Source organism: Rhododendron vialii, chromosome 7a (genome assembly GCF_030253575.1).
Source record: "Rhododendron vialii isolate Sample 1 chromosome 7a, ASM3025357v1".
NCBI lineage: Eukaryota > Viridiplantae > Streptophyta > Magnoliopsida > Ericales > Ericaceae > Rhododendron > Rhododendron vialii.
In genome coordinates this window covers 25,690,981-25,756,621 of record NC_080563.1, presented here as the reverse complement: position 1 = coordinate 25,756,621, position 65,641 = coordinate 25,690,981, and the positions used below count along the sequence as shown (strand labels likewise).

Below are 65,641 nucleotides of genomic sequence, written 5' to 3'. Positions count from 1 at the left end.
ATCTTTTCACTCAGAAGGAGTTGAACTTGAGGCAACGTCGATGGATGGAGTACTTGGAGGACTATAAGTTTACATCGCAGTATCACCCCGGCAAGGCCAACGTGGTAGCTCACGCTCTGAGTCGAAAGGACAGAGCACAGAAGGTCAAGACTGCCATCAAGGAATGGGAGATGGTGGACACCCTTAACGAATTCAACCTGTGATCATCATCAGAAAGCGGAAACGCTCGACTGTACGCTCTAGTTGCAGAGCCAGCACTTCATCAGGAAATCTTACTAGCCCAAACCTTCTAGCAGAATTGTGAGTTCGTCCGACATCGAATCCGAGAAGGAAAGGCGGTGCCAGGATGGACTACCGAGGAGAATAATAGCCTAAGATTCAAAGGAAAAGTATTCGTGCCTAATGTTGGAACCCTTCGAGAAGACATACTCTGAGTAGCTCACCATTCGAACTTCGCAGTTCACCCTGGCAGTACAAAGATGTATCACGACTTGAGAAGAACGTACTGGTGGGAAGGAATGAAGAAAGATGTAGCACGGTTCGTATCCACCTGTTTGGTGTGTCAACAAGTCAAGGCCGAGCATCAAAAACATGGAGGAGATCTTCAACCCTTACCAATACCGACCTGGAAGTGGGAGCCCATCTCAATGGATTTCGTGACGGGACTACCAAGATCTGCCAAGTCCAACACAGCCATCTGGGTGATCGTAGATTGACTCACCAAGTCTGCACACTTTCTGCCTGTCAAGATGATAGAAAATGTGGAGCAACTGAGCCTGTTGTACATTCGAGAAATCGTACGCCTCCATGGAGTACCAATCTCGATAGTATCTGACAGAGACTCACGTTTTGTATCACACTTTTGGAAAGGATTGCAGAAAGCATTGGGAACGGACGTGAGGCTTAGCATGGCCTTTCACCCACAAACAGACGGACAAACGGAGAGGACTATTCAGACCCTGGAAGATATGCTGAGAGCCTGCGCCTTGGATTTTTTTGGAAACTGGGAGCAGCATTTACCGTTGGTGGAGTTCGCCTACAACAACAATTATCAAGCAAGCATCGGGACGGCACCATACGAAGCTCTATACGGTCGACCCTGCCGATCTCCAGTCTGTTGGACCGATGCTGGGGAAACAGGATTGATCGGGCCTGACATAGTACGGGATACCACGGAGAAGGTCAAGACTATCAGACAGAGGATCCAGACCGCTCAAAGCCGACAGAAGAGTTATACGGATAAAAGGAGTCGACCTTTGTCTTTTGCGGTAGGAGATCATGTATTCCTGAAGATCAGACCGAAGAAGGGAGTTATCAAATTTGGGAAGAAGGGGAAATTGTCTCCGCGCTACATCGGACCATTTGACATCGTGGAGAAGATCGGGAAGGTTGCATACCACCTGGCACTGCCACCCCAGCTGGACCGAGTGCATAACGTGTTTCACGTTTCCATGCTTCGCAAGTATCTAGCCTTACCCACCCATGTTCTCAATTGGGAAGACATCACTATCGAAGAAAACGCGACATACGAAGAGGAACCGATAGAGATTCAAGACCGAAGTGAGAAGACTATCCGGAACAAGACGATTAAGTTAGTACGTGTTTTGTGGAAGCACCGCGGTTCTGGAGAAACCACATGGGAAAGAGAAGAAACCATGAAGGCAAAATACCCTCATTTGTTCGAATCCTAGCATCCACTTAATTTCGAGGACGAAATTGTTTAAGGGGGATAGGTTGTAACAACTCCGATTTTTCATTCAACAAAAATCTCGTTGTTATTTGAAATTTCTTAATCTCTCTTAATTGCTCGATGGTTTTCTTATTAATTTCTAGCGGTTTGTCTTCAAGCAATTGAACGCCTTATCATCATATTCTTTGACTAGAAACCCTAATTGCCATGCCTAGTCGATTTTCAACCAACTAGTTGGTATAACCAAACTAGTTAACCATTTAGTTACCTTTCAACCATTAACCATTGGACAATAACCGTTAGGGTAATCTTTACCCATTGGATAATAGCTTTTCCAAATATTATATCTTGATAAGTACATATATATATATATATGCATATGTGTCTTTGCCACATGCAAAGGACATGTAGTCTTTTTATAAGGCTTAATTTATTATTTAAGATACTCGTCCTTTATTACCCATTGGTTATTAACCATTAGGGGATTTATTATCCATTGGTCAATAGGTTAGTCTTGCCAACTAAGTACTAGGCCTATTAAACTAATCTTTTATTAAGATTCCCGAGAGTACAAAGTACACTATTATATTAATTAAGTACTAGTACCTTTTGTATTAGTGTTATGGGAGAATCTTGACCTTTTCAACCCTAGAATCTTGTACTTAGGTACTTACTTATATATTATTAGTATTAGTCTTCCTTAGTACATATATATGTATACATATGTATGTGGGTAGGAGAGAGAGAGAGAGAGAGAGAGAGAGAGAGAGAGGAGAGGAGAGAGGCCAAGAAAGAGAGGGAGGAAGAGGGAAAGAGAGAGGGAAGAGGAAGGAAGAAGAAGGAGATGGGACTTGTACCTAGTTGTTCTTTCACCTTTTCAACTTTTGGGTTGAATATCTTCCAAATCCATCACCTTTTGTCCTTCAATTATTCTTTAAACACCAAATCTTGTACCATTGTCTCCTTTCCTTCCAACAAATCTTCCAAAAATCTCATCCTTGGTACTAAACTAGCCATGCAAGCCTAAAACTAGGTGGTTAATATGCAAGCAAGCCTTAACTTCACCCATCAACCTTTCAATCAACCATGACAAGTGAAAGAAAAGTGAGAGAGAGAGAGAGAATCGGCTAGAGAGAGAGAGAGGAGCGTCTTGGCCTATAAATAGAAGCCATTCCAAGCTTCAAACTCACACCTTCAAGCTTTGCTCTTCCTTCTCTCTAGAAATTTTAAGTGTTCTTGCTTCCAAAGTTCTAGTTTTCTTGAGTTCTTGAGCAATACCACCAAACCACCTCTTAAAACCACCCATAGATCTTTAAAGTAGTCCACATTAGTTAGTAAAGTTGTTTCTAGGAAAAGAAAGTACATCTCTTTTCCTTTCGAAGCAAACCGACGCCGTTACGCCGCCAAATTCCAAAACTGACGACCAAATCTTCGTAGCCGACCACCGCCAAGAAGAATGGTAGTTATCCTTATCTACTATCCAAGTATAAAGTAGTTTTGTACCCTAACTCTAAATAGAAGTTCATTAGGAAGTAACTTTGATCATTTCAATTAAAGTAGATAAGGTTATCTTTTGTTAGGAACGTATGAAATGCATGATGTTCGTTATTGGTGATTCAAGCATGTTAAGTAGTTTAGAGTTGAATGATCTTGTTGGATTCGTTTTGAGTTTTAGATAAATGCTTGTTTATGTGGAAAGTCCTACACCACAGAGTCTATGCATGATAACGTGACACGAGAACCAAGAAAGTAGAGACATGGCACCTAATGTGTGTTAACGAAGATGAAAATGTGTTTATCCGAAGGAGGAAATATTTTGAAACTACACAATGACCGGTTTTGGGTGGCATAATGTGAGTTGTGTGTGTGTATGCCAATGGAAACCCGGCGCGGCGGAACCATTATGAGGATACTCGGGAGACCGGCGCGGCGGAATCGAGGTTGGGTGTGTGGCTTGGTTATCCATGGTTCGGAGCCAATGCAAGTGTGTGCCAATGGGAACCCGGCGCGGCGGAACCATTGTGAGGATACTCGGGAGACCGGCACGGTGGAACCGAGGTTGGGTGAGTTAGAAAGGTGTTTGGAAAAAGAAAGGTGAAAATAACGTCACGGTCAATGATGAGTCGGAAAAGTCAACGTTAATGTTAGTTTGAATAAGGAATGTGGATTTGATTAACTGTTGTCGTTACGCATGATTTATATCTTGTATTTTGTTTCTCTTGTTCATAAGTTAAGGGTTAGAGGGTTTGGATTATTCTATTGAGCGTTGTAGCTCACGGTGTTGTCTTTTTGGTGACCCTAGCATATTATATCGGTGGCGACGCTGGTATAATATGTCAGATCTCATAGATGAGCAGGGTGGGCTTTATACTTTGGAGGCCTTCGGAGCCGAGGAGCTAGCTGTGATGGAAGAACAAGCGGAGCAATAGTTAGGAACCTTAGTTCCCTGCCGTTTGTAATAAAAGTACTTCTTTTAAGTTTTGTTGTAATAAAGAGCCCGACTCAGTTTATTTTCAATAAAATTTCTTATTTAACGTACCCAAAATTTGGGGCGTTACATGGCCTATAAAAAAGGGAGTTAATAGAGCATGAGAAATAGAGATGAGAAAGTGCAGACCTTCTCCGAGGGGTCAGATTCTGGAGAACTGGTCTTGGCACTGCTCCTAGTTCTTCCAGCAACCGCTGTCTCTGATGCCTGAAAGAGGAATAAAAGCATTATTGCCTTATTCTGAAGGATTAAGCGAAAGACTAAAGAGTTTACACCTTTGGCCATTGCCTTTTGGCAGTTGATTTCAACCTCTTTGATCTTTGAGGAGCCAAGGGGGTTGCAGGATCGTCTTTAGGCACATCCTCCAAACCTGCCATTACGGAGAAAATTTTAGTCCAAGCTTCAGAGTTTTAAAAGGAGAATAAAGCAATAAAGAGCCTTCGAGTCACCTTTTCTTTTTGTACTCAAGGTTGGTGAAGGACTGATTTGTTGTAGAAGCATATGAATGCCTGGTTCGGGCGCTCCAGCAGGATTGGGCAGAAGCATGATCAAGACCTCCAGGTATGGATTGAAGAAATGCATTCTTGTATAGCCTCCCCACCAGCTATCAAACTTGGCGCCCTTATCAGTACGCTTAACGTAGGAGTGAAGGTTGAAGCTCTTTCTGAGATCTGGTAGGGTGTTCCTCACTCTTTCTAGTTCCCTTGGTTGAATCACTAGTCTATCAATAAAGTCTTCGTTTAAGGACTGGTATGGGGGCAGAGGTGTAAGTTGGCTCAGGCCAAACTGCCTGGCAAATTGAGCCACGTTGTAATATTCAACACCACATTTGTAGTTCATAGGACTAAAGGCCATGCCATACATGAGGTCACGAGAAATCAAGCAACTTGTCCAAATCGCGAAGTGATCATCAAAGTCATCACCCGGATCTGATGCCCCATGCTTCAACCACCAAGGTACTGTATCTCTAGCAAATGGCATCCAGTTCTTTCCCATTTCCGTCAGTTCATGATAGAAAAACTTGAAGTAAATCCCAAATGCATATCTTGGACCACAAGCATCAACGTAATGAAGACCATAGCAGGTGTGTTCTAGATTTTTGTTCATAGGGGGAGCAAACTTAGGGAAGTAGGACCAGAGCCATAGGGTAATGATCCACAGTGGACCAGGGGCAAATACAAACTTGTTGTTTACCAACTCTTTCATACCTCGATAAAAGTGTGCCAAGACCAGGGGGCCTAGTGCCTGCTTCTGCCCAGAAGCTAGGGCACAGGCCAAGTCAATAAAATCCTTGGTAACCCTATTCGCAGAAACGCAGAAGATGAATTTGTTCAACCAATGTAGGAGGAAAGCTACGTGTTCATCCTCCTCAATAGGACCTTTTTTGGCATAATGGTTTATGAAAGGATTGAAGGACAGGGGCTCTTTGTATTCAAAATATGGAGTTTTTTGTGACAGAAAATAATTGGCCTCTATCCCCATGGGGACGGAGGCCCGTTAGAAAGGCAAGATCTTGGAGAGTGGGACTCATGAGGCCTACCTTGAAATGGAACGAATTCGTAGTAACAGACCAAAAATGAGAGGCGGCGAGGAAGAGATGTTTATCCATATCGAATCAGCGATTTGCTAAGAAGAATAGCATCCTTGATTCCAATCTGCCTCCACAAATCTCCTTTGGCCTCCATCACTCGATCAAGCCATTCAACATATTTAGCGTCAGGCCTATGCCAAAGTCTGTTGGGTATGTCCGTGGTGAAGCGACTCCAGTCGAGGCTTGGAGATTCGAAGGGAAGGACTTCTTCCACCAATGGATACATGGGGGCGAGTTGAGATGGGAACCCCAATTGAAAGGCAGGGCCGAGCCCAACTCGATCAGCGTTGGCAACCACCAAGATGTCACTGGTAATCACTATTTTCTCCTCAACCAGAATCTTTTGAATCTGTACTACACGGCTCTTAGGATTTGGGGGAGGAACATTGGCTTTGTGGGTGGCCATCCTTGTTGTAGACCAGAGGATAATATGGGTACAATGGTAAGCTAGGGTTTTTCTGGGTTTACTTCATACAAGAAAGGAAGAAACATAAAGGATGTAGAGAGAGAATGAAAGTTCAAGAGTGGGGTTTTTATGAGGGATGGTACAAGATTCAAGAGGTACCGTTATTTCTCTCTCTCTCCTTGATCAAAATAGAAGAGTTAACCCAAGAGTTGCACTCTTGATTGACCCAAAGAAGTCCTGAAGGCTGAAAAGACTGCATGCAAGCCAATGCAAGCCTGGAGTGTTGACACGTGTCCCCTAGGCCTAGGGAGGTGATAATTATTGCTGTTGACAGGACTCTTCGGTGGGGCTTGTATTCTTGGAGACTGTTGGGATTTGGTTCAATTCAAAATGGAGAGGTCCAAACTCAATTAAAGGATATATTCTGAAACTTGAAAAGTTGTTATGCATAATTATTGCCTGATTATCTTTTTAAGTTTAAGCGTTTGAAAATTTAAAAGGATATTTAGGCTAAGTAAGCCTGATTATTTTTTGTTTTTTCAAACCCAGTGGTAAGGACTTGTTTGGTTTTGCCAAAAACTATACTTTGTCCTAATTTACAAGCCTAGATCTTGAACAAGATCAAGGCATGAGGAGGCATTATTTACACCCGTTTTTGGCACCCAGTCCTAGACTAGCGTTGAGCGGCCATTTAATTGAAGTTCAATTAAATTGGGCCAAGAAATATATTTGTTGAAACCAAAATTAATGGGCCAATGCAAGACTGATGTGGTCCAATTAATTTTAGTTTGATTCGGGTGCGAGCTTAAGAGTTGTTGGGCCTATTTGAAAGAAAGAATTAGTTGGCCCATGACTTTTGTAAGTCTATTAAGTGATTTTGTGGGTTAAACATATTAAAAAGCCATTTAATTTAATTAAATGGCCCACTACCCGGAATTCCCATGTAATGTGGAAGGTGGGTGAGTGCTTGTTGTCTTACAAAAAGCCATTTGACCAAGTCAAATGGTTGGTGGTTTTGATAGCCCACGGAAATAGGAAAAGGAGGAGAAATAGGCCCATTATCATATTAACTACCCATGATCAGAAATTAACCCGTGGGTAAATATTGTTTACTCCTAAATAACCACCCATGATCCCATTAAACATGTTAATGGGTAGTTATTTCGGACACTTGGCAAGCTCTAGAAGCTACTCGAGACACTTGTCATCACAAGAGAAGGGGAGGAAATCCATCCCATGCAAAACCGTAGAGCACATTGCCTATAAATACTAGAAGACAAGGAGAAAAAATGGTTCATACACCAATCAAGCTCAATGCTTAAAACCAAAGCCTTCCTAGTGAAGCAATTATCTCATTTTTCCATCATTTCTATCTCTCTTGTACCCCAACTTTATTATTATGACATAATAAAGTTATCCTATCTCTCTTTTACCCCCAACTTTATTATTACGACATAATAAAGTTATTCCTATCTCTCTTTCACCCCCAACTTTATTATTACGATATAATAAAGTTATTCTTACGTTGTTACTTCTTTTCCTACACGGTTAGGAAATTATTAAGTCTTCGCTCATAGAGGCAAAACCACGGACCTTCACTGCAATCCAGCCCTTAGGTCGCAGCACTATCGCCCTCACGGTTAAGAAGTCAGAAAAGGGGCACTCAGTCCTTTACGTTGGACGCGACAAGTCCTGGCACGCCTGCCCAGTCCTTGAGCCACTTCGGAGCCGAAACAGAAGGTAACTGAATCATGTGCAGAAATTAACTGTCGAAGGCTTAGAGTAGGAATGGAAAGCTTGGAAAATTGGAAGTGTTTATCAGAAATTAGAGAATTGGTGTAAGAATGCATGTGCTCTCATAGTCCTGAACCAGTAAAAGACCAACATTAGCAATTTATTTCTTAATTCTTGTTGGGTAGCAATTCTAGAGTTGTTTAACTTGTTGTAAACTGTGAGAATTTCGTTTCCCCCTTGCATTTTCTTAAGGATAGGAATCGTTCTGCTTTGAATCTGTATATTGTGTTCTTATCCTCCAATAATTAAGTTGTATAAATTAGAACCTCTGAAAGAAAGGCATCATCTTTCTCGAGTTTGATTCTCTTTGCCTTTATTCCAACTACAAAGAAAGGATATCCATAGTGAAATGGCATACAAAATGTGTGATCATACTTCTGTGGTTTTATTTCTTCCGCTACTTTTCTTTTTCCGGGTTTTGAAAGCACTAGAGTTACTACGGAGGAAAAAAGGTGCAAAACCCACATAAGTACTTTAATTTAAGTAGTTGATTGCAGAGGCTTATTCTGCTATTGATAAGGTGGTGAGAAAAGGAGTCTTGCACAGGAACACCAGAAAAAGGAGGAAGTCTAGACTTGCTAGGAAAAAGACGGCGGTCGAAATTCACCAGGGTCTTTGGTATACTCCTACGCCACCTGCCATTGTCTAATTCGGCTTTTTTCCATGTTATCTGTAGAATCAAGCTACTTCCTTTTTTTCCTTTTCTTGACAGAGTATGCTTGCTATCATATTTTTGTCATAGTTGTTGTATATTTTCCTGCAGATGCAATCCAATTTGTGTTGTTGAAGCAAGGGAAGGAGGTGGACAGGGTACTTGGTCCTAAGAAGGATGAGCTCGAGAAGAAGGGCAAGAGGTCGTTGGTGCTAAGAAGGATGATCTCGAGAATAAGGTTGAGAAGCACAGAGTTCAATTGAAATTTGCTATTTGATTTTAAATACAAGTTTGGATGATTGTAATGACTATACCTGTAGATTAAAGCACAAATTTGAACGATTGTAATGAACGTATTTGTTGTTTTGAATGGTGAAAACTTGAAATAAATTCTCTTGGTTTGCATCGGAAGTACTTGCAATAAACATCACTTAACTTCAAAGCAGGAACAAAGTTAGTGAAATTTCTGATAGTTTATGTTTCTCTCCTCCCTGATTTGTAATTTGGTTGTAATGTAATTAAGCTGGTAGAAAAACATGCCAAGAAGCAAAATGAAACTTCTCTCATTTCCAAACACTAGTATCCAGTAACTCCACCCCTCTTTCTTCTATTTTTTTACATATGGCGGCAACATAAAAGCCATTACTAAAAAAACTATCACAATCACAATCAAGACATTCCCCTATTTTCCAGAGTCAACATTTTGGGTTTTTCCCATGTTCTCATTCCATAAAACAAGTCCAGTAGCACAAGTATCCAGTTACAGGAAAAAAAAAACCTCAATGACGAAAGCTACAGTTACAAACCCGGAATCAAATGACAAAAGAACCCAGTGACGAAAGCTAATACTCATGAATGCAGTTTCACAAAAAAAAAAAAAGAAGAAGCCAAAGTTACACCAAAAATACAAGTCTCTCCCAAGTTACATTGATGATCAAAACCCGCCATAAATATTGCATTTCCATCTAGCAAGTTTCTCCAAAATAAGACTCCATTTTGATCATACTCCTAACAATCAGCAAAACCAAAATACTATTCTAGCAGGCTCAATTCTCCCATCTTGAAACACGAATAGATAATAATATCAATACAAGAAACAAAAGACAAGAATTACAATTCAAACAACTAAAGAATTAATTTAAATGAACACTTACAATCATCGACAAAGTCCATGTCGTCGTCGTCGTCGTCATCATTCAACCTAATATCTTGAGAAGATCTAAGAAAAAAACGACAACAATTAAAATTTCAAACAACTAAAGAATTAAATTTAGGACAACTAAAAAATTAAATTGACCATACACGTACATGTTTTGAAGTTTTGGACAGTTCCTTTTGTCATGCGACTGTCCGGTTAACCCACAACCGTTACAATGCCTACTCTTCTTGACCGCCTTCTCTTTTCCTCCCTTCAATCTCTTACCACAACCCTTTGCCCTAACTTTAAGCGGTTCTTTGAAACTTTGTTCATGAGGAATAGACACTTGGATAGCACTTGCTTTGCCATCTTCGCTTCCAAAATTCATGGAACATAACTTCTTTTGAACCGAACACAAAGCTTCTTCCAAAATTTGAGTTCCATCTTCAGTTAATACGGCGTCATCAATTACGTTAGAAGCAAGTTGGAAGAGATTATTTCGCCTCTCTAACAAAGAAGTGTCGCATATTTCTTTGACGGACCCACCCAAGTCATCTTCAACTCTCATAGCTTTTGCTGATTTAGTCCACCTCCGCAAAATGTACTCATTAGGCAGATCTATAATCTGCATTCTACTGAAAAACGCCAACAAGTGCGAACATGGGATTCCGTCACTTTCAAACATCTTGCAACTGCAACTTGCATGTTTTGATGACTTTTCTACCAAAATTTGATGAACCCTTGAACCGCTCACCTTTGCCTTCTCAACATTGTACAAATAACGGTGTTCATCCTCATGTGTCATTGTAACAACATACGCCAAAATTTGATGTAGTTCATCTTGAAACTTGTAAAATATGGTCTGTGTATACAACTCACTCATTGTCAACTCCATGGGTGCTACTGTTTTCAATGGAGGCTTCTCATTAAGATCTTTATGATCCATATCCAACTCAATATGGCGTAGCTTTGAAAGTGCCCTATCAAACCGTGTCACAAAATCCCATAATGAATTATTTTCAGACACATATCTCTTGAAGAATGCATGAGAAATCTTAGCCCTTTGACTACTAGTCATGTAGGCGAAAAAACATGTGTTTCATATACGCAGGAATCCATCTCTCACGGATTTGGTACAGCCCTTTCAACCATTCATTGCTCGATAAGTTAGCTTTATGTACAACATCCATCCATTTAGCTTTGAACTCTTCAGGGGTCTCGGAATTCCATATACAGTTTTTGAACTCATCATAATGTTCTTTGTAGGATAATGCACTTATTTTTTCAGAAAATTTACTCACAATGTGCCAAATGCAATACCTATGATGCGTATTTGGAAGAACATTAGCAAATGCTTTTGTCATTGCCTGATCTTGATCAGTTATGATCATTTTGGGCTGGCCTCCTAGCATCGCTTTCAAAAATTCATTGAAAAGCCACTCAAAAGAATCACTAGTTTCATCACTTAAGAATCCACACCCAAAAAGAGTAGTCTGCCCGTGGTGATTAACCCCTAATATAGGTGCAAAGATCATTGCATATTGGTTTTGTGTTGTACGTTGTATCAAACACCACAACATCCCCAAAATATTGGTACGATTTTCTAGAGGTGGCATCTGCCCAAAAACAATGAGTCATCCTCCCCTCATCATCTTTCTCCATTGTATACATAAAACCTGCATTCTTTTGTTGTTCAATTTGGAAATGCTCATACAACATATTGGCGTCTTGTCCGGCTAACATTTTCCTCATATCCCTTTTAAAATTATCAAGATCTTCTTGTAAAACTCCAACATTTTGTGTACCTTCGGATTGTAACTCGAAAATACTCATTTGTTGGCAGGTTCGCACATTTGCAATTGATGGTTGTTCTATTAAAGCCTTTTTGGCAGCTGACACTTTACGATGAGATCGAAATAAATGTGTCCTCCTTGGAGACGCAAGAGGGTGGTTATGACCCTCGACAAATTGGGAGACAACAAATTTTCCACTTGACTGGTTCTCACAATAGACAATTTTGCCCCACAATTCTCTCTACTGTCCCCCCGACGCCGTGTAATGGGTTCACTAGTTTTTTGGACCCTCTTCACCCCTTCTTTGCAACAAACGTACTCCTTCCTAATGACTTCATAATCCCTATTCCTCTTGCTAGAACTCGCTCGCGTACCAAATCGACCTTCTTTACCATAATTGTTGTAAAATTTCCAAATATAATCTAAATTGTCAAACTCTTGGTTGATTTTCAGTATTAGGTCAATCTTAACTTGAGGAGTGTAAAGTATTTGAGAAGAATTAGCAGATGATTCACACGGGATCGATGCTAAAGGTGAGAATATGTTTATATCATCCAAACACTGCATTCTAGAATGCAAAAGAGAAAACAATTAAAAATAAAAAATTTCACATACAGTGAAAAAAAAAATCAGCATTCAAAAAAAATCGGCATTGTTTTTGCGAATCCTAATTTGTGACTGTAATTTGAGAGAGAGAGGCATTGTTTTTGGGGAAATTTATAGAAATGGTCCTCCTAGTTTCATCCGAGTTTCATTTTCGTCCTTCAAGTATCAATTGCAACTCTTTTGACCTTCAAGTTTGGTTTTTGTACCAAATTGGTCCAATTGATAACTTCTATCAGACAAAATGGACGAAAAAAATTAGATTGATCGCAGTTTGGACATTGCAATACGTACCAAGTTGGTCCAATTGATAATGTCTGCCCTCAATCTGATTTTTTTCGTCCAATTTGGCTGACAGATATTATCAATTGGACCAACTTGGTACGAAAACTAAACTTGAAGGTCAAAAGAGTTACGATTCATACTTGGAGGACGAAAATGAGACTCGGATGAAACTAGGAGGACCATTTCTATAAATTTCCCTTGTTTTTGCGAATCTTAATTTGTGACTGTAATTTGAGAGAGAGAGAGAGAGAGAGCGAGCGAGAGACCTTGGTTGTTGCTCAGTCAGTGGTGGAATATTGTCGGCTCCTTCTCGTAGGTTGTCCATGTACACTGCAAATTCACCAATTTGTTATATAAATCCAAAAAATTACACAAATCCAAAACCTAACCCTAACTCGACTTCCTAAGCAAATCGAACCAGAGATTACAAAGACAAAATTACAGATTTCTAAGAAAATCGAATGAGGGGAAATGAACACCCAAAATCTGAAAAATTTCCCCAATGTTTTGAACCCTAGTTTTTGGGTTTAAAGATGGAGAATCAAAGAGAGAGAGAGATAGTAGTCGTACGCGGGTCACGCGAATGTCAGTCGTTCAATCATCGTTCGTCACTCTGTCCAAAAAATTAGGGTTTTTGAGAGATTATGTGAGAGAGAGAGAGATTCAAGGAGAGACAGAAGAAGAGAAAGGCTGGGAAAAGGAGGGTTTTGAATTTTCAGCGACCCGCGAAGGCATTTTTACTCGGACCCGTGACCAATATGGACCTCATTTAACCCGCGAATTGGCTTCTTTTTTCTCAGCCCTTGGATGAGATCTAAGGACCCAGATTAGAAGTCCTTACATAAGTAATATAGGGGATCCCCTATAAGAAGCCCACTGTGTGTGTCTATATATATATAAAGAGAGAGAGGGAGAGAGAGATGGCGATCGTAACCAAAATCATATATAACCACAGACAATCTTATATAAATTAGTCCGCGCATCGGCCTAACAGACCTGAACATATAATATTATTTATGCAGTGACAGAGTGGGTAAAATCTAGAATGTAGAGAGAGTTGTCAAAATTCCAAAAAAATAAAAAAATACCTGCAAGGGCATTTTTGTCTTGTATTAATTCTTTTTTGGCTTGATAAGGGCCTAGTTTGGTTAACAAAAAAAAATGAAGAAGAATAACAATACAATTTTTTTCCTTAACCAAACAAGGCCCTTGTTTGAGTGGATCTAGTGGGTTACAAACTTAGGAGGTGGACTTGATGAGTTACAAACATGCTATAGTGGACCTCCCACCAATTTTTTATAATTTATTCTTCTTCTTTTTTAACTTTTTATACTCTATTGAGGAATCTTAGAGGTATTCATTGTCTATTTCAAAAATTTGATCTCCAAAATAAAGGTATAATCTCCATTCTTGGAAACCCAAAAGTAATTTTGAAGACCAAATTTATAAAAAAATACGATGAGTCAATCCAAAATTCTCTCTTAAAATACAAAAAGTTAAGAAATTAGGCCATAAGGGCATCCACAGTGGTATAATCAAAAACCAATTTGTTTTTAAAGTTAACAATGTTGGTTTAAAAGATGGCTCACAATAGTATAATCAAACTTAGCAACATCTTTAGAAATAATTAAATTTTGGGCTTTGGATAACCAAAACTAGCAATCTTTTCCAATAATCAAAATTTGTGGACCCTACATCACATAAGTTAACTAGTTCCAAAATTTGTATACATGTATGTTTCAATTGGTATTTTCTTCTTTTCTTCTTCGCCTATTCTATATATTCTTCACTTCACCCACAAACTATTTCTCTTTCTTTCCCTAAAAAAGTGAAGCTCATATATCTCGATCATCTACAATTCAACCCGTCGTTGCTGGATTAAAATATTTCACTCTTCCTTCCCATTTTTATTTTTTTCCCCCAACAAAATTCATAATAGGAGGGAAGAAAGTCACTGATTTTTTTCCAAAATTAAGAGAGAGAATTGATATATTTTTGCCCAAAATAAACGTAAATGGAGGAAAGTGAATGGCGGAAAACCGGGGGGGGAGAGTAAGTGAAATTGTAGCGGACCCTTATTTTGGTTATGGATTAGAAGTAACCATTGTGAAGCTTAACATTGTTAAGCTTAACAACCTTTTAAGTGAATAATCAAAAGCTGATGTGTCAATTTTTTGTTATTCGTTTTTTATTATACTACTGTGGATGGCCTAAGTTACAAAATCTCCCCAATATGTAACATCCATTTTTCATTTTAGAGTGAGCTTGGTAGAAGATGCAACGATAGAGAACTCAATAGACCCAAGCTAGTTTTTTGACTTTATTTTGGATATTTAAAAAAATATTTGGGTAAAAGTCATAATTTTTTACCTTTTCAATCCTTTTATGACAGAGATGAATCAATAATTTACAAAAATTAGGCACAAAACCGACAAACGCAAAAAAATATGAATTATGACACAAAAAATTCCCAACAGCCCTTAATGGAGCTTGACTGTAGTTGTGACTTGTGACCCGAACAACTCGATTTCTGCTGCCTGCAAAAGAACTGGATCCTAAATCTTGCTACGGAAACTGATGAGGATCACGAATGGTGCGTATCGACGGCTGTGTGGAGCCCACTCCGTACTCCTTCGCAGGGGTGCTCGCCGTTCAATAATTTAAAAAAAAAATAAACCAGTGAGCTTGTGAAAAATCAGCTTAATTTAATGTGTAGGTGCTCGATTCATTCTTTCAATTTTTCATTCAAAATTTGGATCCGTAAAAAAATTAAAAAATTGGATCGAACACCTAAATAAGGGGTGAGAAAAAACCCGCAATGCCGCCCCGTCCCAAAGGGTTCCGGACGGGCTTGAACCACTACTTCAGTCGGTGTGGTTTGATTTCCATTCCAAAAACTATTTTGGGTTCGGGTTTGGGTTATGGGTTCTACCCGTCGGTCCCAACCCGACCATTTAATATACGTGCCTGCTCTAGGTATAAAAGGGGAACCAACACACGTTCAAAACCAATACACTCCAGCTCTAAAAATGATGTCGCTGCCACACAATCCCACACCTCCATCGTGAGCCTCCGACGCCGCACCACCGTCTCTCTCTATCCCGCTCTCTCTCTCTCGCGATGCCGGCGTCCACTGCACCATCTCCAAATCCCGAAATTGGTAAATCTCACACTTCTATCGGAATGGATGTCTCCCTCTCCCTCTCTGCCTCTCTCTCTCTTGCAATTTGTTTTGGGTGTTTTTTGTGTGAGTTGGTGACTGATTCTGTGATTATACTCCAGTTGTAGCCCAAACCGATCAACCCGTCCGATCCAACCCAAAGTATAGAATCGGTTTCGCGTACGGTTTTACCAGCCGTGTGGGTTGGAAAAAGGCTACCGACATAATCGGGTCGGTGACTTATTTTTTTGTTGTTATTCAATTTTTTTTTGCATTTGTTACGAGAAATCGGAAAGGGAAAAAATATTGATCGAAACTCCTAAAATTTTGAATAAAAACAAAAATAAGTCATTAAGTCATTTTTTTTACTTATTCTTGTCTTTTTGAATAAAATTATGAGTTTTGATTAAATTTTTTTACTTTTTTGATTTTTGTCGTCAAGATGAATAATAAGTCACAAAAGTTTGACGCAAAACTAACAAATACAATTATTTTTTTAATAAAAAAAAGTTACTGTCCCACTTTTGTTCCACTTTTAAAGCTAAATGAGGCCTAAAATATATTAGACTCAGCTGATTTTAGTCAGGCCCCTCGAATTTTTTTTTTAAAATTATTAAATGACTAGAATTATTGGGACCGAGAGTAGGCCCCGTCGCCGTCGGTTCCCACGTCTCGCTGGGAGTTTTTGGCCGAAATGGCCATAAATTGTAATCAAATTGGGAGAATACCCATCTTTCTAAACGTTTTGTAAAAATATGCCATCGCTCCTTTTCAAAAGGCGTTATAGATTTCCTATGTGGCAAAGAGTCCAAGTCAGATTTATAAGGCACGTTGTAAGTATTATAGCTCCTTTTGGAAAGGAGCTATAGGTTAAAGCTCCTTTTGGAAAGGAGCGATATGTTAAAAACCCAGACTTCAATCAAACCATCTCCTTTTCTCCTCCTATCTGATTTTTCTCTTTCTCACTCCACGTCGATCGCGACCTCCTAAGGTGCGCGATCTCCTCCAGCCGCCATCCTCCTCCGGCGTGCTCTCTCATCTCCGGCGTGCTCTCCACCCTTTATTGTCACTCACAGTAAGTCTCTCTCTCTCTCTCTCCATCTTCCTTGTCTCGTGTATGTGTATATGTATATGTATATATGTATGTGTATACTAGGGTTCGGCTCAATAGGTAATTTTCAAGATGCAACTTGTCTTAATGCTTTTATGAAATTTTCGTTTTTGGCCAGTAATTTTTGTTGATGGAACCTTCCTCACGGGAAGGTACAAAGGGACGTTACTTGTTGCAGTCACTCAAGATGCTGAGAACCAAATAATGCCGATTGCATTTGCCATAGTCGAACATGAGGATAAGGACAATTGGGAATGGTTCCTCACTTGCATAGGACACTTCGTAACCAAACGACAAGGCTTGTGTCTCATTTTAGACAGGCACTCCGCCCTCATGTCATGGCTGGAAGATGATTCTGCATATGATTGGAGGCCCCCACATGCTTACCATCGTTATTGTCTCCGTCTCTTGGGATCAAACTATCATCGTCGATTTGGAATATTAGTGGGAAAAGAAGTCAAAGTCTGCGCAATGGAATGTCAAAAGAAAAAGTTCAAGACCAAACTAACCCGATTGAAAAGGTTCGCCAACGAACGTATCTATCAAGAACTTAACCTGCTCAACAAAAAACAATGGACGTTTGCATACGATGGAGGTAGGCGGTACGGCAGCGAAACTACCAATTACTTTGAGAGCTTCAATGGGGTCGTAAAAGAAGCCAGACACCTCCCGATCATGGCAACTGTTATGTTTACCTTCTACAAATGTGTGGAGTACTTTGACGATAGGCTGGTAAAGTCAATGGATACAAAAGCGAAAGGGAATCATTTCAGCTTATATGCAAAGAAAAAGTACGATCATTGGAGGGAAAACGCAGTGGGACACAATATCATTGTGTTCAATCGGGCCGCAGGCTTGTTCGAGGTACATACACCAATCAATCGAACAAGCCCATACAAAGGAAATAACAAACACACAGTTGATTTGACTAACAAGACGTGCACTTGCAATAAGATTCAATTGTGGAAAATACCCTGTTCGCACGTTATTGTGGTTTGCAACAAAATGCATATTGACCCTCTTGATTACTTCGGCAAATATTGGACGGTCAACACAACAATTGCCATGTATGAATCTCTCTCATTCAATCCACTGCCTGACCAAGCCTACTAGCCGCCATACGATGGGCCAAGAATTCTTCCAGACAAAGAACGTCTCTGAGGCCGAGGCCGCCCGAAAGTGAATCGAATCCGAAATGAGATGGATGATTTGATTGAGCACCAACCGCCACAGACATGCTCAAAGTGTGGTCAACAGGGTCACAACAAGAGAAGATGCGGAAAATGAAATTCAAATTACATATCATGTGAAATGATGTTTTTATATAAAAAGTTTGTACTCAACAAGTCTTTTATGTTAATCAATTATTTATCCGGACATGTTTCACTAGTTGAATTTGTTCAATAAGTTAAGTACTTAGGTTAGGTTTAAGAGAAAGCAAATTCAAGAGAGAGCAAATTCATTCACTTGGTGATCGTGGGAGAGAAAAATTAATAGTACTTACAAACAATCATACTACAACAATATATGTCACTCTGTAAGAACAAACCCATGTAGTGGGTTTCTCTCTCTAACTCTTCTTCCTCTTTCTGGGGTTTCTCTCTCACACTAGCTAGAATATCCCACCATACATATTTGTAAACAAATTACATAATCAACAAACAACTAATAATCAACCACTCCTCCCTCTAACTATGTACCACATTCAAATCGCCAATTTGGGCTCTTCCTCTCTTGTTTCTTGGGGAAGTTAATTTGGAAATTTCTATATCATATCACTCAACTCTTTTATATCCAATCTTTTCTAAATTAAAAATAATTCTAATTTTTTTTAACACAATCGTAAAATTTTTTAATATCTTTATGGCCAGTCTATTTCTTTGGATAATACTACAAATTCTCACACTTTGTGTTTCAAAATTTGAGATAACTAACGTCGGTGTTTTTGGGGTTAGAATTATATATAGCCCATTTTCAAAAGGCGTTACTAGTTAAAATTATAGCTCCTTTTCAAAAGGCGCTATTAGGGTTCGAATGATAGCTCCTTTTTAAAAGGAACAATTATGGTTTAAATTATAGCTCTTTTTCAAAAGGAGCTATCTACGTGGCGGCCACGTGGCGCCTAACCGCTATAACGCCTTTTGAAAAGGAGCGATGACATATTTTTACAAAACGTTTAGAAAGATGGGTATTCTCCCAGTCTGATTACAATTTAGGGCCATTTCGGCCAAAAACTCTCTCCCTGGTCGGTTGCCTGCTTTTTCGATGCGAAGTCCTATGTGTACCGACCAAAATGTAGGGAAACCGTACCGACCGCCGCGAGCGGCAGTCTCCGGCCACCGGACGGCCGATCCGAGCCGTCCAAAAATTAAAAAAAAAAAAACCAAGGGGCCCAACGCAGAAATCAAAGGCATACGAGGTGTGTAAGGTGCTTGATCCGAGCACCATTTTTTCGTGTATATATGTATATTCACGATGGGTCCCTCGATTTTTTTTTAAAAATTTTTGAACGGCTCGGATCGACCTTCCGGTGGCCGGAGACGGCCGTCCGTACGATTTCCCTACGGAAACCGTCGGTGCAGCTAGCACTACTCTTTTTCGATCCTGTTGTGACGCGACCCTCTGCTTTTAATTTCACAAGAAAGAGGTATCCGGTCCATCGGATGGCCACGTCATCATGACACTATGTCCCGGCCGCATCATTGCCTGCTTCACTTTCTGGTACAAGTCGCGATTGGCGGTACTCCGTATACTCATTTGATCTCTGACGAACCTCCATTTTCGATCGAAAAATCTCATACAGGTACAAAGAATGAGAGGATTCTCCTTAATCTCTTCGGTCCTCTCCCGTTCCCTAACGCACGCTCGTAGAACATCTGAATACCAAATCAATGTGCTTCGCTTTCACTCTGATCTACCTCCCCCTTCTCTCTCTGGGCGTCTAGGTCAGTTTTTTTCTATATATGCACGCCTCTGTATATGTGCTATACGCATTGTTTTCATTTGATTTCGTATTTGTTTTCATTTGATTTCGTATTTTCTTTGCCTTTTTATTTGGTCCTTATGTTGGTTAAATTGATTCAAATTCTTACTGAGGCCTAGTGTTCTGTTTGGTTTTTAGTTGTTGAGAGTCTTGAGACTGTCAAGGCAATGGATCAGGATTAGTGCTCTTGCTTGTTTAGGACTGTTTTTTTTCGTGTTTTTTCTTGTTTGAATTTTCTGGTTGTTGTTGTTTAGGATTATATTTTTTCTTATTACCCTTTTTTGATTAGTTATTCTCATTTTACGCATTTATGGACTCTTCGAAATGTATGAATTGTGTGATGTGTTTCTGTTTTCCTCAAAAAGAGCAAAATTAGTAAACTGCAAGACGTGCACGTTTTTCTCTGTCATGAGCGTGCCAGGACTGGATTGCAGTCCAAATTTGTGTTTAAGGCCTGCGTGCCTCAAATCTGACTTCGTACATGATGATTGTGTATGACCTAAGGGGTAAGGCCATATGTGGTTCGTGGTTTGCCTTTAATGAAAAATGACTTCAAATTTCCCAACCGTCGTGGAAAATAGAAAGAGAAAAGATAAAACGAAATTTAAGTGAACTTCATAAACGGTTTAACGAAGTTTGGGTACAAGGAGATGAAATAAAACTAGGCTAGGATAGTTTGGACTGAAAAGTAAATGATAATTGAAAGATAATTCGAGTTAGCGCTGTGCTTGATGGTCGTGGACCCTTTCTAAGGTTGCCCATTCTGATATTTATAGGTAGAAGCTCCAGGCCTTAAGTTGCTTGGGCTGTCTTCATGCATGGCTGCCAAGTGTCCTCTCCCTTGCTCTTTACCCCAAGAAAACGGCTGCAAAATTTCCAGGCCTTAGAACTGCTTGCATGCATGGGAAATTGCTGAAAAAAGGAATTTCAGCTGCCTTTGAGAGAACCTTCTAGGCTTCCAAGCTGCTTGCAGCTGCTTCCGGGCCTAGAAAATTGCTAAAAGTTGAACCTTGGGCCCACCAAGGTTAAAGGCCGAAATACTTTTGCAAGAATCATGGACCAAAAGCTATTTTTACTAGCTTTAAGTCTCCTCTTGTGGGCCCCTTAACATTTTAGAATAGGTTCCTTATACCTGAAGATCTAGGACAAAATGAATTTATTGGGACTTGATCCCTCCTTTCGCCTAGCTTATTGTTGAGCTGCTTCTTCAAGTCTTGACTAAGCTGCGTACCAAGCAGCTTCTGGCCTGATCAAGCCGCTTTGGTGGCTTGCATGGATGCCACGTGTCCTAGGCCTTGCTTCATCTCGAAGAATTTTGGCTGTGTAGGCTCTTGAAGCCCTTATTCCATGCTCCTTCCATCACACCTTTTTTGGAAACTCCTGAAATTGGGCCCTAACATGGGTTTTAATTGATTTGGACCTCCTAATGGGCCCAATAGCCCAACAACGTCTTGGCCTCTATCTTGGGCCTAACAAGCTTAGCCATGGGCTCAACCATGGAATGTAGGGATGGCATTCGGGGCATTGGGGACGGATATGGGGATTTCCATACCCAATCCCTGAAACCGAAAGGCTACCCATATCCGCTCCGATACCCGAACGGGGAGAAGAGAAAGGAACCATAACCGAACCAAACGGGGTTCGGGTAATCCCCGAACCGATTGGGTAACTGAAATAAAACTGAACAAAGTTGAGATCTACTCCATGAAAACAAAACTGAATCTATGTGACTGAGATCTACTTTTCCGAACAGCGAACACCATACAAACTGAAACTAAAACTCCATGGTAGCGCAGAAGATTTTAGAAATGATGTATCTATTGTCGATAAGAAAGCTGTATATTGTTTTCTAGAAATGAAAGGCTTGTCAAAATAGGGCATGGGTTGAACTCTTGGAACAAGCTCCTTTGTTTTTCTCTTGATTTCCTCTTCATCGGCTAACTATAGGAGCAAAATCCAAAAAGAACGTATGAGCAAAAAAAAAAATCTGAATTAACATCAACAGGTTGTGTGTGTGGGAGAGAGACACAGGGAGAGAGAGAGAGAGTGAGATAAAGGGAGATGAACACACACACATACACACACAGATGGCAGACGAATGGAGAATCGAGTGGGGGCTTGTCCTTCCGAAGAGAATCGATGTCTGAAGGCTGTCGAGTGGTTAATACTCTTAATCTTCAGCAGATTTGTTGAGAGAGAGAGAGAGAGAAATGGGTTCAGTTCTCTCTCAAAACTTGCGAGAGAAGAATGAGAGAAGGGAGTGACTGCGGCTGTGCTTTTGTCTTTAACCCTAGACGTGATACCATATATATATAAAGGGTATTTTTGTAATTTCATTATTTCGGTTCGGTTCGGGGATCTGTTGAACCATAACTGAACCAAACCTGTTCGGGTATCTCACATCCTCTACCATATCCGCACCCACGGAGAATTTTTCGGTTATGGTTCGGGTACCCATCGGTTCGGTTCAAATTGCCATCCCTAATGGAATGTGAATTTGGGAATCTGGGCTTCTGGATAGGCTAAGCAAAACCTCTCGACCAACAAAGAAAACTGGGTTGGGCCCGGGTTCATGATAATGAAATTTTGGGCATTAATTAGGCCCAATCCTGAATATTAATATAGCCCATTAATCCCAGCTTTTGTTCGGTTACCTTATTTCACTATGGCCCAGTTAAATTTAATTCGGCCCAATGGCAAGCAACCCATATTAAAATATGCTTATGGCCCAATAGCACCTTTTGGTCCACTATTTCAATTTTGGCCAAAATTGGGTGTAAACAGTTTCGATAGCTTTTAGTTGGATATTCACTTAAGAAACATTATTCATGTTTGGTTAAATTATGCACAGACCTCTTTTGTTAAGCTTGAAAGGGTCTATCGCTTTTGTAACAATTTACATTAGGATAATTAAGTTATATAAGTTATACGATTGAACAAAAAAAGTAGTAACATGGGAAGAATTAGATGAAGCCAACACGTAGGTGCATACCCGTTCCTGATACATATGCTTGAGTCCATGTAACATAGCTTGAAGATGAGAGTTTCAATAATTTGTATGACTGAATCTTGGTTATTAGTCCCCCAAAAAAATCACAATACAAAAATGGGTTCTTACCGGGAGAGTAGCGTCGGAGACATCTTCATTTGAGGGTGAGGTGTTTAAGCATATTTTAGCAGGTAATTTAGGAAATCAATGGAGTTTATCAAGGTATTTATATGTGGAAACAAGTGTTAGTTGGTTCTATGGAATACCGTATGAAGCAAAGGTTAGTTATACGATTATACTATGGTCACGGCCATGTAGAAAAAGTTGGAAAACCCTTTTAAGGAACACAATAATGCCACCAGGTATATCTGCAACATTGTTTCCTGAATAACTAACCGGGACTAGCTTAGTGGGCTAGAACTCTTGTTTCTCACTGAGAGGTAAAGGTTCATGGGCAATTTGTTTTCTTCTTTTTAATCATCCATAGGCAACACCCCAAAAGTAGGAGGGAAGAAAATATCTAATACACTCACACACAGGTGCACACACACTATGTTACACATCAAGAAAACTTTTATAGCAGTTGTAACATCAATTAATACTTATAAAAAAAAAGAGTTGTAACAAGTTAACAACAATTAACATCATACCATTAATCCAACGGTAATTCGTCTTGATCCAACAAGTATTAGTACCTTGTTTGTTTGGGGGATTCAAAATCTCTGGGCATGGTGTCCAATACATTTTCTCTCTATATATCTCTCCACTCATCACTTTAAAAAACCTCCCTCAAACCTCCAAATGAACAAGGCATAAGACATCTAGTTCATTCTTGGGTCCTTCTCATCCTCTTCTCAGAAAATTTACCCAAATATGTCTTGACTCCATTATAGAACTTTTTGTTCTCAAATTTTAATAATTTGGCTCTAAATTTGGTAATTTTTTTATTCTTTTTCTGTTTTGGGGATTTTTGTAATGCAACACCAAAGAGGAGTATGGTCTTTTTTGTTCACACAAATGCCCCACTTCGACGTGTTGAAATTAAACTTCACGTGTTCCTGTGCAGAGTAGATTTATTTTTCTCTTATATTGACAATATTTTACAAGATTGAGATTTAGTAGAACAAATAAAAAAATGAGGCATAAAAGGATGAAAGTATATGGCAGATCATAACAAAGAAAAGGAAGTAAATTAGGGTTGCACAAAAATGATAAAATATCCAGCATTTAGTACATCATAATGAAAAGGAAGTAAATTAGGGTTGCACAAAAATGATAAAATATCCAGCGTTTAGTACATCATAATGAAAGAAAAGAAAACAAACACATACCAGAGTTGTACCCAAAATTAAAAAGGCTGAAAAAACAATCATGGACTGTTTTTCGCCTACTGCATATGCATGCTTGCAAACTATTTACCGGATCACTACTTTCTTAGTTGCAGTGACTTAGGAATTATTATTCTTTTGTTATTTGTTAGGCAGAGCACTACAACATCTGAAGTGCACAGTTTCAGCCCATGATTTGTAGATAAGAGTTGATGCACTGATTGTAATCACGAATTATTTGGTGTTCCTTCCTTGCTGCTGGAGCTAAATGGTTATCTACTTTTGTTCCTTTAGGACCATATACACGGTATAAGGATCTTGTTGAGCAAGGGAAACTACAACATGATCCTCACCAGGAAAAGGTGGTTCTAGAGCTGGACAATCTTCTTGGGAGGTTAGAGCAATATGAGAACGATATGGAAGAATATCATGTGAGATTAAACAACTTCCTTGTTCTCTTTCTCCAATCTACAGTTCACTTACGATGTGCATCTTTTGTACACTTATTACAGTTAAACCTATCCAAGTGGGAAGAAACCCGGGAAAATGAACGTCGCAGGCTTTTGACAGAGGAAGCTGAGGGTAAACAGAAGGGGGGAGTATTTTCATCAGTAAACAAGCATCGGAGTAGATTTGTTGAGAGATGGATGTCCCGGTGAGGCAAAAGTTTCAGCATTTTCTTAGTAAAGTTTTTCTGTTTTGGCAACCCACTGAAAATTGCTGCTTGGTACAATTTCTCTTTCCCGGGGCTTATTAAAAGCTTCGTTTTAGTTTTGCTATTATTTACTGCGGCTGTCGTGTCATTGTCCATAACATTATTACCTACAAAAGAAAAAGAAGTACAACTTTGAACTCTGGGGATTAGTTCGTTTATTACTGTTTGTAAATTCTCGATCTTGTTTTTGGTTCAACACGTTATGTACAACAAGCATTTTTAACTGATATTAAGGTATGGTACCAATATATTTTGTTAGTAATATTTGTGTTTCACTGTTTAAGCGGTCCGAATAGTCCTTTTCAGTTGCTAATAAGGTTTAATGTTGCTCGTTAGACTTTTTAACATAGAAAACACAATTGACCAAAACTTTCAATCTTCTGAGCAAATAACTTTGTTAAGAAAATATTAGGACTTGTTGTTCCCACTTCTTCTCTTCTTCTCTAGCATGTAGAACGTGGAAAACAATATCTTACCAAACTACTGATGACATATGAATAATATAAATGCATTGATGTGTTCTTAAGATTTCGATGAATATTGCTGACTCAGCAACTCAGCTTATACGTGTGATGTGGTGCCTGTGTTCCATGTCGATTTCAATGGTTCTTAGAAGTCCTGCTTGTTGGCTATTCCTCCCTCACTCTCTCAAGAGATCTTCTACAGAAACCGAACCGTAAATAGAACTGTTTACATTCAATATTGTGCTGTTGTTGGGAGCCCAATAAAACTATGCTGGTTCTTTCTTACTTCTGGTATGAGGTGGTTCTACTTTGTGGACAGTTACTTTCACATGTTTATGTTTTTGGTAATCATATTTTTGTTTCTTCAAGTTACTGCCTGTACTGATCTCCATTTCACCCAGGACAAAGCCTGAAAATGTAGAACCGGGAGTGGGAAAATGGGTTTCATATCTTAATCGGGAGAGGAAATTAGATTCACTAATTGGTCGCCGTCCAACTGCTCCTCCTGCTCCAAAAGGACTATACCTGTATGGAAATGTGGGAAGTGGTATGTTGTATTTTCGCTAAGCTGTGAGCAAAATTTACGTACATGGTGTTTTGATCCGCCAAAGGGTCTGCTGTCTGGATTGTATTGTAATGTTTCACTTGCTTGATTAGCGCCTCACTTAGGCAGAAGATGATTTGTAGTCAATGATGTTTCTTGCCTTCATTTCGTTGGCTTTGATTCTCTTCTATTTTTGGTTTTTCTCTAATTTATGATGTTATTTTGTTGAATATGTTCCATGTCGCGCCCTCGATTTTAAACATAAATAAAATAACTTTACTTAAATAAAATCCTCACAACAATATTCCATGAACCCAAAAGAGTTTACCATTTCATGTTCATTAGGTTACAGTTCCAGCTCCAAAAGTTTAAGAATATTACATCATGAGGCACTACGGCCCAACATTTCGGAAATACAGGAGTTAAGAAAGTTAAAGAAAGTTTCAATGCCTCATAGCCAAAAACATGAAAATGAAATTTCATTACACTTTCAAAGTATGACTTTTCAAAGAAACTAAGCGCCTTCACTTTGTCAGCTTTCAAAAGAATGCACTTGGATGCATGCACTTCACCCCATGCTACTGGGCGCCCAGTAGAGAAATTTACACAGCTCTTATATGCAAATGGGATGACAGGTAGAATGAATGACTGAGGTAAAATACGGTATCTCAAATGTGAAACCAAAAGTGAATAGTAGATATCCCGAAGATTACGGAAGTAAAGCACAATGACCACGTATCAAGGTTCAAGTCTAACCACGAAGATTTTCAATCCATACGATTTACTCATGACTACCATGGCCCCTCATCCTATCTTGCATAACCTATCCAATATCTCGACTTCACAATAGTCATGAGCGAATGCTTTTGCTGGGCTATTCCCGTTACTCCCCACAAGCACCTCTCCCATTGATGGAGCTAATTCAAGTCACATAGTGTAGGTCATCGTACGACCTTTTCCTTAATACACTTCGTGACTCTACCATTTGTCTCAAACACATATAAGAAATCTTTAAGCAAGACTCACGTTCACATAGAAGTAGTAAGGAAATCACATTTCAATCAACTCACAACCATTACACTATCGGTTTCCTATATCATCATATATGCATTCACATAACTCATCTCTAAGTAAACTCACTCACAACGATTCCTAATTTCCCATCCTTTAGCTCATTAGATCTACAAAGTATGCTAGGGATATTATACGCCTAGAACACATGAAAATGTCTCTCATACCCATACCTAGCATGGTCAAGCTTAAAGGTGTGTCCTTGCGCAAAGAACCCTCAACACATTCTCCACATTATTATTATTCACATGATTTTGCAACTCAAGTATTTATTAAACATTTGAATTATTGAAATTTTAATATGGGTCTCTACATTCCATTAAGACAGATTTATGCATTATGTAGGGAAGACAATGCTCATGGACATGTTTTATAGTGCCACTGAAGGAATTGTGAAGCATCGAAGAAGGTTTCACTTTCATGAGGTCAGTTTTTAATTTTGTTTTGTGAAACGTCGTGATATGTGATTCAAATGGATGACAATGATTAACTTTTGTAGTTGCATCCATTGGCTTCTTTGAGCAGGACATTTTGTAGCACTCTTATTTTTATCCCCAAACCAAACCAAACCAAGCCTTACGTCACAATCACTTGGGGTCGGCTACATGAATCCTTTTCCTCCATTGAGCTCTATCAAGGGCCACTTGTTCACACAAACCTATTATACTCATATCTTTGCGCATCATAGAATCTAATGTCAATTTAGGTCTACCCCTTCCGTAGCATTGTTGTCCAAAGCTGTCATATCTGCTCTCTTAACTACCCAGTTTACTTCTTTTTAAACCATATCTTTGCGCACCATAGCATCTAATGTCAATTTAGGTCTACCCATCCCCGTAACATTGCTACCCAAAGCTATCCTATCTGCTCTCTTAACTACCCAGTTTACTTATTTTTAAATTCTTGCCATGGTCTAAGGCTTCAACTCTTTTAATATTAAGACTTAGATTATAATGGCATATCGGCATTTTTTTTTCATTCAAATACTGGGTAGCATGGATACGGATACGATACGAATACGCGGATATGTGATTTTTCCAAAAAATAGGATACGATACGTTGAATATTAAAATAATTAAAAATAATATTCTATTGGCGGCTAAAGTTATCCATTACACAAGTGCACCATTCACATGCCAAGCAAAAACCATTCACATGCCAAGCAAAAAAGAGAGTTCATTTAACATCATCAAAAGTCAAAAGATTCTCATTGTCCATCCAAAATATTGCAATCATCATCGCATTTCGCTAAACCTCCATTGCTTCATCGCCAATTTCACTGTCATCACCATCGTCCGTAAAAACTACGGCCTCCAACTCCAATTCGTCGAGAGAGAGTTGTGCAATTTCAAGCTCTCCAACATCCCCAAATGAATCAAAAGCATCTCCGGCAATGTCCCACATCTTTGTTTGTCCTTCCATGTATTGCCGAGTTTTTCTTGATAAGAGGCGGAGGTTGCTATGAAAGTAAACCAAGTCTTCCGCATGTTTTGGAGTCATCTTATTCCTTTTAGCCGAATGCACAAATGAGTAAGTACCCCAATTTCTGTCGCTACATGATGATGAAGGTTGCACAAGTAGTTTTAAAACTACACTTTGAAGCAAAGGTGCACTTGCACCATAAGTAACCCACCAACTCTTAGCGTCCATTGCATAGCAATCATGGATGGAATCACTATCGCCAAACTCTCACGCCTTGCTTGAAAAATTGGCAAATTCCATGTTAGCCTTTGAGCGATCCGCCGAATTAGGAAAATACCTTTTCATGCATTTAATTCTTTCTCGTGCAACCTCAACATCTTTATGTGGAGGCACTCTACTAGGACCCTTGTGAAGCCATTCATCACTATAGTACCTTCGTAATACAAAGAAAAGTTGAAGTTTAATTTATGAATAATAGAGTACATAATGTTCACACTATTTATGAAGTGAACTAATAAAGTTAGAAGTCACCTCGGATTTAGTGAATGAGCTAGGCAATGAAGTGGATTGTTGTTCTTGTTCCACCGATCAACGAGAATTGCGTGAAAAAGGTAGATAAGTCCTCATGCCACTTTCCTTCATGCCTGTATATTGCAACTGATGTTTGGAAGAATAATAAAAGTGTGTAGAGTGTTAACCAACCCTAACACACGTAAGCTTTATTTATATTATGTGGTGACTAGTTACATAACATAAGCAACCAATGTGGGATTTAGTCCAACTCTATTTTAACACTCCCCCTCAAGCTGGAGAATAAATATCACAAAATCCCAGCTTGTTACATAACAACTCTAAACATGGTTTAAATAAAGGTTTGGTGAAGATATCTGCCAACTGAGCTCCTGTAGACATGAAAGGGGTAGCCAACACGCCACTATCTATCTTCTCCTGAACAATATGACAATCTACCTCGATATGTTTGGTTCTCTCATGAAATATTGGATTTGAAGCAATGTGTATCGCTGCTTGATTATCACAGTACATAGGAATAGGCAATTGTACGCCAAACCCCAACTCTTCGAGCAAAGCTCTCAACCAAACAACCTCGCAAGTAGTATGAGCCATGGCACGATATTCTGCTTCAGCACTAGACCGAGCAACCACAGTTTGTTTCTTGCTCTTTCAGGTAACTAAATTTCCACAAACAAAAGTACAATACCCAGTTGTGGAACGTCTATCAGATGGTGATCCTGCCCAATCAGCATCAGTAAAGGCTTCAACATGCAAATGACCATTTGAACGATAAAAGAGGCCAGTCCAGGATGAGCCTTGAGATACTTTACAATACGAAGACAAGCTTCCCAATGTGGAAGATGAGGAGCTGACATGAACTGACTTACTATACTGACAGCAAATGAGATATCAGGCCTTGTATTGGTGAGATAATTCAGCTTGCCTACCAAGCGACGATAACGGTTTGGATGAGGAAATATCTCCCCTGATTAACACACAATTTGACATTTGGATCCATAGGGGTCTCTACAGGCTTTGCTGCCAATAAACCAGTCTCCTCTAGAATATCTAGTGCATACTTTCTTTGGGATAAACTGGTCCCGTCCTTGGATCTTGCTACCTCAATACCCAAGAAATATCAAAGCTTACCCAAATCTTTGGTGTGAAACTGATGCTGTAAAAACTGTTTTAACTCATCAATACGTTTCGGATCATTCCCGGTAATAATGATATCATCCACATATACAATCAACACTATTTTCCCCCGATTTGACTGAATAGAGAAGACAAAATGATCAGAATGGGAGTGATGCATACCAAACTGCAACACAACATCACTAAACCTGCCAAACCAAGCTCGAGGTGTCTGCTTAAGACCATAGAGGGCTTTGCGAAGGCGACACACCTGAGAACGCTCTCCCTGAGCAACAAACCCAGGAGGTTGCTCCATATATATCTCCTCGAGCAAGTCATCGTGTAGAAAGGCATTCTTGACATCCAACTGAAACAAGGGCCAACCAAGATTGGCGGCCAGAGAGATAAGAATGCGAACAGAGTTAATCTTGGCCACCGGAGAGAGAGTCTCAGCATAATCAACTCCATACGTCTGGGTATAGCCTTTGGCCACAAGACGGGCCTTGTACCGTTCGACGGTGCCATCCGGATGATACTTGACGGTAAATACCCACCGACATCCCACGGTAGACTTTCCTGGCGGAAGAGAAACCAACTCCCAAGTGCCATTGTCATGGAGAGTAGACATCTCAGCCTTCATAGCTATCCGCCACTCAGAAACAGATAAGGCCTCCTGAACAGTGTTAGGAACAAAAATGGACGAAACAGAAGTAGTAAAAGCACGAAGAGACGGAGACATGAGTATAGGAAACAAACTGAGCAATAGGATGAGTAGTGCAAGACCGAATACCTTTGCGAAGAGCAATAGGAAGACCAGGCGATGGGGGAGGTAGAGGTGGTGAAGCAGGATCTGGGGACGGAGGAGGCGCAGCGGCAAGCACTGGTGGGGCTGGTAATCTTTTCCGTTGACGAACATATACTTGCAAGGGTGGCACAGGAACAAGAGGAACATCTATAGGAATAACATACTCAGACTCAGAAAGGACATACTCAGACTCAGGGTCCCCGAAAAGAAAGGCAATGACTCATTAAAGGTGACATCAGCACACACAAAGTAACGACGAAGAGAGGGTGAGTAACACTTATACCCTTTCTGAGTATGGGTATACCCGAGAAAGATACACTGAATCGAGCGGGGATCAAGTTTGTCCCAGTCAGGATCTAGTGCATGAACATAGCATGTGCACCCGAATACCCGAGGGGATAATGAGTGGAGAGGCCAACCAGAAAATAAAACCTTGTGCGGCATTTGACCACCGAGAACAGTGGAGGGCATACGGTTAATCAAGTAACAGGTTGTAAGAACAACATCACTCTAGTAAGACTTGGGGACCTGCATTTGGATTAACATGGCACGCGTAACTTCAGATAAGTGTCGGATCTTGCGTTCGGCAACCCCATTTTGTTGTGGGGTTCGAGCGCAAGAAGACTAGTGAATTATCCCATGATCATCAAAAAAGTGAGAAAGAGCATTATGAAAATATTCACGTGCATTATCGGAACGAAAAATACGAATGCAAGTATCAAACTGAGTCTTTATTTCTGCATAAAATGACTTAAAGACAGAAGACAACTCTGATCTCGTTTTCATAAGATAAAGATATGTAACATGAGAGAAATCATCGACAAAAATAACATAATACTGAAAACCAGCTAAAGTGGGAACATGAATAGGACCACAAATATCCGAATGTACTAACTGGAAAAGACGTGACACACGACGCTCAACCCTAGGATAAAAAGACACTTGACGGTGTTTACTAAACTCACAGACTTCACATTGCAAGTCCTTAACATGACTACATGATGGCACCAAACGCTTCAAATTCGGAAGTGAGGGATGACCCAGATGACAATGTTGTTGATAGGGAGAAACAGATGACTGAAGAGCAACAGATGCAGGACAGATGTCATCAGTAAAGTAATATAGGCTGCCATGTTCAGTACCCCCACCAATCTTCCTCCTCGTCTTTAGATCCTGAAACACACAACCATGAGAAGAAAAAGTGATGGAGCAGTTTAAAGATTTCATAAGTTTACTAACAGACATAAGATTAAATGGAAAACTAGGAATATGAAAGACAAATTAAGAGATGGAGTAACAGAAACGGGACCCAAACCAGTAATTTCAGAAGTAGAACCATCAGCTAAGGTGACACGAGATGGTGGACCAACAGATCGACGACTGGAAAAGATAGTAGATGTACCAGTCATATGATCTGAAGCACCAGAATCGATAACCCAAGGGGTGGAAGAACAAGACGAGGCAACACAAGCAATGGAGGAACTGGTTTGAGCGAGCGTAGCTATAGAGGATGAAGTTTAATTTGACACAAGTCGCTGATACTCTTCTGCAGAAATAGTCACCACAGAGTCGGCAGGGTGAGGAAGTGGTTCAACATCCTCAAAAATAGCAGCTTGATGATCCTGAGGGAACCCATGGAGATCATAGCAAGTCTCCACGGTATGATTGGTCCCCCCACAATGAGTACATGATCGGGAATCACGGCCACGACCACGACTACCTCCCCCTGACATGCGACCACCAAAACCACGACCAAAACCACCAATACTAGAACCAAGATTACCCATACTAGAATCACGCCTGCCAAAACCACGGCTAGAACCACGTCCACTAAATCCACTCATGACCACGACTGTTAAAACCAGACTCGCGGCCGCAACATGACCACGGCTAAATGAAGTACCAGAAACAACGGAAGCCAATACTGAACGATTAGGAGGTGGCGTAGACACAGATATAGAAGACTGACAAAGGCGACTAAATACCTCGCTGAGAGAAGGTAGATCACGAGACCCCAATAGATGATTACGAACAGGACCATATGTGGATGATGCACCAGATATAAACCGAGCAACCTGCATACGCTCACGCTGGCTCCACATGACCTGAACATTAGAGGAAATCGGTTCGCATATATAGCTCTTCACAGATACCACGGAATTTAGCAGAATAAGATTCCAAAGATAAGTCACCCTGTGAGATAGAAAAGGACCGATGAAGATCATATGTGCGATGGAGATTGTTAACACCAGAATACATCTCTTGAGCCTGTGTCCAAACTTGTTTGGCCGTAGGTAAGAAAACCAGAAAACCAGTGTGCTAGCAATATGTTCTTCCATACTATTCCATAAATCAGACCGAATATTAGCATCCTTAGATACCCATGCCTCATATGTGGTAGCAGTCGGTGCGGGAGGATCATCTGTCAAATAATGATAAAGTTTCTGACCCACATAATAAACCTCGACTGCTCTAGCCCAAACAACATAATTCTTACCATTCAAAGGGGTGGAGGTAATAGACAACCTCTCATGAAACCGAGAAGAACCAGACAAACTTGCAACAATAGTAGAGCTAGTAGCAGAACGAGATTCAGACTTGGACTCATCCATTGCACCGAATCAATACCAAGAAAAATCAACCACAGGAGCAAAACTCAACAGCCAATACTAAAATAACATAAACCACCTACAACCCACAACCAACCGAAATATCCAATCTCGAACAGATAGCAACATAAATAGGTATCGATTAAGCCACAAAACCAGAAACCCACCAAACAGATACTCATAAGGCTTGCAATACAATAACTAGAGTATGAACAGAAGACATACGGACTGAAAAATCACTGATCTACCTCAACGTCATGCAGATAAATCAAGCAAGAGAAGACCCAGTGGTTTTTGAAGAAAATCCAGCAGATCTAGGGTCTCACCGGAGGTAGATATGCCCTGGAGGAGGTTCGCCGGAGGTTGGCGAGTGGTCGCCGGAGATCGGCGAGGGTCGGCGATGGTCGACGGTGGGTGGTGAGGGCCGGCGGTGAATTGGGCTAGCGCTTGGAGTTTGGGGTTTCGACGGTGGAGGATTTCGGAGAAGATCTAGCAGATCATCGGAGACCGGTATGACCTGGAGAAGCGTCGCCGGAGGTTGGCGAGCGTCGGCGATGGCCGGTGGTGGGTGGCGATGGCTGGCGGTGGACTGGGCTGGCTTTTGGAGATTGGGTTTTCGACTGTGGAGGTCTAGGGTTTGGAGGTTCTGATGTCGGCAGTAGAGGAGGCTAGAGTTTTGACTATGATGGTTGATGATGGATGGTGGACAACGGCGGGTGGTGGACGGCGATGACTGGTGGACGAGAAAAAGGTTATGGTGGGAGACTAAGGTTAGGATCATGCTTTGATACCATGATGATTGGAAGAATAATAAAAGTGTGTAGAGTGTTAACCAACCCTAACACACGTAAGCTTTATTTATATTATGTGGTGACTAGTTACATAACATAAGCAACCAATGTGGGATTTAGTCCAACTCTATTCTACCAGCAACCTTTACCTTCTCTATCATTGTATCCCACATGTCATAGACCAAATGAAGACAAGGATTATCCGTGTCACAAATCCTTAACATATCATACATGGGAGAGGTAAAAGAAAGTATATAATCAATGGAGTCCCACCAAATGTCATCTAGCACATTCTCTTTCACAAACTTTGATTTTCCCGTATCATCCTCTCTATAAGAATTCCACCTCGGGCTTATAACCATGGTTTGAAGACTGGCTTTAAGAAGCTTGAATCTTTTAAGCATAACCATTATAGAAGCAAAACGAGTACTTGCAACCGAGAGCAACTTCAAAGGAATGAAGTCATTGAAGATAGACAACCTCATGGAATGGTTCATGATGTAATTCTTGATGAATGAAACATCATCCGCAACGATCGTGATCCAAGAACACTCGTCATAAGTTACTTGATTATTTTCCACATTCTTTGCTGCACAAATATTTTGCAAGACAAGGTTGAGAGTGTGGACCACACATGGTGTCCAAGAGATGTTAGGATATAATCCTTCAATTAGAAGTCCCGCACCGGCACAATTCATAGCATTATCTATGATTACTTGAACCACATTTTCAGGGCCAACCTCCTCTATCACTTCTTTCAACAACTCACAAATGAAATACTTATCTTTTGTGTCACCAGAACAATCCACGGCTTTGAGGAACATAGGCCAGCACTCCGTCGCTGCCATAAAATTGATCAAAGGCCTTCTTTGCGAGTCACTCCATCCATCACTCATAATGCTTACACCTTTCTCTCTCCATGTTCCCTTAATCAGTAGGAGCAATCTCTCAACATTTGTCTTTTCTTGTTGAAGTAAAGTTGTCCTCAACAAATTAAATCCCGGTGGCAAATATCCAGACAACTCAGTGATTTTAGATCCAAACTCAGTGATTTTAGATCCAAACTCAGTCAACTCGGTGCAAAAACTCAGCCAACTCAACCAAAATTGATCAAATCCAATTAACTCAATACCAAACAGCCTTGAATACCCAGCAAAACAACGGAAATCGACACTAATCGCAGCAAATGAGACAAACCCAGCTAGAATCGAACCTAAAAACACAGATTCGAGTGCTAAAATAATAGTTCGTAGGTGTAAGTCACTGTCTTCGGTGCCAAAATGGATTTCAAGCTCAAGAAAGACAGATTCGAGTTCAAAGAGGGGCTGGGTATAGTCGAAATCACGTGTGGGAGGGTTGAAACAGGGAGATCTAGCTTCGAAAACGACTGGGTCTCTTCCGAAATGCCAAAATGAGTGCTGTACAATGCTCGAAATCACTGTAGCAAGGCTCAAAAACACTGTAGCAGACTCGGAATCACTGTAGCAAGGCTCGAAATCACTGTAGCAGCTCGAAAATAAAAAACGAATGCAGATCTTGGTCGAAAATGGTGATTCAAACACTAGGTCGAGTGTGAACAGTGACGAAATGGACAGATTTGTAGCCAAGATGGGTGTTGAAGTCTGAAACAGCTAGAATCAGCTCCGAAAATGGTTGATTTGTGAGTTTCAAGGGTCGAAATCAAGTTTTATGGCTTTGGGTTGCGTAGATTTGGAGATTTTGTGTGGACTGGAGGTGACTTCAAGCTCCAGCCAAGATTCCAGCGCCGCTTTGGGGTTCCGGCGGGATATTCCGGTGAGGTTAGGTTTCAGGCGAGGGTTTCCGGCAAGATGAAGGGTGGGGATTGAGCCTAGAAACTCTGATACCAAATGATGCAATCAAAATATGAAAGGGAATCAAGTATTCAAAGAAAAGAGCAAAATCCCATTCAAGGGGATAAACCCCAAAGGATAGAGAGAGAAATTATGTCTCAATCAATATATTCAATATTCTTAATACTTAAAATGCTACCAAAATGAAAGACAACGTACCTATTTATAGACTCAAGACCCTAACAATACTAAGGACAGTAAAAAGACATGAACGCCACTAAATCCTACTGCATCAAAAAGTTAATCATACATTGTTTCAAAAAATGTGAGGAGAAGTTGTTTTCTTTGAATCGAATCGTGCTAATCATAAAACACTTAATCGGAGTTACATTTTGATTTTGATTTTGATTTTTTGATGTAATTCAAAGCTAAAAGCACAATATAACCTTTGATTATTTCTTCTCCTTTTTTTGACTTGTACGTCTTATTATTTTTTATTGTTTAGTAGTACATGGGCGACCAAGCTTGCCCAACCCAAACATCAGGGCCAGCCCAAGGGGTCGGGGTGGATAGATTACCAAGGTCCTACCTGTCCTCTTGTCCTTTTGTTCCTCAACCAAGACTGTGAAGTTAGCTCGTCTAACCAAGACTGTGAAGTTAGGTCGACACAGTTCAAAATTGGGTATCTAAGGAGGTGCGTCCCTTCATTTACAGCACAACATTCTAAGGATGTATTTTTAACAAGCATAAAGGCTGCCTTATCTTAACAGTTTTCTTAGCAAACCTGTTAACTATGCTGTTGCATTCTTCTACGTGTTGCAGTATTTTGCTACCTGCCTTGTTACTTAAAGTGGCTTCATCTTCAGTAGCTTTTAGGAATTTAAACAATGACTATCACAAGTACAGTAAGAAAAAAAAATTAACCATACTCATGCATTAAGATGGGTCTTATCATTCTTGAGAAACTTATAGGACATCAGTTTTTTAGTACTTTAATTTTCATTTTTACTGGCAGGCTATGCTTCAAATTCATGAACATATGCATAAGATATGGAAGAATCAAGTGGAGGAGAAGTCTTTGCAGTCAGGAATTTCTAGCTGGATCATGAACCTTCCCTTTGACACAAAAGTTAAAGAATGGATTGATGCAGAAGAAAGATATAATCAAGAAGTATATATGAAAAATATACTTCCTGCTGTAGCGGATAAGTTTCTTGTCGATTGGCAAGCAAATCAAAGAGGTGCTAGCATCCTATGCTTTGATGAGATACAGGTAAGTTGTTCATGCCTTAAATGTGTTAAGCTTCTTTGGAAATTCGAATTAAGTATAAACTTTGTGTTTTGCTGCATCACCTGTCACAATTAGCTTGAGCATACGCAAGCCATATGCCTCCCCCGCCTCTCTCCTCTTGATGTTAGACTAAAACACATTGACACCCTATGAGCACCGTTACGGGCTCGCACATGGCAGGGGACACGGGCTCGGATAAGGAACATTGGCAATTCTCTGAAAATGGAGACACAGACACGTCAGGGACACTAATATTTAAAGAATAAATTTTCAGCTATTCAAACATACATTGGTACCACCAAATATTTGGGTTAGGACACTCTTTTTCATCATGTGGGAGTTAGAATTAATTCCCGTTTATTTACTTCTATCCATGTGGGTAGGAAAGAAATGTCTGTACGCTGCTACGAAATTTATTTTATACACTTCGGGAGGTTCTGTTTTCCTCTTAATTGGAGTTCTGGGTGTCGTGTTATATATAGTTCTAATGAACCAACATTCAATTTGTGAAACATTAGCCAATCTAATGCATTAAGGACTGATGGTGTATGTGTATTACACATACATATAACATATATTCTATATTACGCTTTTGATTCAATACTCTTGTATAAATGTTTTACTCGGGAAAAAGCTTTAAAAATTTATTGAAATCACCCTACCCTGTCCCCATGCGTGCACCCGGCATGTCCCTCCATAAAACTATCACAATTTAATCGACACACCATGTACGTGTCCTCGCGTGCGTTCCACATGTCGTGTGCCCCGGAGTGTTTGACACGGATACAATGATCTCTAGGAGTGTCGGTGCTTCCGTGCGAAGAAGCCGTGTAGAAGTGAATTGTCAAAGTGAATTATTTTTCTATCAATATGGATCTTGTTTGATAGATCTCATTGAGATCTTTAATACAGTGCAAAAAAATTGAAAAATTATTTTTCATTTACATTATTTTTGAGTTTGAAAATGTGAAATAAGTACTTATTTTTTAAGAAGGTGTTCTGGAACGGGGCCTAATATGGAAACTAGTAGTGATTTTTATTGATGTAGTAGTAGGGATTCTTTACGTGTCTGGATCTCCACTGTGTCGTGTGACACTGAGCTACTTGTTGAGGCTTGCCAAATTATTGCGTCCATGTCATACGGCATCTTTTTTCTGTGTTTATGCAGTTTATTTCAGCCATGGTTGAGCAATATTATTTGACTTACCACTTCCTGCTCTTAAATGACATTTTCACATCAGTTTATATGTTGGAAGTTCGAAGCTTGCAGAGACGCGCTCTTGTATTGTCAAATTATATCTGTTTGTTCAGTCTTTCATCAAAGTTGAAGCTTTCAATATTTCTTTTGGATTGAAATTTACTTTTGTTTCTGATTATGCATGCATATATTGTATAGATCGAGCTTCTTGATTCTGCAACTGATATTATGACTTAAAAATTCTGCTTTATTACAGACTGTTGATGTGTTTGCTATTGTGGCCTTATCTGGAATTGTAAGCAGATTGTTGAGCACTGGAACTGTCCTTGTGGCCACCAGTAACCGAGCCCCAAGAGAGTTAAATCAGGTGTACATAACACTGGATTGCCTTAATTATTACCTTGGCATCCTTTCCCATGCCTTGTGTTGCTTTTTGTTGCAGTTGTCACTTTTAGTTAATTTTAGTTGATGAGCTTTTTATATGCACGAATACTGTTAGAGATAGATTGATATACATTGTTAGGCCCATTTCCGAACAGCTTAAGCTCTTGGGACCACTCGTAACTTAACATTGTCTCAAAGCTCAAGTTGCAAGAGGTCTTGGGTTCAAGTCTTTTTGTTTGCCTTTGTTCTCCGTTTGCATTCTGCTTCTCTCTTTGGTATTCTGTTTCGCTCTATCTAGAATGCTGATTTAGCTTTTGTATATTGGAATGTAACTTCCTATAAATTTCTTATGTGGCCTTGGTAATGGTATTAGACAACTTTTACGATTTGACAGTACATTGTTTGCTCTAATTGGTCAGGGTATCAAATTTTCTAGACCAGAAGCTAAAGCTGTTTTGCGACTGTTTTTCTCATTCAGGATGGTATGCAGCGGGAGATCTTTCTCAAATTTCTCGCAAAGTTGGAGGATCACTGTGAGACTGTTCCAGTTGGAAGTGAGATTGATTATCGTCGCATTATAGCACAAACATCTATAGACAAAGTGAGAACTTGAGCAACTTTAGGCTGACTCTACTCTCTTTGCTCTAGATGTCACATACATAACGGATGGGTAAATGCATAATTGACCTATTCACTATTTTTTAGAAAGGACAAGAAACAGGGCTTCCCCACGGGGCTAAGAACATCAATGTTCCTTTTCTTTCTTTGTTCCTTTTTATTTTTATTTTTGAAAGGTTGAGTGAGTGCCTTACTTATTCCCCTAACCATGAAAGTAAGTAGGATGGTAGATCTGATGCAAATTATCAGTGGATTAACAGTTGAGCTTCTGATTCAGTCTGAAGGAAAAGCACACCTTTTTGCTCTCAGCGTTCCTACTGAATGAAGTTGTTTAAGGGTGCAGGTTCCTTTAAATAAGTGGTTAACCGAGGAACTCTTAACTGTTTCAATGGTTGATCAATTTTGATGGAAAAGTGAATTGTATGTGGTTATTTAAATGAGAAGCACCTGATACTGGCTTTCTTTTGCTCTTAGACCCTCCTCAAAGTAATCTTGTGAAGAGTGGCAAATTTCCTTGATTTCAAGTCGAAATAAAAAATGGATGCATAAAGTGTCTTTTCAATCAAATGTGAATGATGGCAGATTTCCTTGGCTGGAATACTCTCTGCTGCCGAAGTAAATACTAAGATAAAGAGAAGAAGAGAAACTAGAGTTTCAAGAATATGAGATTTTGTACCATTTTTATAGGTTCTCTTTACTTGGTGTCCCATATACCTAGTTGTCCGGGATATGCTTCCATCCCTATATAACTGGAGTTTTGCCCTTATCTGGATGCACTCTGATCCTCATTAGGATAGCTTCCCCAACTTGGATTGTCTCCCTATTCAATTAAGTCTCTTCTTCCTTAAACATCTTTCCGAATATTGTGGACCAAATTGGCCTTACTTTGCCCATTTAGATCACCCGTTGACACCGCCTGCCACAATTGGGCGCAGTCCATCTGGAGTGTGTCCTGCTAGTTCAACTGGGCTTAATTTCCTATCTAGTAGAGCTAAATACCTCCTACATGTATTCTCTCTGCATGCATACTGTTCTCTCTTGTGTGGATCCATTTGTAGCCACCTCTCCGTTGTGGTCGACATATTAAACCTTTCATAATCCTACTTGGTATGTTTTGAATTTATTGCTTTAATGAGTTGTCCATCTTTAGTGTAGTATTGTTTTAAGCTGTCCTTTCACCCCTTCTGGATTGATTGTCCTGTACTGAGCTCTAACATGAAATATGCTGACAGTTTCTTTTATTAATCTATCAATTAGAGGAGACTAACTCGTGCCTCTTCTAAAGCCATTTTTATATGGACATATTAAGGATCAGTTCTCAGAGACAGCTATACCAGATGGGAACACTGGACTATTTTAGCAACCACTTGCGTTAATAAGGAATCTATAATACTAGCCAACTAACCTATTTGTAATCTCCACACTTTTGAGTATCTTTTCCTAGATTTTTTTTTAGTGGGTGCATTAATTTTCCTTGACACATATGCGCAGTTTGACTAAAAAAGCACAGGTGGGAAATTTATAATGATTTCTTGTGGGGCAATCTTTTACTTCGAGAAAAAACTCTATGCTCTGCTTGCTAAGATGTCACTTCTTTTAATGGTAGTGTACCATGAAACTTGTGTGTTTGCTCAAATCTCTTTTGTGTTCAATATTTCTATATATGCAGATTCACTACTTCTGGCCTCTGGATGGTATCAAAATTAATGAGTTCGAAAATGTTTGGAATGAGGTTGCAAGACATTCTGGAGGAAGGATCACCTCTGATACTATTGCAGTCATGTTTGGGAGGTACTATTAAATGTGATGTTATGTCCCTAAATGCGCATAATTAAGATTAATGACAGTATATTTTTTATCCTCATCAGAACGTTGGAAGTACCACAATGTTGTAATGGGGTGGCACGGTTCACATTTGAATATCTTTGCGGTCAGCCGGTACTATGCTTACTTTTTTCTACAAGTTTCTGAGTTGCGTTATTGATTTTTCTTGCTGTTGTACTTTCCATTGTTTCATGACTTTGCTTTAACCATTTTACTAAGTAAAGGACTTAAAGTATCCATAAGTGACTCCAAAATTAGAATGAACTACAATTAATAGGAGCATGTAAATCATTAAAGTCAACATATGTTTAGGGGTAAATTTTAACTCCTCTGAGGTTTCTGACAATGATAGACACCTCCCCTCACATTTCTGAAATTGCACCTACCTATGTTTCATTTCTTAAAGTATCCACAAGTGACTCCAAAATTAGAATGAACTACAATTAATAGGAGCATGTAAATCATTAAAGTCAACATATGTTTAGGGGTAAATTTTACCTCCTCTGAGGTTTCTGACAATGATAGACACCTCCCCTCACATTTCTGAAATTGCACCTACCTCCCTTGTTAGACTTATTGGCTAAAAGATGTTAACCGAGCGCGTGAATGTAAAGTTTTACCCTTTTATTGACCTCCCCTGAGGTTTCTAACAATAGCAGGTACTTCCCCTTGGTCTCTCTCTCTCTCATTTAATTTAATTTAGTTGTCCCAAAAAATGAAAGTTTTACTTCATTTTATCTCTAATTTCTTTTGAAAAAAACAAACTTAAAAATTATATTTTTTTGCCTATTTTTTTAAAGATTCAAATATTTAGTTTTAGATTCCTGTTCATTGAAGTTGCGAAAATTTAATTCCGACAAAATTCTAAAGGTATTTGTTACCAATTGGGAACCCATTACCATTTTTCCAAATATGATTTTGTTGCTTTACAAATTAAATTGAATTTTATTAGAGCATCCTAATCATAAATATCATTATCGGAAAAAAATATGGGTAAATCATGTAGGTGTGAAGTCCTTTTTGGAAAATAGGAGAGTAATTTCGACATGTGTACTGCTAATTTAAACCGGCCTCGATTAGCAACTAGATTCTGTATACCATAGAATTTTTTAATACCATGAACCGCTTAATCTTTTAATCACAAATTTGTCTTAGTAGATCCAAAAGTTTGGAAAATGTTCGGCTGGAGAAAAAAGATAGTTTGGCTAAGAAACTATGTTAAGAGTTTTAGCCAAAATATATACTTCATCTGTCCCATAAAGTTTGTCTGGTCTGCATAACGAGGACTTAGAAATAGTACATTTTTTTCAAGAAAAAAAATTATTTATTTTTTAAAACTTTACTAGATATCAATGAGTTCTTTTAATGTATGATATGAGAAAAGTTAGAATTTTTTCTTGTAAAGAATGTGTTATTTTTTAGTCCTCGTTATGCGGACTGGACAGACTTTATGGGATGAAGGTAGTATCTTTTTACTCCAATCGATTTTTTTTGAACTTTTGGATGACATATAACCTTAATTTAAAGCCATGAAATTAGAAATTTTTGTTATTCTTTGTAAGAACAATAAAAATTGAAGCTTCATGAAAATGGAAAGACACTATAATTTCTTTGTAGTTATGTCTACATATGCGTTTTGTCTTCAAATAATTCAAAAGTTTTTTCCATCTCCGTAAAAAAACTTATACATGCATATTTAAAACCAAATGTATATATGTCATCTAAATGTTTGAAAAAGAAATCGGTTGGAGAAAAAAGATGTTTTGGCTAAAATTTTTAACATAAATTTTTTGGTATAAAGATGGACAATCTAGGGTTGGGAAATAAAGTTTACCTTAATTTAAAGCCATATGTTTTTAGAAATCTTTGTTATTCTATGCAAAAAAAGAAAAAAGAAAAACCTTTTGAAGTTTCATGATAAAGGATAGAAATTGTAATTTCTATGTACTTATGCCTACATATGCATTTGACTTCAAAAAAAAGTCAAAAGTTGTTTCAAGTTTCCTAATGAAAAAAAGATTATGGAAAGAAACTGTAATTTTTTTGTACTTAAGCCTACATATGCATTTGACTTCAAAAATAAAAAGTTTTTTCAAGTTTTGTAAATAAAAATGCTTATGCATGCATATTTAAAATCAATATATATATAGTCCTTTTCAAGTCAGGGATCCTTGATTTTTCTTACGGTCCGGACCTCATGCAGAAGTCCACTTTCTCGATCAAATTTTGATGATCCGAACTGTTCAATATATTTAAAATGTGTTTTTCAAGATACCCACGAGAAATCGGCAAAAAAAATGACCGGAAAAGGCTGGAAAAGGGCTTGATCTGAGCAGTTTTTCATAAAAATTCAGATCAAGCCCTTCCCAGTCATTTTTTTTTACTGATTTCTCGCGGATACTCTTACAAACACGTTTTAAACACATTGAATGGTTCAGATCATCGAAATTCAATCGGAAAAATGAGGTCTGGACCGTAAGAAAATCAGGGATCCCTGACTTGAAAATTTCTGTATATATATATCAGGGCGGTTCCGGAGACACCTATAAAAACATCTCATAGTTCCCAATCAAATTTTGATAATTCGAGCCGCTCAATGTGATCAGAACGTGATTTTAAGGGTACCCGCGAGAAATCAGCAAAAAAATCGGAAAGGGCTTGATCTGAGCAGTTTTTAGCTCAGATTTGATGAACGGTTCAATTAAAAACTGCACACATTGAACGGTTCGGATCATAAAAATTTGATCGGGAACTATGAGATTAAGATTTGGGGTGTTTTTTTAGATGTTTTTTAGGTGTCCCAGGAACCGCCTTTATATACGTGTATATATATATACACACACACGTGTGTGTGCGTGTGTGTTTAATTTTAAAGACACGCGTGCATGTGAGATATGTATAATAACCTGATTTTTAAATAGTTTTGATTAGAAACATGAAGGTCTTTTAAATTGTGTCTAAAAGGGCATTCATGTCATACCATTGTTCTAAGGGGGTAAAATTGGTAATGACATGGATTTAGTAGCTGATGTAAACAATTTATGTTACCTAGTAACGGTCTTCTAATGGCAAAAGGGGAATCTGCAGCCGACAACTAGAGGGGAGGTAAGTGTAATTTCAGCAACGTGAGGGGAGCTGTCTGTCATTGTCAGAAACCTCAAGGGAGTTAAGTGAAATTTACCCTATGTTTAATGTGAAGAAGCAAGGTCCATGTGTTCTGAAAGTAACGAAAGAATCAAAGAACCTAGATTTAGAATATCACTCAGGAGGTAGCTTCTTGGAGAGAGGCACTTAGCGGTGATAGAGTTGACTGATTGAATGCTTTCAAGTTCTGTGACATTGAAATTGAAATTAAAATGAACCAGTCTTGTTCACTCTCTGTTTAAGGCTTACCACAGAATTTTGTATTTCTTTTTCTTGTTTTGTTTGCTTGTAATTTGCTATCTTTCCTGGCATTTTGTGTCTCACTAATGCTTGGTCAATAGAGAAGTTAAATTTATGGCTTGTCCAATTTATCAAGTGAATATTACGTCACATTAAACGTCTCAGGTTGGGGCTGCAGATTACATTGCCATAGCTAAAAATTTCCATACAGTCTTCATCTCCGACATTCCTATGATGAGTATGCGCATCCGTGATAAGGTTCTTTCCTTCTTCCCAAACTGTAATTTCCCAACGTTGGATTACCCATTTATGAAGTATGATATAATTGATAAATTGATGGGTTTCTGAAATTGCCGAAACCACTTCCTTTTTTTTTGCTTGATAAGTGAACTTTTTTTTTTGCTCGGCAAAAAGAAAGATTTTATTAATCATTGAAACAAGTTACTTTTATTAATCATTGAAACAAGTTACAACGATTAAAAGGAGCCAAAGAGTGGTGGCTTCACAATGAGAAAAAACCGGCAATCAAGCAAAGTTAGAATCCTTGCCCTCGACATTCATAAGCCTCTAAGGACCCGGGGAAAGGGGAGGGGAAACCAACTAAGGTTGGATACATCAAATGGGCCAAAAGCCCAAACCTAAAAAAATCAGAGATCAACCCAAAAGGGCCCATCTCCTTTCAAGAACCCAAAACTACCCTAGCCCTAGAACCAAAACCCTAACAGCCGCCGTCCCCCAAACCTGCCGCCTTCCAACCACCACCAGAAAGCCCACAATGGCCGAGAGAAAGTCCAGACACTGACAATACCGAATACACAGCGTCGAACACCCACAGGCTCCCACCGCCACGGCGAAGTCCAAACCCTCCTCAAGAACGGCTTGGGAGATCGTTGCCGCACGCCGCCGCTTCATTGTCCCCCTTTGGAAGCATCGAGCACCAGCAAAACCGCAGCACTCCAATCATCGACCACACCAAACGGCAGCCACAAAATTTCCCCTTAGCCATTAAGCCTGAAACCGAGAACACCCAAGAGAGAACTCAGACGAAAACCTTGTGATCCATTCCACCACTGAGCCCACTGACCAAACCTCGCCGTTAAGCCCAAACCAGTATCATCCAAGGAAAAATATACCGGTGGATGGTCGGTGAAACCAGTGGCAGACGAAGAAAGAATGGGAAGCAGCAACCGAAAGAAAATGGCAAAAGGAGGAAACTAGAATAGGGGGGAGCAAATAGAAGAGGGGAAGGAAAAAAGTGAAGGGAGAAAGCATATAGAGAAGGAAAGATAAGATGAGAAAAGTGCCCGGGGGGAAGACGAAAAAGCGGCGCCTCCTCCTCCCCCCAAAAGCCGTCGTCAACTTGGAGTTGTGGCTTTCTCCCTCATGCTTTTGCAGTCCAAAAGGCTTGATAAGTCATCTTATTGCCTGACGTGACCAAGGAATCTTGACATTTGTGTTTTATCTGACATTAGGTAAACACATCAGTAAAACTGAATAGAGTGGGAACAACCTATTACATGTGCAGCTTTTTGCCATTTCAAGCAACTGGGCTGTCAGTTTCCCTTGTGCCTGCAAAGATTTGGTTTGAAAACATCACTAAGCCTGAGATAACTTGTGGAATGTTTCTAGTCCTAGGTGTGTGGAAAAGAAAGGGGAAGGAGGAGGATGAGATGAGAGAGGGGGTGTGTGCTTAGTGGTTCTACTCTCCTCTTACATGCAAATACAGCAATAATCGTGGGCAATGAAAAATTTCTCCCAATTACTGCCATAGAAGTTGTTCAAATACCTATCCCCACATTCCCTCCTGTTACATATTTTTTGCCAGCCAACTTGCTAGCTGTCACATGGGACAAGTAATTTGTTTCCTTTTTTTTGTCATGAGATTTCATACATCATGTATTATCGTCCACTCGTTCTTGACTAGGCTTTTGGCAATACTGACTCTATTCGTACCTTTATAATTTTAGCATAAATCTGTAAGTATTTTAATCAGTTGCCTAATTTTGGGATAGAAACTGTGACCGTGACAAGAGTCATCAATCAGTGTTTAGCCTTTGCACTTCCCTGGGGAACAGTTGACTAGTTCCCTGTATCACAGGGATTTATGCTTGAGAATATAATAGTCAGGTTTTATTGTCCAGATAATAACAGGCCCTCTCTGCAGCTGTTTATGTCCTGGCTTCATAGCCATTTGTCTAACCTTTCTTGGGAAAAAAATTTGATGCTACTATGTTAGAAGTTTTTCTTGCAGTAATCAGATGAGGAATCTTTTTGTGCGTAATTCACAAGAATGATGACAGTAGATATTGGTTGATATGATTCCCCACATTGTTTGGGTATGGCATGGGTATAATTTTGAGGCTACTACACCTAATAGCTTTAGCGTTATAGGTTGGACCAAAAGTTTCTACTTGGTATCAAAGCGGGGCCATTCTATCCCACTGTTTAAAAATTAAACCAATCTACCCTCTATGATGACAAACTCAGCAAAAGGTTGCATGATAATAAAGACAAAAAACAGACTTCAAAAGCAGCTGTGAGGGCCACATTGGTTGGTAGAGAATGGGCAATCACCTAATATATTGTTGGGACTATTCCACCTAGTAACGTAAGCCCATGGAACTTGCTAGTAATGGAGTTGTTTTATGAGGATGGAACTTATATATTTCTAGTTGAGGATGACGCTGCACAAATGACTATTTTTTATTTTATTTTTATGCTTGGAGGCGTTGGAAATGTAGATTGCCGTACTATATCATGTCCAGGCTTTTGTCATTGGTGTCAACCATTTTGAAAAGTCCTACAATCCAACACCACCTTGTAAAATTTTTATAAAATATTATTACCTATGGACGTGATTTAAAATTTTGAACTCACGTGCTCAGGTCATGACAGATACCAGTTGTTTAGAAGAGTAAAAGTGTATAGGGTGTTAATAAACCTTAGCACACATGATTCTTATTAATATAGTGCAATACCTCATTACAATATTATACTAACCAATGTTGGACTAAGGTGATGACACTCTATATTCTAACATGGAATACTGGCCTCCATTGGATTCGACCTTGCGATCTATTACGAGGCAAGCCCTTTAGTTGCTTTCTCATGCTTACTCAACCAAATTGTCAAGGTAGTTAAAATATGCGGATGAACCATGTAAATTCATTGAGCTGAAATTTGCCTGTTTATGTTGGATTTTGCGTAGCCGTGGCCCTTTGTTATTATTTACTCCAGGCAGGCGTTATTTTAAGTTGGGATAATTATTGTTGATGCTAGTACTTTGCAGTATTCGGATTTGTTGACAAAGTAACCGCGTGGATTTAGATTATGTTTCACCTGTTCATTTTCATTACTGCTTTTGACAATGGGGAGTTCCTGCTTTTCAGGCGCGGAGATTTATCACCCTCGTCGATGAATTGTATAATTATCATTGTTCACTCTTTTGTACGGCAGCTGCCTCTATTGATGATCTATTTCAGGGAACTGAAGAGGGAAAGCTGTTTGATTTGGAAAGGCAAGTTTATTTTTTGGTTCTCTTGCTACACCTGTTACTTCCTTGGGCTGTTGACTTATATTGAAATTTAAAACTGGTGCTTTTGAAGATTTTCTCTCTCAGTTTTATCTGAGAATGTTAACGGGTGTTGTGGGACAAATATGGGATTACTCTTGTATGCATAGTGTGCACAAAATAAGGATTTTGGCAGCAGCAACATCAGGCTGTTAGTGGTAGATTTACTTCTGTGTTTTTGGTTGGAAAAGTAATAGGACTTTAAGGCCTTTGTGTCAGTGGCTGTTTGGAGCACACTGAACAATAGCCTGCTATAAATGCGTGTGGGAGAGGGAGAGGGAGAGGGAGAGGGAGAGAGAGAGGACAAACACAATCAAATTCTCGTATAAGTTCTGTTACTCTTTGAAATGTGGCATTCTTGTGTTATTGACAGATCGATATATTTTGTGCAAATTTCCAGGAGGGTGGGAGGGATCACAATCACAATCAAATTCTCAATAAGTTCTGTTACTTGTTGAAACGTGGCATTCTTATGTTATTGACAAATCAATATATTTCGTACAAGTTTCCAGGCCTACAAAAGTAACCATTATCTGATAAAGGACGATTTTTACTTTTTCTTGGTTTTCAGTCCCTGCAACTTTTAATGTAATGCAACCAAGGTTCAATAGGGACTACCTTTGGTGTACCTACGCTTCTGTAACTGCACGAAACGAACCCCATCCATAAAACCAGATCTAGCTTCTGATGAACACTTTACAACAGATAGTAGCAGTTTAGGTTTCCTTCATCCTATGCTCTTTCTTCATAAAAATGTCAGGTATGGATTAACTAGACTGTGGGCTTTATTTATGGATGCAGTTGAGAAGAGAACATATTAAACTAACAACGCTTATTAGCAATTGTCAAACTGGCAGTTTCATCTCCAATAAATTTTTCCTGTTTTTAGTGTGTTGTGTGTTGAAATAAGCCTATATTTTGCGTGGGCTATGTGTTGAATAGTTTATGGATGGCTCATCTCTATCTCATGAGCATGGTTTGTACAAAACCCTATCCAAATGGTGATTTAATTGTTGGATCCGTTGATACATGTTTTGGGCCTCTTTGCTAACAGTTTAAGCTTTTCAGAAATTGGTAATTTGAAACGGTATTAAAGTTTTGGTTTCTGCGACATCTTTGGTCCAAGCCTCTCTGTTTGGATTTGTTTATCGTATATATGGATGTTGCATCTCTAGGTGAAACTATCTGCTTTTCATAATTGGTAATCAGTGGTGCGAATTGATAGGTTTTTTTTTTTTAACTTGAAAAAAAAAAAACCCCTATTGAAACAGAGATAGGTTGGCACTTACATAAGTGCGCCTGCTCTTCTTTTCCAGTTTCCAATTTGAAACAGAGACAGAAGGTGGAAAGCTCCGTCGAAATGTTTTAGAAGGTGGTGATGTGAGTTCGGGAGGAGCACCTGTTGGTATTATTTCTATGCTATCTGGGGAAGAGGAGATGTTTGCCTTTCGTCGAGCTGTAAGTAGATTTATGTTTATCACTCGGGTGCTGTTTATGATGCTCCGTTATCCCTCTCACCATCTCTATGCACTTTGTAAAATGAAAGATGGAAATAAAGGCAATGAAGAATGACAGCCTAAAAAAGGAGTAATAAAATAACACAGACATTTGACATTAAAATTTCAGTCTAGTAATCATGAACCTTGGAATTTGATATGCATTACTTACTATATGCCATCTGTAGCCAAAAGTCAGAACTGTGATTAAGTCGTTAAACTAAAAAATTTGATCAGCTGTAACTGCTTGTCTGGCACCACTTCTATTTTCATGAGGTTTAGTGTTTTGTCAAAGTATTGGGGTAAAAGGTTTGTTGAGGTGAGTATAATGGTTTCTCTATTACAAGATACAAAAGCAATTAAACCTGTGCCTTTCCTAGTCTAAGCATTATACTATATGACTTGGTATCTTGGGCGACATGAAGAAAAGTAGCTCCCATTGCCCTTGGAAGAGAGAGATATGTCCCTTCTCCCTACTCAGTGTTCAAAGGAACTGGCATATAACGGTTCCTAACATAATGAATTCTCCATATTCAGCTTATAAATTTTTGTTGCATCTTATCTTGTGATCTCTTTTTTATTTTTATCAGTCAATGGGATCTCCGTTGATCTGATTATTAGGCACTTTTTTTTTTTTTTTTTGTAGTTGCATTGGCTGTGCTTCTTACTGAGTTGTTAAAGTTTGACTATATCTGATTGTATCCTTCATGTTGTGATCCCATTAGTGATTTTCTCCGGTTCTTCGTAAGACACCCCTTATCCGCAATGAATGCAACTTTTCTAAGTTCTAAATATCATTCTGTTTCTTCAAATTTTGTGTTTAACAAGGTAGTTGGTTATGTAGGTCTCCCGCTTGATTGAAATGCAAACACCATTGTACCTTGGAGGAGTCCGCTACCTTCACCCTTATTTTCAGAAGCATCAAAGTTGTGATGCCAAAAATGAGATCACATCACTATCCAATCAATTACTCTGAGTACGAAATACGATGCTCATTCATCCTATCGTGTTTGTTCATTAACTTGTCTCGCTCCTCTAGCCCTGCATTTATCAGTTACATAAAAGGTTATCAATAAAGGTACGAGTCTTTTTCCAGTTTCAATCGCTTTATTCAATATGTTCTTTTGCGCCTCAGATTCACCAAACAATCAAGTCAGCCAAACGACATTATGCCCTTGGTTGATGAGAAACACCTCTACTTAGGGCATATACTAGTTTGTATATTGGTTCTTAATGAATGCATGGATAAGGGCTGCAGACAAACTTAATTGCTTTAGTATTCAAGATTAGCTTGTATGATAAATGAGCAAATTTAATTAGAGGTTGGAAATTGTATGTCGAGTAAACCTGGTCGAATTATTACTAGAAGTTTCCTTGAGACGGGCTATTGTTCAAGCCTTCAAGGTAAGATAATTCTCAAAATTTATGCTCCCTAGATGTGAAATGATCTACTTTATTAGAAGCACTAAGGGCTCGTTTGTTTGACGAGATTAAACATATAGGGGCCGGTTCCGGTGACACAAATTTTGACACTATCTCAGCCTTTCAGCCCTTGAAACCAATGGCTGAGATTAGATGACATAAAGGGCGTCTCTCCCCCTCCCCCCCGTACTCTTATCTCTCCCCCTCCTCTACCCTGGGTTCCTATCGTTTCGCAAAGGCTGCAGTAATGACAAAGGACAAAGGTTATGCTCCTGTTTCCTCTTCTTCTCCTCCCATCAAATAACTTAACACCAGATCAAAAAAAGAAAAGGATAATCCAGACAAGAAACTACTCTTCCTCTCCGAAATTCTTGATTTATGGCGACCACGGCTGTAGTAGATACAATAGAAACAACAGCTCAAATGCCCATTTGCCCGCTGGCAAGCACACTCTCTGTAGGTTGATCTGGGTTTTGTTCGAGCTTTCTCCTAAAAATTAGGGCCCAATTTTATTTTAGATTTGATTTAATTTTGATTTTCAATCTATACTTCCTAGATTGGCAGGAATTGGTCTTTAACATCTTGCAAAATTAACCAGATTTCATGCAAGTGATAGAGCTGGTGAGTGAATATTGGAACTATTTATTCGGTTGCTGGTTTACGCAATAATCATGAGCAAAATAGCCACAGTTGGTTTGAAAATCCAACAGTAGAGGAATGTGATCTAATCTCAGCCCTTGGTTTCAAGGGCTGAGATGGAGTGTCAAAACTTGTGTCCTCAGAATCGGCCCCAAACTTGTATCAGTGGTGTATATCAATCTTTATCCTATGAGGGATCCCTTACTTTACTAAAATGTGGACCTTCCATTTCCCTATTAAATTTTGATGATCTGAACTATTCAATGTGTTCAGAACGTGATTTTAAAGGTCCCACAAGAAATCAGCAAAAAAAAGACAAGGAAGTGCTTCATCCGAGCAATTTTTTATTTAACCGTTCAATGAAAAATTGCTTGGATGAAGTACTTTTCGGTCATATTTTTTTGTTGATTTTAGACGGGGACCTTTATAATCACGTTCTGGTCACATTGAACGGTTCGGATTATCGAAATTTGATAGAGAAAATGGAGGTCCACTGGATCAGTGGTGTATGTGTGTGCGCGCGCACACACACGTATATAGACATTCTCTTCTAAAGACCACCTCATTTTAGTTAATTTTAGTAACCAATGATTTCATCGCGTAGGTAACCAATGATTTCATCCATCCAACTTGGGCCGAGGTCTATGTTGAGGACCGCGTGGCTTAATATGTCAAGCTCGAAACTGGGCTTATCAATTACGCTGAGGGAGATAGATCGATGTTCTGAAGAGGAGCAGGCCGAGGCGAGCCCTGCGAGTGCGTCGGCATGGGCATTTTGCTCTTGGGCGATATGCTCGACGCGGATAGCCTTAAAAGTTTTGATGAGCTGGACGGCAGAATTAAGGTAGGTCCGCATTCGGTCGTCCCGGGTTTCGTATTCTTCCGACAGCTGGTTGACTATTAGTTGGGAGTCGCTATAGACCACAAGTTCCTCGATGCCCAGTGCATGGGCGGTCTTGAGCCCGGAGATCAATGCTTCGTACTCGGCCTTGTTGTTGGAGGCTGGGAAAGTGAGAGAGAGTGAGTTTTCGTGTAAGAAACCGGAGGGGGAGAGGAGTACGATCCCAGCCCCTGCGCCTCGGCTGTTGGAGGTGCCATCGACGTACATTTTCCAGATATCCCCGTGAAATAGCTTCCAAGCAGAGCTTGGACTTGTCTGGAGGGCCGCTTCGGGTTGCGGGGACGGGATCGAAGTGATAGCGTCAGTTGGAGTGAGCTCGGCGATGAAATCGGCGAGGACTTGAGCTTTGATCGCTGTCCGTGGTTGGAAGTGGATCTCAAAGTTTGCAAGCTCGACAGCCCACTGAGAGATTCGGTTGGAGAGGTCGGCCTTCCGGAGAAGAGATTTGAGGGGGTACTCGGTCAGGATGATGCGATGCGACTGGAAGTACGGGGTAAGTTTTCGGGAGGCTGAGATGAGGGCGAGAATGAGCTTTTCCAGGGGGAGGTAACGTGTCTTGGCGGGAGTCATAGTTTTGCGGGAGTAATAGATTGGCTAGTGCTCCCGACCCTCCTGGCGGACGAGCACCGAGCTTACAGCGTGCGGAGAGACAGCTAGGTAGAGGAATAAGTCTTCCTGGTCCCGAGGGGTGATGAGGAGTGGAGCCTTGGAAAGATACTCCTTTAGTCGCTGGAGGGCTCGGTCACAGTCTTCTGTCCAATTGAAGCTCCGTCGGCTGCCCTTTAAGAGTGCGAAGAATGGCTGGCATTTGTCCGAAGAGCGGCTTATAAATCGATTCAGGGCTGCGGCCATGCCAGTCAAACGCTGAACATCGCGCTTGTTGTGGGGAGCCGAGAGCGGAGCAATAGCAAGAATCTGGGAAGGATCGGCTTCTATACCGCGTTGAGAAACGAGGTGGCCAAGAAATTTGCCGGAGCCGACACCGAAGACACACTTCTCGGCATTGAGGCGGAGCTTGTGTCTCTTGAGTATCGCGAAGACTTCGGCGAGGTGAGTTAGATGATCACTGGCGCGCATGCTTTTGACCACCATGTCGTCAATGTAAGCCAGCATAGTGTCGCCTAGTAACCGCTCGAACATCTTGGTTATCATTCGCTGAAAAGTGGCCCCGGCATTCTTTAAACCGAAGGGCATAACAAGGTACCCGAAGACGCTGTGGGGGGTGATGAAGGCCGTGTTCTCGACATCGTCTGTGCTCATGGCAATCTGGTGATAGCCCCGATAGGCATCCAAGAAGCTGAGTCGCTCGTGTCCGGAGGTGGCGTCGACGAGCTGGTCGATACGAGGAAGGGGAAAGAAGTCCTTTGGGTAGGCGTCGTTGAGGTTTGAGTAATCGACGCAGACCCGCCATTTGTCATTCTTTTTCTTGACGACAACAGTGTTGGCCAGCCACTTGGGGTACTGGACTTCTCTAATTGCCCCTGCGTTCAGGAGCCGGTTGACTTCTTCAATAACGGCCTCGGAATGGATAGAAGAGGACCGTCTTGCCTTTTGTACGACCAGGCGTTTGTCTCGGTCGACGTTGAGTTCGTGGCAAATGAAGGAGGGGTCGACCCCGAGCATCTCATATGGGGTCCAAGCGAACACTTCGATGTTCCGTTTGAGAAAAGCTACCGTCTCATTCCGATCAGTATCACAAAGTGAGGAACTAACAAGGAAGAAGCGGGAACCGTCTTCGGTTATTGGGATGCTGGCCATGTCTTCTACGGTCTTGTTGTCTGCGGGTCTACCGACGTCCTCCAACACTGGGGCCTCGGGAACTTCAATGAGATTAACCCGGGGGGTCTGTTTATTACTTTGGACGGCGTTGACGTAGCACTTCTTTGCCGCAGTTTGATCTCCGTACAAGTCTTCCGAGTGCCAAGATTTCCAATGAAACAGACCATTTGGTGATAGGTGGAGGTAATCGCCTTAAGCTTATGCAGCCAGGTGCGCCCGACAATTGCGTTGTAAGGGCTAGGGACATCTACTACCACAAATTCCATTTCAAGAGTCACCGAGCCGGCACGGACTGGGAGAGTGATCATACCGATGGGCCAGACCGGTGCTCCGTTGAAGCCGATAAGAGGAACTTCGGAGGGACGGAGGTCGGTGTCGGGAATCTTCAGATCCTTGAACAGAGGGTAGTACATGACTTCGGCCGAGCTGCCTTGGTCCACGAGGACGTGACGGACGTTGAAAGTTCCGATGCGTAGTGTGACAACGAGGGCCTCATTGTGGGGAAGCTGGATGCGATCGAGATCCTTCTCGGTGAATGTGATCGTCCATTTGGAACCGTCATCGGTTCCAGGGTGTTTCGGTTCGGGACCGACCAACATGACCCGCTTGGAGGAGGACGTTTAGCTCATCTCGGATGATGCGAGCGGCCTCAGAGTTTAGCAGACCGTGTATGACGTGGATCGTCTGGACCTCTTCCTCGGTGTTAGTTTCGGTACGTTGTGCCCGAGCCGTTGTCTTCTCGTGATCGATGAAGTTGCCGAGGTGGCCACCCGCAACGAGCTACTCTAAGTAGGCCTCGAAGGGCTTGCATGCTGTGGTGAAGTGATCCTGCTCGTTGTGGTAGCTGCATCGGACGATGAGATTCTTGATTTTTCCATTTTCGGTTCCTAGCTTTTGATTTGGGAAGGAGAAGAAGGGCTGATCCTTCACTTGATCGATGATCTGGTAGATAGGAATGGTGAAGACGGTTTTCTCGGCGTTGAAATCTCCTGGCTTCGGTCCCCTCTTCTGCGACTGCTTGATGGTGTTGACCTGTTTCTTTGGTGTTGGGACAGGTGCGGGAACCGGTGTGGATATCGAGGTGGTTAATGTCTTCGAACTCGTAGACTTCCCGATGCCTCTCTCCGCCTTGGACTTGATGAGCTGACACCAACCCTCAATACGAGTCATAAGGTCCTTCATAGAGTTTGGCTTATGGCGAGCGAGGTCGTCATAGACTTGCTCGTCCTGGGAGGTGAGACCGAGCTTGAATCCTCGGGCTGAGATGACGCCATCGCAACCTTCTATCTCATTGAATAGTTCCCAGTAACGACCGGCGTACTGCCCGAGCGTTTCATTGTTCCTCTTGCAGAGGGCCAAGAGGGAGTCGATCTCCTTCTCGTGCTTATTGCTAGTTACGAATCGGGCCATGAAGGCATCACAGAGGGAATCGAACGAGGAAATTGATCGAGCCGGGAGTTGATTGAACCAGGTGAGGCCCAGGTTGCCGAGGCTTGCAGGAAACACTTTGCACAAGAAGGCATCATCCGAGGGTTCGTTCCGAAGAAACAAAGACATGACGAGCTTGTACTGAACCAAATGAGTATACGCCTCGGTCTTGCCGTCGTATTTGGCAAACTTGGGTTGGGTGAATCCCTTGGGGGGGGGTAACCGAGTCGATTTCTCTTGTAAAGGGGGAGGTCGTGAGTAGTGTAAGTCGCGCATCGCGATGAGGTCGGATCGAACGGTCGGGGCCGTCTGGACGCTCTGTCGCTGTACGCTTCTTGGGGACAAATTTGTCCAATCGTTCATATTCCTTTCTCTTTGGGGCAACACTAACCGATTTCCTGGGAAAGCGTTCTTGGTGGTGATGGCGGTAGCTGTCCCGAGCGGAAGGCTCGAGGCGCTCAGTGATTGGGCTCCTGCTGTGTGCGTCGCTGGGGTGCGAGACGATGGGACCTCTGGCTCGAAGGCCCTTCAGGCGCTCGCGGTATCCCCTAGTCTGGAACTTCACAAGGTCGTCATCTCCTCTGGTCGCCCTTGTGAGGCTAAGGGTAGATTCCCGGCCTGTCTTGCCCACTCGGATCGAGTGGGTGGAAGAGGCAGAGACGCTCTCAGCACTGAGCCTCTCGAAGGCCGATGGTCTCCTTCGAAGCTGTATAGGGGAACGGGAACGGTCCCTATGCGATGTGTCCTTTGTGGCTCGAGCGTCTGTCGCTCTTGGTGGCTCGAGACGATCCTTGACTGAAGGGCGGGATCTGTGCTCCAGCAGGTGACCGACTTCGCGACTGTGAGGGGGGGTGTGACGGTCCTTCCTTCCGCTGCGACTCCCGGAGGAATGAGACGGGGAGATTTGGAGGAGGTGTTTGATCTCTGCCAACTCGTCTCGGACGTGTCTGTCGTGGTCCATCACCGTCGTGAGATCGTCGATTTTTCGCTCAAGATGGCGGATGTAGGAGTGGAGCTCGGAGGATGGGCCTGCGTCTGGAATTGACGCTCCGGCGCCAACTCTGAAGGATACATTGGTCTTTCCAAGGGCGGTTGCTCCGCCAGAAGCCAAGCTGTGGTCCACGAGGGAACCGAGCCCGTGGGCGGTACCACCGTGATGCGCGTCGTCGATCTCAACCATGTTTGATTCAGGAACGCTGAACGGAGCAGAAAGAGGAAAGTGGATACTGAAAGAGTGGCTAGGTCCCCAGCAGAGTCGCCAATTGTAGGGGTTCGATTTGACGGGACCTTGGCCTGGGTTAGGTTTCTTCTTCCGTAGGTTCGTTTTCCTGCTTCTGGACCTGCAACAAGTCACTAGGGCTGGAGTAGCCCAGTGACCCTCCGACGATCAAATCAGACCTCAAGGGAGAATATAGATCTAGGGTTTGGGAAGAATGACATACCTCTTTAGGTTAGAGTCCCTTTGTCTTTATAGACCTAGGTTTGCTTGGCCTCCAAGCTAGCACGTGAAGGATACGCTCGGGTAACCATCTCAGATGACATCATAGATGACGCACCGGATAAGGCGGTTACGGAGCACATGGCCAGACCTAGCCTAGATGATCCTATCTGCCACGTATCGCTCTTGGTCCCCTCTTGTTACGTTACATTCTTTCAAGAGACCTTAACGGAATGCTTACTTCGGTAATTCACCGAAGTATTAACAGGAGATTTGATACCGAGCGAATAACCGAAGGATATATGTCGTGGCCCGCCTGTACAGTTCTATAGATCGTACCAACATGAGACCTCGGTTAACGATGGTCTGGCTAGGTTACCGAGGCCATAACCGAAGCCTCCACATTCTTCTTACGTTGTTCTTGTGTTCTTCGTTGTCGTGTCTCGCGCGCGCTCTCTCTCTCTCAGCGTGGTTGGAAATGAAAGGGGAAAGAATGGGATCCATTTCGTAATACCCGTGACCCGCCTGATAGTTTACCAGACCCAACCCTCATTAAACCCGTGAGTTCTATTTTAAAATCTCAGCCATTGGCTGAGATCCAAGGGCTGGGATAGATGTCACGCACAAAAGCAAATATCCAGGACCCTCAACAGATCCTGAGTGTGTGTGTGTCTATATATATATATATATATGTTTGATAACTCAAATTATCCCAATAATTCTGGTATTCTTTGACTAGATTTTGAAACTTTGTATAAAATATAAATGGGACTTCTTGAATAGAATCAGTGGACTTGATTTTTTGGATAGAATCCTCAGAAATTTTAGTAAGAGATTAAAAGAGGTTTGGGTTTCAGAAAGAGAATACCCATACTCAGTCAAGTTAGAAGTTCTGCTTCTGTATTCACTGTAAGTCTGAGTTTATTCAACTTACCCTTGTAATCTCACCAGTAAACTATACGTACTATTCATTTCATAGTACTATTCATTTACTATTCACTCACGAATTTTACTATTCACTTACTATTCATAATTGAAATCAACTACTGTTCATGATTAAAATCCTTTCAGCTTTTACTATTTATGTTTCATACTTACTACAACGAATAATTACTCCTACTGTGCTTGATTGACTGTCTCCCCTTTTAAGTAAATCAACCCAATCACTCTGATAACCCATGTTCTTCCCCTGTGTCCTTCCTTTCGCCCCCTCATGGTATCAAAGCCAAGTAGAATTTGTTGAAGGATTAAACTCAAGTAATCTGTAAGTTGTTTTACTCCTGCTTAGTCTTCAATTAGTATTTTACTCCTGTTGAGATTTCAATTAGTATTTTGATTCTATTATCATCGGTTGAGCACTTTGTTTCTGGCCACCTGAAAGTTGTCTGGGTTTCGCCGAAAGTAAGTCCCAGGGTAGCGCAATGAATGGGGTAGGACGAAAAACTTAGGGTATGTGTGTATGCAGGGTATGTCTCATATCATGATAATCTAGGATTACAATATTGAAAGAAAGATCTTTAGGGTTAAAATATTGAAAGAAGAATCTGTAGGATTAAACACAATGAATAGATTATTTAAGTGTAGTTCTTCAGCTAATTCTTCAATGGCTTCTTTATCTGAGTTACCGGACATAGTCAATCAAGAAGAACATGAGTACCAAGATTTAGATATAGGATTAAATAATTGGAATATTCCCAAAATCCCAGTAAAAGAAATTTACAAGTCAAGTTTTTTAGATGATGCTTTTCGTGCTGATCAAGTAGCAAAAACTGCAGAGCATGTTTATGCTATTACTAAACAAGAAGAGAAATGTGCTCTTCTTAGTCAACATTCAGTCAAACGACACCTCGAAAGAGGATATAAATATATTCATGTATGGATAATACAAGTAGCCATTAAACCACTTACAAGAAAAGGGTTAAATTCCTCAGTCCTGCTGTCTTTACGAGACAGTAGATTCAGAGTCTATAGTGATAGTCTGTTAGGATTAATTGAGTCAAGCTTACATAATGGTCCAGTTTATTTTAACTGTTACCCCGATTTACCCCTTAGTTTGAATGACAAAAATATTTTGAAAGCATTAACGTTAAATATTCAAACTGCTGGAGCAATCACTCAAATGCTTGAAGGTGGTCAGTCAATTGCATTAATTTCCCGTATTTATTATAAATGTATGAAAACTAATTTGAATATTCATGCATTGGTCAAAAGTCCAAAGAACAAAATTGTCCTTATTCAAAGCAGCACAAATGCCAATATTCAAGTACCCAAAACCATCTCATGGAGTGATATCCAGTTACCAGCCAGTTGCCTTAGTGAAAATGAGAGTTTCCCACAGAAACTTCAGAATGACACGATTGATCTAGTTTATATTCAACAATACCTAGACGGTACGGTTAGGATAAGTTTTGATCAACAAAGAGTAAACCTCTGAGAATCAGAGAATTAAGTAGATCAAATAGCTCAGTCGCTATTGACAGATCAGTCACCATGTCTAGGCAAGACAAGACAAAAATTTACTTGATCCTAGAATTAAATTAAAAGGTGTTGAGTCAAGTTCACAAGTTAGTAAACCCTGTTATTCTACACAGTCAAAATTTGAGGATGAAGACACCTCCCAAGGGTCTCCAACTCAAACAGATTTTGAAGAAGTAATTTCAAACCAAGTTGACCCAGCTTTACTTGTTTTAAATAAAGATTTTGAAATTGAATTTTATAAATTATACATAGAATTTAAGTCAAAGGAAAATAAACAAAAAAGAAAAGACTATACTAATAAATATTCATTTTTCCGACAAGAGAAAATAATAGCTCGATGGGAAAGCTTCATGAAAGATACGAGGACTGAAATTTATTTTTTCAATTACCTAGAAAAAATATTATAAGAAGGTCAACACCATTACAAAAATAAAATGAAAAAAATCTAATAACACTACTACAACTTCTAGTCATCTTCCTTTAGATTCAATTATTATTGATTACAAAAGTACATCTATAACTGCATCTCTGTTCAAACTACCAAATGAGAAAGCCGAATGTAAACAAATAGTTGAACAAATTAATTACACTAATCAATGTCTCAAAACCATAGGTAACCAATTGGATAAAATAGAAACTAAAATTGATGAAAAATCTTCTTGCACCGTCCCATCCTCCAGTAAAAATATAGAGGCACCCCTTATACACCTTCCTGGAAGAAGACATAAAATTAGCAAAAATCAGAATCAAAATATTCAAAAAATTGAAGAAATACTGACAAAATTAGCTATTAAGTCAGAACAAGAATCACCCCAAGTTTCTACAATCACAAAAAATTGTGAAACTAGCACTTCTAGTCAAATTGTACCAACCTCTTCTGATGAAGAAATCACACAGCTATAGAAACAATTCTATGATCACAGGATAAACCGCCTTTTCAATCCCCCAGCAAATCCTACCACTCTTACCAAAAATTGGTATTCCAGACAAACCCCCCTCTGACCTACAGTATGAAGAAAATAGTTTGGCTAATCAATTTTCTATTTCCTCTAATAAGTTATATGAATGGAATATTGATGGTCTGAGTGAACACCAAATATTAAAAAAATTGAATCATATGTCCATGGCTGCTAATAGCTACTTAGGGAATACGGACCTTAATCAACCACAGATAGTTGATCTATTAACTTCTGGTTTTACTGGAATGTTAAAAGCATGGTGGGATAAATACCTCACCCGTGAGTCACGTGAAGAAGTCAAACATGCCATTCAAATAGATGAGAATGGTTTCCCAATTTTTGACAATGAAATTGGAATGGGAGTACCAGATGGAGTCATACTCTGATCTATACCATAATTAAACATTTTATTGGACAACCCAGTAACATTACTTCTAGGATACATGATCAACTGAGTAATTTACATTGTCCAACATTAAGCGATTTTAGATGGTACAAAGATGTTTTCACATCTAGAGTCATGCTTAGAGATGATTATATAAAATCATTCTGGAAAGAAAAAATTATTAATGGACTTTCCAATTTATTTGCTCATAAAATAAGAGATGTCCTCAGTCAACCAACAGGAGTCATTGAATATGATAAGTTAACATACGGTGACATTATTAGTACCATTCAAAAAGAAGGTCTAAGAATGTGCATTGATATGAAAATTAATAAACAAGCCCAAAAAGACAAAAATAAAGCTAAATATGAGTTAAGGAACTTTTGTGAACAGTATGGTCTACCACCGGTAGCACCATCACGAAGAAAACTCAAACACCATACTAAACCAACTAACGATATTAAGAGTCACAGATACTTTAAGAATAGTAAACCCAAATCATCCAAAGAAAAATATTACGAAAAACTCAAAAGTCAAAAGAATAAAAATAAAAGTAATGACAAACGTAATATTACATGTTATAATTGTGGCAAAAAAGGACATTACAAAACTGAATGTAAAGTCCGAGCAAAAATCAGTCAACTTAATATATCTGATACTGATAAACAGCAGATTTTGAAAATCTTTAGAATAGCAAACCTGAGTAATTCTGACGATGAAGGAAATATTATTACATCCTCAGATTACCATTCTCTTAGTGGTAGTCCAAGTGACGACCAAATTAAGATTGGTTGTACTGATAATTGTTGTAAAAAAATAAATGTACTTACCAAAGAATTGCCAGAAGAAGAATTGTTAATTGACCTGATTAGTAGAATAGTTGATTTAGAATTAAAACAACAAAATATTAAAAAACTCAAACAACTCTTGGTACAACAAGGGAAACAACCTTAATACAATAAACCAATAGTAAGCCTTAATGCTACTATGGAGCGTTTTAATAAAATTAATAAAAAAGTTACTTTACATGATCTACAACACGAGATAGATCTCATTAAAAAGGAAATTATAAAAATCAAATCCCAACTTCCAAAATCAACTAATAAGTTTTTCAAAGAGAAAAAAGATTGTTCATCTTCTGAAGAAACCTTAGAAGATGATTATCAAGACCGAAATTCAGGTCAAGAAAAAGATATTGATCACCCAACTAGTGATCAAGATAGTAATAGATTAAATATAATCAACCGAATAAATATACAGAAATGGCATTCTCGTGTCAAATTAACAATAGGAGATTATACAATACAAGTCACTGCTCTCATCGATACAGGAGCAGATCTAAATTGTATTCAAGAAGGTTTAGTACCTACTAAATATTATCAAGAAACAACTGAACGATTGAGTTCAGCAAATGGTAGGAAAATGCTAATTAAATATAAATTGCCCGAAGTTAATATATGCCAAAATAAAATTTATTTCAAAACCTCATTTGTTTTAGTAAAAAATTTGACTGACAAAGTAATTTTAGGCATGCCCTTTATTTACTTGCTTTATCCATTCACAGTCACCAGTAACAACATTATTACATCTTTTGATCAACAAGTAAATTTGAATTTTTATCAACACCAGAAGAAGATGAATTAAATCAGTTACGAAATTGCTCTATTTACCCTACTAATGATTTATTTGATTGTCTTACAGATGGCTCAAAGTCAACAGAAAACCATTCCATTTGGGAAAATCCTTCTGCCAGTATATCCTGAAGGAGCTAGCACAAAAATTAGGAAGCTAAATTACTTAGACAGCATGAATGATACCTAACATTGTCTTCTAGATAATCTCTGGAATACACGTGGGGACCATCGAAGATTCTTAGACAGCTTAAATTGTTTAAGTATTTATTTTAATCAGCAAAATCAACAAACTAGTGGAGTTGTTTTCCCTAGTTCTCTGCGTGGAGTTTCAATAAACCCATCCCTAGCCAGCAACAGTTCACATACTAACCTCCCTTCTTGTGAGCATTGTGAAACAATGGCTTGCAACTTGTTTGATTTAAACTGCAGGAATAACCAGCTCAAAACAGAAGTTACTCTATTGCAGCACCAGTCAAAAGAAGAAAAAGGAAGACCTCTTTTACCCCACTGGTAAAAGTAGAGAAAAAACTATCATCCCCACTGGATGGCAGTAAAGGTGTAAATGTGTAGTCATCCCCACTAGATGATGGTGAAAGTGTAAGTGTGCCTGAAACTTTTCAAGAAAAAGCTTTCAGAACCCTAGCTTTACCACAATCCCTATCTCTAATCCCTAGGTCACTACCAGTAGATGCATTCAACCATATTCAACATTTAGCCAAACAAGAGGGTCACCATTTTCAAGAATTCCTATTCGAAACCCTTGCTAAATAAGCTAGTCAACCACCCCCAGGATTGTCAATCACTTGGGAAACCACTATAATGAAAACCAAGACCGAGTCACCTGTCGAAAAACTAATCCATTATGCCTAGAAATACCATTAGAAAGATATGATTGCCCATGCCAATTAATTTTTAGTATCCCCAAAGTCTGTATCAATATGCAGCACTTTCAGGACCTTGTTCTTTTATATAAAGAGAAAACTATCCAAGTCAGCCCAATGACCCTACTAGATCATGGATTTCTTAGGTAAATAATCTTTACTTCCCCAGAACAAACTAACCAAGTCACCAGAAAATTAGCAGTATGTGTTAACAATATTTTTGCTAAACATAGAGCAATGAAATGTCAAGTTCTAATTACAAGTAAGATGCCCGAATGGACAAACATAGGGAATGTGATACTGGCACAACACGTCATGTATCTTTTTGCAAATTGGCCTTTCAGTAGGCTACATGCACCTATTGATCTTATTGAAAATGAATGCCCCTGGCCATGTTCTAAGCCTACTAGAGCACAGATCAGGCATCACAGAGCCAAGTCAATTGCAAGCAATCTTGGAAATGATTATTTTCTTGAAGGCAGATTTCATTTAATTTGTGAGGATTCTATCCAAAAAATCAAGCCCACTATACCTATTCAAGAAGTCCCATTTATATTTTATACAAAGTTTCAAAATCTAGTCAAAGAATACCAGAATTATTGGGATAATTTGAGTTATCAAACTGAAAACAAAGAACAAGAATCCAGCCCAGAAATCAACAGTGAAGACAATGGGCAGAATTATTGGGATGATCTGACGAATGAAGAACTGAAGAATCTGGACAACATGATGGAATTTTAGTCAAAAAGTCAGTCACAAATAGTCAAAAGCGATATATAATCATTTCTGCTTTTGGTCCCATCTGCACCGAAAGAAGAAACAGTCAGCAATCAGTTCTGCTTTTGACCCCACCAGCACCGAAAGTAGAAACAGTCACCTACTTTAGTTATTATTCTCCACCGAAAGAGAAAAGTCACCAACTTTAGTCACATGGCTGAGTCATTCAGCACTTGTAAAACTCAGGTCCTTATTCTATAAAAGGATCCGAGAATAAGAGAAGAGGGAAAGAGGTTTTTGGGAGGGAATAAGTTTTAGTGAGAAGTTTTAGTCAAAAATTTTAGTAAGAGATTAAAAGAGAGGTTTGGGTTTCAGAAAGAGAATATCCATACTCAGTCAAGTTAGAAGTTCTGCTTCTGTATTCACTGTAAGTCTGAGTTTATTCAGCTTATCCTTGTAATCTCACCAGTAAACTGTACGTACTATTCATTTTGTAATACTATTCATTCACTATTCACTCACGAATTTTACTATTCACTTACTATTCATAATTGAAATCAACTACTGTTCATGATTAACGAATAATTACAGGTAGGATGGGTTGATTTAAACTCAGTCCATCCTAATTCCCCAAGTCAGCCCAATGACCCTACTAGATCATGGATTTCGTAGGCAAATAATCTTTACTTCCCCAGAACAAACTAACCGAGTCACCAGAAAATTAGCAGTATGTGTTAACAATATTTTTGCTAAACATAGAGCAATGAAATGTCAAGTTCTAATTACAAGTAAGATGCCCGAATGAACAAACACATGGAATGTGATACTGGCACAACACGTCATGTATGTCTCTGCAAATTGGCCTTTCAGTAGGCTACATGCACCTATTGATCTTGTTGAAGATGAATGCCCCTGGCCATGTTCTAAGCCTACTAGAGCACAGATCAGGCATCACAGAGCCAAGTCAATTGCAAGCAATCTTGAAAATGATGATTATTTCCTTGAAGGCAGATATCATTTAATTTGTGAGGATTCTATCCAAAAAATTAAGTCCACTGATCCTATTCAAAAAGCCCCATTTATATTTTATACAAAGTTTCAAAATCTAGTCAAAGAATACCAGAATTATTGGGATAATTTGAGTTATCAAACTGAAGACAAAGAAGACCAAAAATCCAACCCAGAAATCAACAGTGAAGACAATGGGCAGAATTATTGGGATGATCTGACGAATGAAGAACTGAAGAATCTGGACAACAGGATGAAATTTTAGTCAAAAAGCCAGTCACAAATAGTCAAAAGCGATAATCATTTCTGCTTTTGG

The 65,641-nt window shown here is 39.9% G+C and overlaps 3 protein-coding genes across 10 annotated transcripts; 2 read left to right on the top strand and 1 right to left on the bottom strand.

Annotated features, from left to right (window-relative positions):
• Positions 1–9,319: 9,319 nt before the first annotated feature.
• Positions 9,320–10,361, bottom strand: LOC131334518 (uncharacterized). The gene is made up of 2 exons (XM_058369565.1): positions 9,930–10,361; positions 9,320–9,840 (listed from the first exon to the last, which is right to left on the bottom strand). Exons 1-2 carry the CDS (start codon positions 10,325–10,327, stop codon positions 9,747–9,749), a joined length of 492 nt encoding a protein of 163 aa, XP_058225548.1. The 5' UTR covers positions 10,328–10,361; the 3' UTR covers positions 9,320–9,746.
• Positions 10,362–15,560: 5,199 nt separating this feature from the next.
• On the top strand, positions 15,561–17,824 carry LOC131332826 (uncharacterized). Its single transcript, XM_058367128.1, has 2 exons — positions 15,561–15,600; positions 16,830–17,824. The coding sequence occupies exons 1-2, from the start codon at positions 15,561–15,563 to the stop codon at positions 17,822–17,824; spliced, it is 1,035 nt and encodes a 344-aa protein (XP_058223111.1).
• A 1,548-nt stretch (positions 17,825–19,372) lies between these two features.
• On the top strand, positions 19,373–51,408 carry LOC131334517 (uncharacterized). 8 transcript variants are annotated; one of them, XM_058369561.1, is made up of 15 exons: positions 19,377–19,656; positions 24,306–24,442; positions 24,524–24,666; positions 25,592–25,737; positions 27,151–27,230; positions 36,906–37,163; positions 38,636–38,746; positions 39,242–39,364; positions 41,051–41,172; positions 41,250–41,319; positions 44,755–44,847; positions 47,979–48,106; positions 49,477–49,618; positions 50,501–50,632; positions 50,792–51,408. In XM_058369561.1, exons 1-14 carry the CDS (start codon positions 19,524–19,526, stop codon positions 50,630–50,632), a joined length of 1,818 nt encoding a protein of 605 aa, XP_058225544.1. In that variant the 5' UTR covers positions 19,377–19,523; the 3' UTR covers positions 50,792–51,408. The 8 variants fall into 8 exon arrangements, 5 of the variants coding, with proteins under 5 accessions (XP_058225547.1, XP_058225546.1, XP_058225544.1 ...); XR_009202199.1 differs by lacking the exon at positions 49,477–49,618 and having other exon boundaries at positions 19,373–19,656; positions 48,046–48,106; XR_009202197.1 differs by lacking the exon at positions 49,477–49,618 and having other exon boundaries at positions 19,374–19,656.
• Positions 51,409–65,641: the final 14,233 nt, after the last annotated feature.

Bases quoted from the DNA above. Each gene is read 5' to 3' on its own strand.
- LOC131334518 (XM_058369565.1), bottom strand. From the start codon at position 10,327: ATGAGAGTTGAAGATGACTTGGGTGGGTCCGTCAAAGAAATATGCGAC. The intron at 9,841-9,929 runs GTACGTGTATGG...TTTTTTTCTTAG, and splicing joins TGTCCAAAACTTCAAAACAT to ATCTTCTCAAGATATTAGGT.
- LOC131332826 (XM_058367128.1), top strand. From the start codon at position 15,561: ATGCCGGCGTCCACTGCACCATCTCCAAATCCCGAAATTG. The intron at 15,601-16,829 runs GTAAATCTCACA...GTTTTTGGCCAG, and splicing joins ATCTCCAAATCCCGAAATTG to TAATTTTTGTTGATGGAACC.
- LOC131334517 (XM_058369561.1), top strand. From the start codon at position 19,524: ATGAGAGGATTCTCCTTAATCTCTTCGGTCCTCTCCCGTTCCCTAACG. The intron at 41,173-41,249 runs GTACTATTAAAT...TATCCTCATCAG, and splicing joins ATTGCAGTCATGTTTGGGAG to AACGTTGGAAGTACCACAAT. The intron at 44,848-47,978 runs GTTCTTTCCTTC...CCTGCTTTTCAG, and splicing joins GTATGCGCATCCGTGATAAG to GCGCGGAGATTTATCACCCT.